Source organism: Chenopodium album, chromosome 24 (genome assembly GCF_948465745.1).
Source record: "Chenopodium album chromosome 24, dcCheAlbu1.1, whole genome shotgun sequence".
Classification (NCBI taxonomy): Eukaryota; Viridiplantae; Streptophyta; class Magnoliopsida; order Caryophyllales; family Amaranthaceae; genus Chenopodium; species Chenopodium album.
In genome coordinates this window covers 21,745,075-21,817,163 of record NC_137857.1, presented here as the reverse complement: position 1 = coordinate 21,817,163, position 72,089 = coordinate 21,745,075, and the positions used below count along the sequence as shown (strand labels likewise).

Sequence of the window (72,089 nt, the reverse complement as noted above, 5' to 3'; positions counted from 1 at the left end):
CTTCTAAATTTTTAGCTAGCTCCTCCGCCCGGTCGGGCCATTTAAAAGTCCCTACACGTCAGGTCTCGCGCCCGGTCGGGCGAATTTCAACGATTTTCAACCCCAACTCTCGCGCCCGGTCGGGCGAAGCCTCGCCTGGTCGGGCCCGAGAGCAAAGTTAGACGGCCCTTTTTCTTGGAAATTTGGCTAACTCTTTACCTCTAATCTGTACCAAAAACTCATAAAACTCGTTAAATTCCCTCCTCTCTCCTCTCATAAGAAAAAAAAGAAAATAAAAACAAGAATTAAGGAAAATACGGGTTGCCTCTTGCAAAGCGCTGGTTTATCTAGGTCCCGCACGACCTTCTTACCATAGTGTTTTCAAGGTGAACTGCAACTGGTTAGGTGTAGTAATTCAACTGCACCAATTGTAGCCCCTTCATGATATAGCTTGAGTCTCTGACCATTGACCTTGAACTCGTTACCATGCTCATCAAATAGCTCTACAGAACCGAACTTATTGGCCCTTTTTACAGTGAAAGGACCTGACCACCTTAACTTCAACTATCTTGGGAAAAGTTTAAGTCTAGAGTTGAACAACAACACCTTGTCACCCTCTTTGAATTCTCTTGGAAGGATCATCTTGTCGTGCCATCTCTTAGTCTTCTCCTTGTAGACACGCGCACTATCATAGGCCTTTAACCTAAACTCATCAAGTTGGTTAAGTTTTAATAGCCTCTTTTCTCCCGCTAGCTTAGCATCCAAATTGAGCTCCTCAATAGCCCAATATGCCTTGTACTTTAATTCCACCGGAAGATGACATGCTTTACCGTACACAAGTCTATAAGGAGTGGTACCTATGGGGGTCTTAAAAGCGGTTCTATATGCCCAAAGGGTGTCATCCAACTTATCACTCCAATCTTTCCTAGATTTTGCTACCACCTTCTCTAGGATGACCTTAATCTCACAATTAGACACTTCCACTTGACCACTAGTTTGGGGATGGTAGGATAAACCTGTCCTATGGTAAACACCATACTTCTTTAGGAGGGTATCTAACTTCCGCTCATGAAAGTGGGATCCTCCATCACTAAATATGGCTCTAGGTACTCCAAATCTATGAAAAATGGTTTTCTTAAAAAGCCTATGGACCACCTTGGCATCATTGGTAGGAGTGGCAATGGCTTCAACCCACTTGGATACATAATCTACGGCGACTAGTATATAGCGGTTCCCCCTAGAAGAAGGGAATGGTCCCATGTAATCAACACCCCAAACATAAAAAATTTCAATTCTAAAATCCCAGTTTAAGGCATCTCATGCCGCCGCGAGATATTGCCAGTCCTCTGGCAAGAGTCACAAGCCTGCACAAAAATGTTAGCAACCTTGAACATGGTGGGCCAGAAGAATCCTGACTCATTTATCTTGGCCACCGTTTTGGAGGGACCATGATGTCCTCCATAAGGTGAAGTGTGACAGCTAGTAAGAATACCATGTACCTCCCATTCGGGAACACACCTGCGAAATAATCCAGCTGCACACTCACGAAACAAAAAAGGATCATCCTAAAAATAATGTTTAACATCAGAAAGGAATTTCTTTTTTTGTTGGTAGGACATGTCAGGAGGTAGAGTACCACCCACTAAATAATTAGCAAAGTCAGCATACCAGGGGTGTTGCTCTACAACTGCATACAGGTTGTCATCAGGGAATGAATCATCTATAGGAAGAAAATCCTTACCCTCATCATATCTGATTCGTGACAAGTGATCTGCCACTACGTTCTCTGCACCTTTTTTGTCTCTTATCTCAATGTTGAAATCTTGGAGCAAGAGAACCCACCAGAGTAGCCTAGGCTTTGATTCTGCTTTGGCTATCAAGTACTTTAAAGTTGCATGGTCAGTAAAAACAATAACTTTAGAACCAACTAGATATGATCTATGTTTTTCTAAAGCATATATAACAGCAAGAAACTCCTTCTCCGTGGTGTCATAATTGACTTGAGCCTCATCCAAAGTTTTACTTGCATAGTAAATAGCATGTAAAACTTTGTTCTTTCTTTGTCCAAGCACAGCTTCTAAAGCAAAATCTCTCGCATCACACATGATTTCGAAAGGAAGATTCCAATCGGGAGCACATATGATGGGTGCTGATATTAAAACCTGCTTAATCCTGTTGAAAGCCTCAAGACACTCGTCAGTAAAAACAAAAGGGGCATCCTTAAGCAAAAGCTGAGTCAGTGGTTTAGCAATTTTAGAAAAGTCTTTGATAAAACGGCGATAAAACCCCGCATGACCCAAGAAACTCCTAACTCCCTTAACATTAACTGGGGGAGGTAATTGCTCAATCACTGAAACCTTAGCTTTGTCTACCTGTATACCCTTATCAGATACAATGTGACCAAGAACTACTCCCTCTGTCACCATAAAGTGACATTTCTCCCAATTTAAAACCAAGTTGCATTCTTCACATCTTTTCAGATTTTAGCTAGGTTAATTAGACATGCATCAAATGAAGAACCATAAACACTAAAATCATCCATAAAGACTTTCATGATAGACTCTATGAAATAAAAAAATATGGTCATCATGCAACGTTGAAAAGTAGCAGGTGCATTACATAAACCAAAAGGCATTCTACGATATGCAAAAGTGCCATAAGGGCATGTAAATGTAGTCTTTTCCTGATCTTCAGGGTGGATCGGAATTTGGAAAAATCCTGAATACCCGTCCAAATAGCAAAAGAACTTATGGTTAGCTAACCTCTCAAGCATTTGATCAATAAAAGGGAGAGGGAAGTGGTCCTTTTTGGTGGCAACATTTAATCTACGATAATCAATGCACATATGCCACCCTGTAATAGTTCTAGTGGGAATTAATTCATTTTTATCATTTTTTATAACAGTCATCCCACCCTTCTTAGGAACCACCTGTAGTGGACTTACCCATTTAGAGTCAGAAATAGGATATATAATACCTGCATCAAGTAATTTCATAACCTCTTTCTTGACTACTTCTTGCATATTAGGATTCAACCTCCTCTGGGGTTGAATGCAGGGCTTGTAGTTGTCCTCTAAGTGTATCCTGTGCATACAAAAATCTAGGCTTGTACCCTTGAGATCATCAATACTGTACCCTATTGCCCTTTGTGGAATCTAAGAACCTCTAGAAGTTGGGAAGTTTGTGGGTCATCAAGTGCAGTACTAATAATCACAGGGCGCATTTCCTGCTCATCAAGAAAAACATATTTTAAATGAGAAGGGAGGGGTTTTAGTTCAGGTTTCTTTACCTCTGCAGGTTTTGATTCCTGAACTAATTTTACTACCTTCTTATTCTCGTTAGCATCGAGTTCTCCTATGGCAAGAGCTTTTTCGATGACGTCCACCTCTTTACTCCAGATACTCGCATCACCTGTAGACAAATTACCACAAATTATTTCTTCCAAGGGATCCCTTGCAAGAATCTGTGTCAAGCTATCTTCACAAATATCATCCATTATATCAATGACATCAATTAAACAACAATTTTCCTCTAACATAGGACCTTTTAAAACTTTCCCTAAATTAAATGTAATATTATCATCACCAACATATAGGGTTAGTTTACCATTTTTAACATCAATAATGGCTCCTGCAATATGGAGAAAAGGCCTACCTAATATAATGGGAATTTGTGTATCCTCAGCCATGTCTAAAACAACAAAATCAACAGGGATGAAAAATTTACCAACTCTAACAGGGACGTCCTCTAAAATACCTAGGGGATATTTAACACAACGATCTGCCATTTGCAAAGTAATATTAGTAATTCTTAATTCACCCATATTCAACTTAGAACAAATAAACGATGGCATGACACTAACAGAAGTACCCAAATCACACATTGCTTTATCTATGAAGACATTACCAATATGACAAGGGATAGAGAAACTACCAGGTTCCTTTAATTTAGGAGGAGATTTATTTTGTAATAATGCACTACATTCCTCAGTAAAAGCTACAGTTTCTACTTCATTAAAGGCCCTCTTCCTAGTCAATATATCTTTCATAAATTTAGCATATGCAGGAACCTGTGTAATAAGTTCTGTGAAAGAAACTGTTACCTGCAAATTCTTAACAACCTCTAGAAACTTACCAAACTGCTTATCCAACTTAGTCTTTAGTTGGCGATTTGGGAATGGTAATTTGTCAACTGGTGGTGCTTCCCTACTCTTCTCCTGGGGTGCATCCTTCCCTGAGGTTGTACCCTGCAATGAATCAACAGAAATATTAGTATTACCCTGGAGCCCTGCAGGGGCATTTGGTACAACGGAATCAGGATTAGCAATATCAGTTAAATCAAGTTCATCTTCTTTGGGCATTGGGGGCCCATCGTAGTGTGAACCACTCCTTAAGGTAATTGCATTTGCATGTTTCGTAGGTTGAATTCCCTACGCTGGTAGGGCTCCCTGCTGGCGAGTTTGAAGGGTAGAGGACAATTGGGCAATTTGTGTGTCCATAACTTTATTATGGGCTATAATTGAGTCAATTTGTTGATCTCTACTCTCCATATGCTTTTGCATACTAGTAAGCATGGCTCTAATTTCTGACAAGGCAAGGTCAGAAGATGTAGTAGGGGTTTGTGATGGGGGTTTCTGGTTAGCATGAAGGTGGTAATATTTTTGTTGTGGAGGGGGTGCTTGTTGTGGTTGTTGTGGAGGTGGAGGGTTTTGAACATTGGTGCTACGGTAAGATAAATAAGGATGGTTTCGGTAGCCAGGATTGTAGGTGTTGGAGTATGGGTTATTTTGCTTATAGGTTTGGAAAGCGTTAACTTGCTCCATTGAACTCCTGCAATCTTGCTCATAATGTCCTACACTTCCACAATTTTCACAAAAAGCATCATTAGCATTGTTAGAAACAGCAGAAACATTAGCAACAGAATTAGGAATAGTAGTACTAAGGTTATCCAATTTCTGGCAAATAGAAGTGAGCTGAGCTTGCATAAGGGTTACTGAATCAACATGGTGCTTGCCCTTATTTGCATAGCCTCTGGTATTTCCATATTGGGAATTATGTATCGCCATATCTTCGATAACCTGACCTGCATCATCAACATTAAGATTCATAAATCTATCGCTAGCTGCGAGTCTAAAATTGTTCTTGATGCATCTCCTAATCCGTTGTAAAAAGCTTGAATCAACTGCCACTTCGCCAAGTTATGGTGGGGACACTCCCTCTGCAGATCCTTGAACCTCTCCCAAGCCTCATATAATGCTTCATATGGCTCCTGGGCAAAGATCTGAATGGCACTCCTCAGTAAATTAAAGTTGTTTTCTCTGCAGGGTAATATTTGTTATAAAAATTCAAAGCAAGAGTCTCCCAGTTAGTAATACCAAGTGCAGTTCTATTCAAACCATTAAACCACAATTTAGCTTTTCCACATAAAGAAAAGGGAAAAAGAATCTCCTTGATCTGGTCCTGCGTTACCCCATTCTGCCTAATAGTGTTGCAATATTGACAGAAATCTGCAATGTGAAGATTAGGATCTTCACCCTAAGCTCCACTGAATTGCTTTCTTTCTATCATCGTTATGAACTGGGGCTTGATCTCGAACTGGACTCTTTCGAGATCTGGTCTAGGAGAAAGATGTGGAAAATCCGTCAAGGATGGTTGCGAATAATCGCTGAGCTTCTTTGGTGTACTCATCTCTAATTTTGAATCAGAAGGGTCCTCCGAATCGCTAGAATTAGATGGTGGATTTCTAGGAATATTGTTACTCCCAGAACTTGCCAGGATTTGCCTATAAAAATTCTTCTGTCTATGGAAAGAGCGCTCGATCTCAAGATCGAATGGAATGTAACCTGATCTGGAACACCTGGGCATAAACAGAGAACTAAAAAGACAAATATGAGAACTACCTCAAAGAACTAATGTCCTTTAAGGCAAAAGAAAAATAATCTAGACTACAAAAACAATTAGAAATAAAAATAAAATCGTTTCCCCGGAAACGGCGCCAAATTTTGACAGGCTAAAGTCGTATCACCTAATCAAAAATAATTACCTAAGTCCACTAGCTTATGCAGATAGGGAAGTAGGGTCGAATCCACAGGGAAACAAGTCTTTCTACTCCTAATTAATTATTATAATCTAAATTATCAAGGTAACCAATATTTTTGTGATTATAAACTATGCTACGAAGAATATGAGTAAGAAGAATAAATAAGGGAGAAATCAATAATAATAAAGGCCTAGGGCATAGGTTCACTAATAAATTAAACAATATTGCAGGGTAAAACATAATAATCAATCATCAATGCATTAATTTATCAGATCATAAAGGGCTTTCGCTACATATTACAATCACAGAGTTAATTTACCGGTATTAAATCTCATCTCTCGAATCTCGACCTAACCATTTATAAATTAATCTGCCTATTGAAACTAAGCCTAAACATCAATTCTCATCTCTCGAATCTCGAATCAATATTGCTAAAATCATACAATTAAACCTGGCCATGTCTAATTGCATAGCATTTAAACAATCAATAGGAAATCAATTAAGCATTAACAATTAACAATCATAAATTACCCCTTCATATTATTTATTAGATCCCCATAAACCCTAGAAAGAGAACTACTCAGACATGATAAAAGCTAAACAAATCAAAGTAATTAAACAAGGCATAAGGAATTGAAGGAATAAAAATACTGAGATTAATAAAAGAGAAATCGTACCGAATCGACGGAATTACAATGGAGTTTAGGAACAAGAGAAAACAAAAGTCTAGAGAGAGAAAGTCTAAGTAGAGAGAGAAGAAATAATAATAGAGTGTAGAGAAGTGTCTAAACTTGCCTAATAAAAATACATTAATACTAAGCAAGAATTATACGCTAACCAAAACTGATCAAAAGAAAACGAGTTGCTCGCCAAAATACTCGCGCCCGGTCGGGCAAGAGGCCGCCCGACCGGGCCCGCCTTTCTTCAATGCCTCCCTTTCTCGCGCCCGGCCAGGCACGTGCTCCGGGCGCGTGTGCTGCTGGGGTAGTGCTTTGCCACGCCCGGCCGGGCGGGCCGATGGTGGTGCGGGCGAAGCTCTTGGGCCTCATGGCTTCTTTCTTGGGCCTCCTTACTTGGCCCAAATGCCTCGTATCTCCAAAACCGAGCCCTTAGTCACCGATTTGCTTCTTCCAACCGGTCTTGGGCCATCACGAGTGGTCGTGTTCTCCAACGATCGTAGTTGCTCCTCGAAAATCCGGGAAAATGCTCCAAATATGCAATTTCCTACAAAACTCAAAAAAACTACGAAAACACTGGAAAACACCAATTAGTAATAAAAGTGGCTCGAAAGAGCCAAAAACACTACTAATTACGACCAAGGGACGGGGGTAAATCTCTATATGAAATGAACATATCAAGAAGTTAATCAAAGTATGTCAAAAGTAGGAAATAAAACCCTAAAAAATCATAAACAAGATATCTTTGCAAGCTCGTGATGCAAAATCCCACTCGTTTAACAAAATCAATTCCTATAATTCACTAAGAAAAAGAAAAGCCTAACTTGAAAAAACACAAAATCGTGACCAAAAGACTCCAAATCACGCAAAGAACAAAAAATCGTACTATAAGACTCAAAACAACACAAAATCATACAATTAGACTCAAAATTTTAAATAAAAATGCCCAAATCTAATATAAAACCCTAAAACGTAGTAAGTAATTCAAAAAAAACCCCAATCGTAGTAAAGGAAATTTTGTTAATTATGTAATCCCCCGTATTTATAAATATATTATAAATGAATTTTTATTTTATTTATAATATTTATATGTTTTTTTTTTCGGGACTTAATTATTAAAGTTCCAAATTAATTTTGGGTTGATAATTGATTTTGTTCTAAAATGATTTTTAATTGTCCATTCTACAATTTATGCCATACATATTAAACAAAGCTAGTCCATTTCATTTACCTAATTGGCCCATAAATTTTATGAGGCCCAATCTTAAAACTAACCCTACACCACTCTCTCTCCTATAAATACCCCATTATTCCCCAAAATTTTTCCCCACACAAAAGGTTAGTCTTATTTTTCCTCCTCTTTATTTTCTTTATTTTATTTTTCCTTTATTTTATTTTTCCTTTATTTTCTTTCCCCTCATTTTTTCTTTTCTTTTCTTTTCCTTTTTTTTTCTTTTCTTTTTCTTTCTTTCTTTTTCCTCCTCTTTACTTGAGAATTGCTTCTCACCTTGCTGCCACCCTTATGCTGTCAGCCACCACCGGCGCCCCCCTGCCGCCGTCGCCGACGACCACCAGCCCAGCCACCACTCGTGGTTGCTCCTTCCTCTCTCCCCTTTGTTTTTCTTACTTTGCTTAAAATAATTAATTTTGTTTATGGTTTGATTTTTGTAGTATAAAGATTGTATTTTTAGTATCAAAATCGTGTTTTTGATAGCTTAAACCTATAATTTCATATTTTAATTGTGTTATATATTTTCAGATTTTATAATTTATAAACCTAGGGTTTTAACTTAATCAAATTGGGATTTTAGGGTTCTAATGACTAATTAATTTGGGGCTTTTGTTCCTAGTCAATTTCTAATGATTAATTAACCATAAAAACATGTTTTTAATGAAGTTTTAAGGACTTTTAAGGTAAATTATATTGCTGGAAATTTTTGTAAGTATTAATTTGTGATTATTGGTTGTTTTCTAGGAGGTAATTTTTCTCTAGGAGACTTTTAATTAATTAAAAGTGGCGCAAAGAATTGTTTACACGAGGTACGTACATGTCTACTTCGTTATAAGTAGTATCATGTTAGGTACCAAAAGGAATGAACTTAGTTTCATGATTAGGGAACACTTGGATGTAAATTGTTTGGTTATATATTTAATTAATTCATGTATTTATGTTTATGAGGCATGTTTTTGTGAATTAATTATGCTTGTATAGAATTATGGATGCAAGTATGTGGAACTATATTGGATTAATTGTTTGTATGGAATATTGATACAAACATGTTTTATTGAATTGGTTTGATAACTACATTTGGATTATTAAAGGATTGGAATTGAATGGTTTAAGTGGAATGAATTTATTAATTATTCCACAATGTTATTATTTATTCATTTATTACTCAATCATGACTTGTTAGTATGTTGAGTAAAAGTGGTTTATTAAGCCGAAATGGCTAGGTGGGTTGACTATGTTCAACAATTTTGGATAATTTGGAAGTTTAATGGAATTAAAGGTCAATTTGTGTTGTGATCACCATGGTCCTAAATAAGATTAAAAGTGAATTGATGTATGAATGTTATGTATGGTCTTCTTGAATGAGTCGGCTATTAATTAAAATAGTAATCACGTAAAGTGAAACATGGATGAGCAATAAAACTCTGGAAAACGTGCACTTCTAGAGTATTGACAATCATGGGTTGGGGTACATGGTGGTAGCCCGTGGCTTTTCGAGGCTTGTTTGATCAACATGTCCTCTTCTCTTTTGGTATTTACATTTTATTTTATAATGAAAGTTAGATGGGATCCTAGACTAACTTTGTGAGAATGGAGTCGCGCCCATTCTTGCATCGCGCTAAACTTTTATTTCAAATGGTCATTTGGGACTAAAATGATTTGGTGGATTGGACAACCTGGTCTATTGCTTACTCCAAATTAAATTAATTGGATTAAATATAGAGTCAAGTGTTTGGAATTAATTAGTAAGTATATTGAGTCAATTGAATTGTCTAAGTGTGGAGTCTTGATTAATGAATTCGTGTTGTAAGTTTATTTACTTTAATTAATTGAGCATGCCAGGTTTTGTGCGTTGTAGCTTGTATGTACTCAGCTTTGCTGATTGCGTGCTTTGTGTGTCTTTCTTTGGTCATGGCCTTCGCCTTTAATGACCCTGTGATGATCCAATTATTACACTTGTATTATTGGGGAGCAGTATGCACAGGTTAGCTTGATGATGTGAAGTTCAGGGATTTGACAAACGCATTGTCAAGGGATTGGTGTGATTGAGAGTATTCGATTCTTGTGTTGAACTTATTTATGCTTTGATATTTCATTTATGTTTTGGACTTTGATTATTGGTATGGTTTTAAATATGGCCTTATATGGTTCCAATTTGTAAGCTTTGACTTATTCGTTTTCTAAACTATGTTATTTTAAAGACTTAAGTTTGTTTTTCCGCTGCGATACTTTGATAAAGCCTTAACGTTTTAACACGTGGTGGTAGCACGTCAATGGTTCTCCACTATTTTATTTAAAGTAAGTGATTTGGAAAAGGGAGAATTATTGAGGTGTTAAAAATTACTACCTCAAAAAAGGGGTCTTTGTGAATTACTACCCGCAAAAAAAAAAAGTTGTTAATTACTACCCTAAAACTGATGAATTGTATAGATTGCTACCCTTTTCCCTAATCAGCCCCTAATTAGGTGATTTAATCTACTAATGATATCATTATCCGGCTAATTTATAATTAGTTACTTTTAAGGCATGATTAATTAAATAAACCCTAACACCACCTCTAAACCACCACTAAACTACCTCCGGCAGCCCCCTTACTCTATCCCCACCATCTCCGGCAGCCTACTCTCGCCCCGGCATCCACCCACCTCTAAACCACCCATTGCACCACCTCTAAACCCCCCAACAATCCCTCCAACCCTCGAAAAAATCCCTCCTCCCCACCCACTAGCCACCCTAGCCCCCTCTCCCTTGCTAGATAACTCTATTAAGCCCTCCCTAAGCCTCCTCCACCCCTTTCCCCCCTTTAATCACCACCCTAATGTTCCAAAATTAAAACCCTAAAGCCCTAAAATTGAAACCCTAGGGTGGTGATTAGGAGGGAAGGGGATATAGGAAGATTAGGGTTGGTTGAGCAAGGATTTCCGGCAAGGGGTAGTGGGTCAGGGCCGCCACGGGTAGGGGATGGGGGTATCGTAACAGGGGGTGGGAATTGTGTGTTGGGGAAGCAGAATCGAGGTGGTAATCGTGGTGGGGGGAACAAGAATAGGGTGGATCTTGTGGTGGGGGAAAGGGAGGGTGGGTTTCGTGGTGGGGGATTGAGTGCGGGGAGTGGATTTCATGGTGGAGGAGCTATCGGATGTGTTAAAGGGCCAAAGGGGGGCCGCCGGAGGTGGTGCAATGGTGTTGGGAAGGTGGTACTAGGGTTTACCTAATTAATTAAGGTTTAAGAGCTACTAATTAGTAATTAGATGAATAATAATATCATTAAGAGCTTAAGTATGATGATTAGTAAAAAAGGTAGTAGTTGCTAAAATTAATCAGTTTTAGGGTAGTAATTAACAACTTTTTTTTTTTTGCGGGTAGTAATTCACAAAGACCCCTTTTTTGAGGTAGTAATTAACAAATTTACCCGTAGTAAATGAACCCTAAATTGTAGAAAGTACATTTAAAAGCACAAAATCATAATAAAAGAACACTAAATAAAACAGAAATAAGCTCAAAAATCAAACAAAAACAAAAACAACGAATCAAAAATGATAAATCGTACGAAAAAACAAAAAAAATCTCAAATTGAACAAAACAGATCGCCAATCAACAAACAAAATCGCAAAAAGTACAATAAATAAAGAAGAATTGCCTCAAACAATGACGAAAATCAAAGAATCATAGTAAAAAAAATTGATCAGCGAAGAACAAAATCCGGATTTGAGAGTGCAAAATAGGAGAGATTTGAGAGTAGAGAGAGAAAGTGCAAGAGAGGAGAGAGAAACAAATGTGCTGCGAAAAGAACATGAGAAATGTCATTCAAGTGGAGAAATTACCAAATTGCCCTTAATGAAACTGAAAAAGGCGGGTGAAACACAAACCGTTGGATTGAGGGCGATCAACGCTCCAGATTAGTTCCTAGTTCCTATTTTAGACATAGGTTCTCACATGATCCCAATTATATATATATATATGTAAAAGTTTTTTCCCGAGTTTTTGAAGAGCCACATAGCGTCGTGTAGGATTATTGACAGGCTAAAGTCGTATCACCTAATAAAAAATAATTACCTAAGTCCACTAGCTTATGCAGATAGGGAAGTAGGGTCGAATCCACAGGGAAACAAGTCTTTCTACTCCTAATTAATTAATATAGTCTAAATTATTAAAGTAACCAATATTTGTTGTGATTATAAACTATACTACGAAGATTATGAGTAAGGAGAATAATTAAGGAAAAAATCAAATATTAAAAGGCCTAGGGCATAGGTTCACTAATAAACAATATTCCAGGGCAAAACACAATAATCAATCATCAATGCATTAATTAATCAGATCATAAAGGGCTTTCGCTACGTATTACAATCACAGAATTAATTTACCGGTGTTAAATCTCATCTCTCGAATCTCGACCTAACCATTTATAAATTAATCTGCCTATTGAAACTAAGCCTAAACATCAATTCTCATCTTTCGAATCTCGAATCAATATTGCTAAACTCATACAATTAAACCTGGCCAAATCTAATTGCATAGCATTTAAACAATCAATAGGAAATCAATTAAGCATTAATAATAAACAATCAAAAAATTACCCCTTCATATTATTTATTAGATCCCCATAAACCCTAGAAGGAAAACTACTCAGACATAATTAAAACTAAGCAAAACATAATAATTAAACAAGACATGAAGAAATTGAATGAATAAAATACTGAGATTAATTAAGAGAGAAATCGTACCAAGACGGCGGAATTACGATTGAGTTTTAGGAACAAGAGAGAATAAAAACCTAGAGAGAGAAAGTCTTAGTAGAGAGAAGGGAAATAAAAATTAGAATAAGAGAAGTAAGTAGAGGTAGAGAAGAAGTGTCTAATCTTGCCTAATAATAACACATTAATACTAAGCAAGCGAATCTCCGCTAAACAAAACAAATCGGAAAACTAATCTCCCTAAGCATCACTCGCGCCCGGTCGGGCAGTGGCTCGCCCGACCAGGCCCGCCTTCCTCGTCTCAAACACCTTCTCGCGCCCGGCCGGGCGCGTCTCCGGGCGCGCCTTCGGGCGGGGCCAATGGTCCGGGCCTCTTCTCTTTGGGGCAATCAATTGGACTTCGATTGGGCCTTTATTCTTCGGCCCAATTGGATTTCCTCCTTAGGTCCTTGAACGCGGTCTATATGCCTCGGGATTTCCAATACCGAGCCCTTAATCACCGATTTGATCCCTCCAATCGGTCTTGGGCTATCGAACTAGGTCGCGGTCTTCCAACACTTGTAGATGCTCCTCAAAAACCCGGGAAAATGCTCCAAGTACGCAAATTCCTACAAAACTCAAACAAAACTACCAAAGCACTGGAAAACACAAATTAGTAATAAAAGTGGCTCGTTGGAGCCAAAAACACTACTAATTACGACCAAGGGACGGGGATAAATATATATATAAAATGAACACATCAAACTCCCCCAAGCCAAACCTTTGCTTGTCCCTAAGCAAAGAGCTCCTCAATGAACAATAAAACATGCCTCACCCCAAAATAAAAATCAAGCACAAACGATTCAAGGCAAATCAAGTGAACATGCTTCAAAATCAACCAATCCTATCCATCTAATCACCCTTCCTCCCCAACAATTGTCAAGTAGAGCAAACCACAAGAGCATATAGGATTCAAGACTAGTGCTCACACACTCAACTCTCATTTTTGTGGCGAGTAAAAGATGTACTCGATCGCTCTCCAACCAACCCCTTTAATGTGAACAATGCCCTCCCAAACTCACAACACTCGTGTGTTTAAAAAGACATACACTCAACCTAATAGTCGACTCGGAATATGTCAAGTCATAACTTGCATTGATAAACAACACTTTCATGTTTACACAACTCTATGCACAAGGTCAAAAGGTCTTTTAAAGCTTGTAACGTAAGGCTAGGGTGAAAGGGTAGGATAAATTTGGGAATATGTGAGAGAAAAGCCTTGCTAAAAGGGAGCTATATCCTAATAAACACATGACCAAATATAATGATCACACATCTCCAACAAAACCAACTCCAACACAAATCCACCAAATAATACTCCAATCATAAAAATCAAACCCAATACCTACAAAATTCACTCATAAAAATATGATAATAATAAACGAGAGTGAAAAAACAAACTTTGAACTCAAACTCAAATATTTACAATGAAACTCATTTTTTTCTTTTTGCTCTTTTTCATTTTTTTTTTCTCTTTTTTTTTTCTTAGAAGTTCACTTTCTTTTTTTTCACTCTTTTTTTTGAACTTCTTCTTTTTTTTCATATCATCATACTTTATTTTTTTCAAGATAATTTAACTTGCAAACTCATCAAAAATAAAATACGATCAAGAACAAATAACTTCTCAAAACCCACCCAAATTGTACAAATAATAAGCACACTACAAACTCCCTCACCTCACTTACTAATAGCTCCCCCAAGCCAAGCTTGGGACTAGTAACCAATGGGGCAAATAAGGCTTGTAATGCGGCTAATAAACAACAAAAAGTCAAGGCAACAACATGGGTAGCAAGAAGGGAACAAATGTATCTAAATAAATCTGAAGGCTACCTAAAAGAACAAATGCCTTCATCCTCCACATGTGCATAATAGTGAGTCATGAAACACTACTCATAGTTGCAAATCAATACTCAAATTCATTGACATACCAGGAACTAATCACACATTCCTAACCAAATCAACTAGTCAATCACTATATTCACAAGCAGTTGGGCAAAATTGACGCATGTTTAGGAATCCAAATAATTAAACTTCAAATCATGATCAACAAATCCACAATGCTCAAAATCAAATACCAAGAATCAAAACAATTTTTCTCAAGTATGGGGCACAGGGAAGCATGATTTACAGTTCATTGGTTCGTATTTTTTTATTTTTTTGATTTTTCAATTTTTTTGTATTTTTCATATAGGGAAAGCAATAAACTAATCTAAAAAGCAATAAATCTAAACTAACAAAACACACCAAAAATAAACAATCATAAAGAAAAAGGAAGAAGAAATAAATACCGAATCCAAAAATCTCCCCCAAGCCAAAATCAGACAATGTCCTCATTGGCTCGAAGCTAGCCCAGCTAGCTACTCATCCTCATCCTGGTCAATCCGTGTGGACCCACCTGCTCCACCACTGGAACCTGCACCATCTGCACCAAAGGAGCTACCACCAAAATAGTTAGCATGAAAAGTCCCCCCCGGCGGTCCCTCAAAAGGTATGTCCTGGCCGTACCCATGGAACGAAGAATAGTCTGTGTAAATACCATGGGCAGTGGGATCCCTATCGTATCCCTGAGGTGGGGGCTGGAACCAGTCCGGGTAAACAGCATCGTCGGGAATGTTGCCCCGACGAGCATAATCATCATAAATGGGGTAGAGTCCCCTACCCTGGTTCCTCTCTAGGTAGCCTAGCCTATGATCGACAGAACCAATCATCTGTCTAAACTCGGTCTGGTTTTGCTCTATGCGACCTATGGCCTAACCTATACTCTGTAAGTCCCAAACCGGGTCAGAGTCACCGTGAGGGACGGAATAGGACTGTCGGGGTGGTGATGGTGGCTGTGGAATAGGCTCAACTACAGGCTGTGGCTGGGCCTGGGCCTGCTGTGGATCCTGGCCCCTAGCATGGGCAACTAACAGGGCATAAGTGTAAGACTCTTGCCCTGGGGGAAAGGCGGTCAGGTCGGGGTTGGGCAAAGGAAAAATGGGTAAGGGTTGTTCAGTCCCTGTCCTAATGCACCAATGGGTGACCTGGCTCCCGTCTACCCGCAACCACCCAAGCTCCTCAAGGTATCTAGAGGTAATGTAGGTGTCGGGTCCCATGTTAGTCATGCGGTGGGGTCCACTCTCTACAAAGCCGGCCTTCTTGATGGCTATCCTAGTGATAATGCCACCAAGACGGATGGGGGTAGTAACCTGGTTGCCGTCCGTAGCGTGCCTACCTAGGTGGTGGATGATATATCGGGCTATGTTCAATTTCCCGAACCCAAACATATAATGGCCAATTACAGCTAATTCATTGGTCTGACAGTTGTGGGGTTTGTTCCTACCTAGGAAACAGACACCGGCAAATCTTTGCCACATTTTAGGGACGGGGTGGTGGATAGGCCTAGCACTAGCATGTTGTGCAGAAACATGGGGAATACCAGTCAAAGCAAAATAAACATCATCCATTTTAAACTCAACATTCCATTGCCTATCTAAATCGGGTTCCAATTCAAATAATTTACAGAATTCCACAAAAGAAAGAGTGATGTTTCTATTATTAAGCCTAAAAATTAATTTTGGTCCACTTTTATGACTTTGAATAACAAGAGAAGACAAGAATTCACAAGTTAATTCACGATATGTCGAATAATGCATATCTACAAATTTACGCATACCAATATCAACAAAAATCTCCTAACAAAGCCATAAATACCTAAAGCTTCTAAAGTAGGGCGGTGTAACCACCGTGAAGGGATTACCTCGCGTCCGTAGAGCACCTCAAGCTTTTCTCGTTGCTCCGGTGTTGCGATTTTGATCGTTGGCCACTGAACAAGTTGAAGAGCCGGGTCATATTGTTGAGATGACCCGCTTGAACTACCCCCGAGCAAGTTTCTGGCCCTCTTTGCCGCCATTGGAAGTGGTGGTAGAAAATTAATTTTTGTGGAAAATGAAAATTTTTGATATAGGAATGTAGAGGATGAAGAGAGGAGTAAAAATATGTAAAAAGTTTTGGATTTGGGTAAGAAATGAAGGAGAAATCTTAGAGAGAAGTCAGAGGAAATTATGAGTTTTAGAGAGAGAAAGTGGCGAAAAAGAGAAAGGAAGAAGAAGGAAAGAAGAAGAGAGGAAGAAGAAAGAAGAAGAAAGAAGACGGATGGGGGGGAGGGTATTGTCGCGCCCGACCGGGCGGCATGGGGCCCGGTCGGGCGATCTAATGTGGTCGTTGACTCGTTTGCTCGCGCCCGGTCGGGCGCCATTTCACCCGATCGGGCGATCTTCAACGCTTCATGGACCTTATTCTCGCGCCCGGTCGAGCCATTTAAAAGACCGTACACGTCAACTCTCGCGCCCGGCCGGGCGTACCTTTGCCCGGTCGGGCCAATTTCAAGCTTTTTCCAACCCAACTCTCGCGCCCGGTCGGGCGAAGCTTCGCCCTGCCGGGCCCGAGAGCAAAGTTAGTCGACCTAACTTTCTTCAAATTTTCGCTAACTCTTTTCCTATAATCTGTACCAAAAACTCATAAAACTCATTAAATTCTCTCCTCTCTCCTCTCATAAGAAAAAGAAGAAAAACAAAAATAAAAGCAAGTAAAATACGGGTTGCCTCCCGCAAAGCGCTGGTTTATCTAGGTCCCGCACGACCTTCTTACCATAGTATTCTCAAAGTGAACTGGAACTAGTCAGGTGTAGTAGTTCAACTGCACCAATTGTAGCCCCTTCATGATATATCTTAAGCCGCTGACCACTTACCTTGAACACATTACCAAGCTCATCAAATAACTCTACAGAACCGAACTTGTTGGCCCTTTTTACAGTGAAAGGACCCGACCACCTTGACTTCAACTTTCCTGGGAACAGTTTAAGCCTAGAGTTGAACAACAACACCTTATCACCCTCTTTGAATTCTCTCGGAAGGATCATCTTGTCGTGCCATCTCTTAGTCTTCTCCTTGTAGACTCGCGCACTATCATAGGCCATCAACCTAAACTCATCAAGCTGGTTAAGTTGTAGAAGCCTCTTTTCTCCCGCTAGCTTAGCATCCAAATTGAGCTCCTTAATAGCCCAATATGCCTTGTACTCTAACTCCACCGGAAGATGACATGCTTTACCATACACAAGTCTATACGGAGTGGTACCTATAGGGGTCTTAAATGCGCTTCTATATGCCCAAAGGGTGTCATCCAACTTATCACTCCAATCTTTCCTAGATTTTGCTACCACCTTCTCTAAGATGACCTTAATCTCGCGATTAGACACTTCCACTTGGCCACTAGTTTGGGGATGGTAGGCTAACCCTGTCCTATGGTAAACACCATACTTCTTTAGGAGGGTATCTAACTTCCGCTCATGAAAGTGGGATCCTCCGTCACTGATTATGGCTCTAGGCACTCCAAATCTAGGAAAAATAGTCTTCTTGAAAAGCCTATGGACCACCTTGGCATCATTGGTAGGAGTGGCAATGGCTTCTACCCACTTGGATACATAATCTACGGCGACTAGTATATAACGATTCCCTCTAGAAGAAGGGAACGGTCCCATGTAATCAACACCCCAAACATCAAAAATTTCAACTTCCAAAATCCCAGTTTGAGGCATCTCATGCCTCCGCGAGATGTTGCCAGTCCTCTAGCAAGAGTCACAAGCCTGCACAAAAATGTTAGCATCCTTGAACATGGTGGGCCAATAAAATCCTGACTCGTTTATCTTGGCCACTGTTTTAGAGGGACCGTGATGTCCTCCATAAGGTGAAGTGTGGCAGCTAGTGAGAATGCCATGTACCTCCCAGTCGGGGACACACCTGCGAAATAATCCATCTGCACACTCACGAAACAAAAAAGGATCATCCCAAAAATAATGTTTAACATCAGAAAGGAATTTCTTTTTTTGTTGGTAGGACAAGTCAAGAGGTAGAGTACCACCCACTAAATAATTTGCAAAATCGGCATACCAGGGGTGTTGCTCTACAACTGCATACAGGTTGTCATCAGGGAATGAATCATCTATAGGAAGAAAATCCTTACCCTCATCATACCTGATTCGTGACAAGTGATCTGCCACTATGTTCTCTGCACCCTTTTTGTCCCTTATTTCAATGTTGAAATCTTGGAGCAAGAGAACCCACCGGAGTAGCCTAGGCTTTGATTCAGCTTTGGCTATCAAGTACTTTAGAGCTGCATGGTCAGTAAAAACAATAACTTTAGAACCAACTAGATATGATCTAAATTTTTCTAAAGCATAAATAGCAGCTAAAAACTCCTTCTCCGTGGTGGCATAGTTAACTTGAGCCTCATCCAAAGTTTTACTAGCATAGTAGATAGCATGTAAAACTTTGTCCTTCCTTTGTCCAAGCACGGCTCCTAGAGCAAAGTCGCTTGCATTGCACATGATCTCGAATGGAAGATTCCAATCGGGTGCACATATGATGGGTGCCGATATTAAAGCTTGCTTAATCCTGTTAAAAGACTCAAGACACTCGTCAGTAAAAACAAAAGGGGCATCCTTAAGCAAAAGCTGAGTCAGTGGCTTAGCAATCTTAGAAAAATCTTTGATAAAACGGCGATAAAACCCCGCATGACCTAAGAAACTCCTAACTCCCTTAATATTAACTGGGGGAGGTAATTGCACAATCACTGAAATTTTTGCCTTGTCTACCTGTATGCCCTTATCAGATACAATATGACCCAGGACTACTCCCTCTGTCTGTCACCATAAAGTGACACTTCTCCCAATTTAAAACCAAGTTGCATTCTTCACATCTTTTCAGGATTTTAGCTAAATTAATTAGACATGAATAAAATGAAGAACCATAGACACTAAAATCATCCATAAAGACTTCCATGATAGACTCTATGAAATCAGAAAATATGCTCATCATGCAACGTTGAAAAGTAGCAGGTGCATTATGATAAGTCTATTTTATATATATTTTTATTCCCCGTCCCATGGTCATATTTGTGCTTATTTGAGCTCTAAGGAGCTATTTTTATTACTAATATACGTTTTCTAGTGTTTTTGTAGAGTTGGTATTATTTTGTACGAATTTGCAGATTTATGATAATTCCCGAGCTTATTTAAGCCACTACAAAAATGTTAGAGATGGAGCGTATTTTATGACAGTATATTTTAAGCCCAAGGCCGAGTTAGAGAAATTTAATCCGATGATTAAGGGCTCGATACGAGAGAATGTCTAAGATTTTACAAGTTCTTATATCACGGACCAAACAAGTGAATGAATTTGGGCTAATGAGCTCTAAAAGACCAAGTCCAAGAACAAAAAGGAGGTAGAGCTTTGAAGCCCAATTCACAGCTCAAGCTAATCGGGCCCGATCGGGGGAGGCCAGGCCCGGTCGGGCGGATATCGCTATATCAGCGCAGGCTCATTGCTTTTAGGCTGTTTATCTTCTAATTTGAAGACTTTGTTTTGGGCTAGGAAATTAAAGTCGGTGGACTTAGTTTTTATTAAGTGGAGTTTTGTTTTGTTTGAGGAGTTTATGTAGGATTAGAAGTTGACTTGTTGTCAAACTTCTTTTTCTTTTCCTATTTAAGTGTAGTAGTAGTACGTAGGTTTTAGGGAGATTTTCTTAGTTTTAGTTTAGTTTTAGTTTTAGTTTATTAATTTAGTTTTTCTTTTTCTCTTTCTCTCTCTAACTTTTCTCTCTCTCCTCTTAATTAAACTCTTAGTATTACTTTCTCCCTTGTTTCTCTCTCTAAACTTTTGATTTATGCAATTTTATATTTCTTTCTTTTAGTACTATCTCTTTTCTCCTTATTTACTTATTTTCCTTGCTTTGATCTTAATCATGTCTCCTTTAATTGCTTTGTTTACTTTAGGTTTAATTATGTCCGAGTAGTTTAATTCTAGGGTTTATGGGGATCCATAATTAATATGAAGGGATAATTTGTTATTATTGATTATTGGTGTTGCATGATAATTTCTTATTGAATTGTTTTAATTCTTTGCAATTAGATTATGAATCGAGTAGATGTAATTTGATTGTGAATGTTTAGCAATATTGAATTGATGAATCGAGCAGATGTTAATTTGATATTAAAGGCTATTTTCAATAGGAACTTAGATCTAGTAAATTGCGAGAGCCTGTTAGATCTATGTTGATTAATAAATTGCGAGAGCCTGTTAATCATGTTATTTGTGCAATGTTAATTATTAATTGTTATGTCTTATCCCGGAATATTAATTATTGGTGAACCTGTGACCCTAGGCCTTCTTAATTATTATTGATTTTCTCCCTGAACTTAATCTCCGTAGTATAATTTCATATCACAAACAACAAATTGGTTACCTTAATAATTTAGATTATAATTAATTAATTAATTAGGAATAGAAAGACCAGTTTCCCTGTGGATTCGACCCTACTTCCCTATCTACTTTAGTTAGAGGACTTAAGTAATTACTTTTGATTAGGTGATACGACTTTAGCCTGTCACATTACATAAACCAAAAGGCATTCTACGATATGCAAAAGTGTCATAAGGGCATGTAAATGTAGTCTTTTCCTGATCTTCAGGGTGGATCGGAATTTGGAAAAATTCCGAATACCCATCCAAATAGCAAAAGAACTTATGATTAGCTAACCTCTCAAGCATTTGATCAATAAAGGGGAGAGGAAAATGGTCCTTTTTAGTGGCGACATTTAATCTACGATAATCAATGCACATACGCCACCCTGTAACAGTTCTAGTGGGAATTAATTCATTTTTTTCATTTTAACCACAGTCGTCCCACCCTTCTTAGGAACCACCTGAACAGGACTTACCCATTTAGAGTCAGAAATAGGATAGATAATACCTGCATCAAGTAATTTCATAACCTCTTTCTTGACTACCTCTTGCATATTGGGATTCAACCTCCTTCTAGGGTTGAATGCAGGGCTTGTAGTTGTCCTCTAAGTGTATCCTTTGCATACAAAAATCTGGGCTTATACCCTTGAGATCATCAATACTGTACCCTATTGCCCTTTTGTGGGTTTCTGAGAACCTCTAGAAGTTGGGAAGTTTGTGGGTCATCAAGTGCAGTACTAATGATCACAGGGTGCATTTCTTGTTCATCAAGAAAAACATATTTTAAATGAGAAGGGAGAGGTTTTAGTTCAGGTTTCTTTACCTCTGTAGGTTTCGATTCCTGAACTAATTTTACTACCTTCTTGTTTTCTTTGTCATCAAGTTCTTCTATGGCAAGAGCTTTCTCAATCATATCCACCTCCTTACTCCAGATACTCGCATCACCTGCAGACAAATTTCCACAAAGTATTTCTTCCAAGGGATCCCTTGCAAGAATCTATGTCAAGCTATCATCACAAATATCATCCATTATATCAATAACATCGATCAAACAACAATTTTCCTCAAGCATAGGACCTTGTAAAACTTTCCCTAAATTAAAAGTAATATTATCATCACCAACAGATAGAGTTAGTTTACCATTTTTAACATCTATAATGGCTCCTGCAGTATGGAGAAAAGGCCTACCTAATATAATGGGTATTTGTGTATCCTCAGCCATGTCTAAAACAACAAAATCAACAGGGATGAAAAATTTACCAACTCTAACAGGGACGTCCTCTAAAATACCTAGGGGATATTTAACAGAACGGTCTGCCATTTGCAAAGTAATATTAGTAATTTTTAATTCACCCATATTCAATTTAGAACAAATAGACGATGGCATTACACTAACAGAAGCACCCAAATCACATAATGCTTTATCTATGAAGACATTACCAATATGACAAGGGATAGAAAAACTACCAGGATCCTTTAATTTAGGAGGAGATTTATTTTGTAACAATGCACTACATTCCTCAGTAAAAGCTACAGTTTCTACTTCATTAAAGGCCCTCTTCCTAGTCAAAATATCCTTCATAAATTTAGCATATGCAGGAACCTGTGTAATAAGTTCAGTAAAGGGGACCGTTACTTGCAAATTTTTAACAACCTCCAGAAACTTACCAAACTGCTTGTCCAACTTAGTCTTTAGTTGGCGATTAGGGAATGGTAATTTGATAACTGGTTGTGCTTCCCTACTCTTCCTCTGGGGTGCATCCTTCCCTGAGGTTGTACCCTACAATGAATCATCAGAAATATTAGTATCAGGAATTTTACCCTGCAGCCCTGTAGGGGAAATTGGTACAACGGAATCAGGATTAGCAATATTAATTAAATCAGGTTCATCCTCTTTGGGCATTTGGGGCTCATCGTAGTGTGAACCACTCCTTAAGGTGATTGCATTAGCATGATCTGTAGGTTGAATTCCCTGCGCTGGTAAAGCTCCCTGCTGGCGAGATTGAAGGGTAGAGGACAATTGGGCTATTTAGGTGTCCATGACTTTATTATGGGCTATAATAGAGTCAATCTATTGGTCTCTACTCTCCATATGTTTTTGCATACTGGTCAGCATTGCCCTAATTTCTGATAAAGCAGGGTCAGAAGATGTAGTAGGGGCTTGTGATGGGGGTTTCTGGTTAGCATGAGGGTGGTAATATTTCTGCTGTGGAGGGGGTGCTTGTTGTGGTTGTTGTGGAGGTGGAGGATTTTGAACATTGGTGCTACGGTAAGATAGGTAGGTATGGTTCTGGTAGCCAGGATTGTAGGAATTGGAGTATGGGTTATTTTGCTTGTAGGTTTGGAAAGCATTAACTTGCTCCATTGAACTCCTGCAATCTTGTTCATAATGACCTACACTTCCACAATTTTCACAGAAAGCATCATTAGCATTATTGGAAACAGCAGAAAAATTAGCAACAGAATTAGGATTGTTAGTAGTAAGGCTATCTAATTTCTGGCAAATAGAAGTAAGCTGAGCTTGCATAAGGGTTACTGAATCAACATGATGATTGCCCTTATTAGCATAACCTCTAGCATTCCCAGATTGGGAATTATGGATTGCCATATCTTCAATAACCCGACCTGCATCATCAACATTTAAATTCATAAATCTACCGCTAGCTGCGGAATCTAAAATTGTCCTAGATGCATTTCCTAAACCATTGTAAAAAGCTTGAATCAACTGCCACTTTGCCAAATTGTGGTGGGGACACTCCCTCTGCAGATCCTTGAATCTTTCCCAAGCTTCATATAATGCTTCATCTGTTTCCTGGGCAAAATTCTGGATGGCACTTCTCAATAAAGCTGTTTTCTCTACAGGGTAATATTTATTATAAAAATTTAAAGCAAGAGTCTCCCAGTTAGTAATACCAAGTGCAGCTCTATTCAAACCACTAAACCATAATTTAGCTTTTCCACATAAAGAAAAGGGAAAAAGTATCTCCCTGATTTGATCCTGCGTTACCCCATTCTGCCTAATAGTATTGCAGTATTGACAGAAATCTGCAATGTGAAGATTAGGATCTTCACCCTTAGCTCCACTGAATTGCTTTCTTTCTATCATTGTTATGAACTGGGGCTTGATCTCGAACTGGACTCCCTCGAGATCAGGTGTAGGGGAAAGATGTGGAAAATCCGTCAGGGATGGTTGCGAATAATCGCTAAGCTTGCGAGGTGGAGGTGGTGGTGGTGTACCCATCTCTAGTTCTGAATCAGAAGAGTGCTCCGAATCACTAGAAGTAGGTAATGGATTTCTAGGAATATTATTACTCCCAGAACCTGCCAGGATCTGCCTATAAAAATTCTTCTGTCTATGAAACGAGCGTTCGATCTCAGGATCGAATGGAATGTAACCTGATCTGGAACACCTGGGCATAAACAAAGAACTAAAAAGACAGATATTAGAACTACCCCAAAGAACTAATGTCCTTTGAGGCAAAAGAAAAATAATCTAGACTACAAAAAAAAAACAATTAGAAATAAAAATAAAACCGTTTCCCCGGCAACGGCGCCAAATTTTGACAGGCTAAAGTCGTATCACCTAATAAAAAATAATTACCTAAGTCCACTAGCTTATGCTGATAGGGAAGTAGGGTCGAATCCACAGGGAAACAAGTCTTTCTACTCCTACTTAATTAATATAGTCTAAATTAAAGTAACCAATATTTGTTGTGATTATAAACTATACTACGAAGATTATGAGTAAGGAGAATAATTAAGGAAAAAATCAAATATTAAAAGGCCTAGGGCATAGGTTCACTAATAAACAATATTCCAGGGCAAAACACAATAATCAATCATCAATGCATTAATTAATCCGATCATAAAGGGCTTTCGCTACGTATTACAATCACAGAATTAATTTACCGGTATTAAATCTCATCTCTCGAATCTCGACCTAACCATTTATAAATTAATCTACCTATTGAAACTAAGCCTAAACATCAATTCTCATCTTTCGAATCTCGAATCAATATTGCTAAACTCATACAATTAAACCTGGCCAAATCTAATTGCATAGCATTTAAACAATCAATAGGAAATCAATTAAGCATTAATAATCAACAATCATAAAATTACCCCTTCATATTATTTATTAGATCCCCATAAACCCTAGAAGGAAAACTACTCAGACATAATTAAAACTAAGCAAAACATAATAATTAAACAAGACATGAAGAAATTGAATGAGTAAAATACTGAGATTAATTAAGAGAGAAATCGTACCAAGACGGTGGAATTACGATTGAGTTTTAGGAACAAGAGAGAATAAAAATCTAGAGAGAGAAAGTCTAAGTAGAGAGAAGGGAAATAAAAATTAGAATAAGAGAAGTAAGTAGAGGTAGAGAAGAAGTGTCTAATCTTGCCTAATAATAACACATTAATACTAAGCAAGCGAATCTCCGCTAAACAAAACAAATCAAAAAACTAATCTCCCTAAGCATCACTCGCGCCCGGTCGGGCAGTGGCTCGCCCGACTAGGCCCGCCTTCCTCGTCTCAAACACCTTCTCGCGCCCGGCCGGGCGCGGCTGCTCTTCAAAGCCTTGCTTCGCCCCGCCCGGCCGGGCGCGCCTTCAGGCGGGGCCAATGGTCCGGGCCTCTGCTCTTTGGGGCAATCAATTGGACTTCGATTGGGCCTTTATTCTTCGGCCCAATCGAATTTCCTCCTTGGGTCCTTGAACGCGGTCCATATGCCTCGGGATTTCCAATACCGAGCCCTTAATCACCGATTTGATCCCTTCAATCGGTCTTGGGCTATCGAACTAGGTCGCGGTCTTCCAACACTTGTAGATGCTCCTCAAAAACCCGGGAAAATGCTCCAAGTACGCAAATTCCTACAAAACTCAAGCAAAACTACCAAAGCACTGGAAAACACAAATCAATAACTATATACTAAAAGACACACCAGCTATGACACGTGTCATCTCCTGGTGTGTCCATAGTATATTTTTTTTTTAAAAAATAAAAATTTATTTAAAGAAACAAATAATATGACAAAGATACAATAATGAAAAAGATATGAATATATATTCCCACCATCTATTATCTCACAGAATTTAGGAAACAATAATAATCACCAAGAAAATATTCACTAAATATACCATGATTATCCTAACATATATACAGTGATATATAATTATGCATTTTTTCCCTTAAAAAAAATCTTTGATTCAACAAAAATAAGGAAAATTTAATTTTTTTTGCAGACTTAAGAAGGATACCCTTCAATAAAAGACTTAACAAAGATTTTAAAAAAATAATAAATAATAATAATAATAATAATAATAATAATAATAATAATAATAATAATAACATATAATAAAAGGTCAATAGACACACTAGCATTGACACATGTCAATTTCTGGTGTGTCCTTAGTATATTATTTTTTTAATAATTAATTACTACGAAGTATAGTTTATTTAATGAAATTATTTTAAAAAAGATGTTTGTTTTGTCAAATATATAAAATGAGCAACAATATTTACCATTCTTATTCAATTTTGTTCAAGATATTTTAAACAAATTTTATATTTTATGCTATAAATAAATTAATTTGTCAAAAGAATACATGGGGTAATTAAAATAACCGTGCATGGCACGGGAACTAACCTAGTTAGTAATAAAAGTGGCTCGTAAGAGCTAAAAACACTACTAATTACGACCAAGGGTGGGGATAAATATATATATAAAATGAACACATCAATTATAAATTTTAATGGTAGCCAATTAAATACGAGATTATTAATTTGTTTTAGGTTTAATTCATTTAAATGGCACGTAAGAAAAATTGGCGAATGAGATTTTCCAGTTTAAATTAATTAAATGTAAAATACTATCTTTTGATATTAGTAATTTTATCTAAATATATAACAAATTTTAGCACATAATTATATATATATAAAAAATTATTTTAAAAAATTCAAAAACAAACGGGCTTCATCTAGTTATTATTAATCTAGAGCAGAACAGAGCAGATTTCTGCTGAACAGGGCAAAGCAGAGCATCTCAAAAGAACGGGGCCTTAGAAGTACTTCACCAGAAATGGTGAGGTAAGTGCCTGTTTGGCCGGGTTTCTCAAAGTGCTATTAAGTAGCAAAAGGAGAAACTAGGCCAAACAATATGATTTACAAAAGTGAATTCAGCTTCTCGAGAAGCCCACTATGGAATATAATACGCTGTAGAAGTAGAAGCTACAGTTTGTAGTTTCTTGGTTCAGTTTCTCGGGGAGGAGTTTTATTACATTAAATGAAAATTTATGTGGACCAATATACCCTTAAAAAAAGTTAAAATGACCATATATCCTCTTATAAAATCAAATCAAGCCCTTTATCCTCTCTCTCCTCAATCTTTATCTCTGTAAATTTGACCACAAATCCATCAAAACATGCTTTGTATTTGCAATTAAAACCCCGAAGCTTTATTGTCACCGACCTGGTGGAGATTGTGGTGGCGAAATTGGTGAACTTGTATAGGAGCGAGTAAATGTATCCGATGACAATTAGGATGGGGTTTTATGGGTTTAGCAAGCGACATATTAAGAATAGCAAGTGGTGGTGCCGTGGGTTTTGAAGCAGTAGCACTAGTGTTAAAGATAATGGCTTAAACCAGTAGCACTAGCAGGGGAAAGGTAGAGATATGTGAGAAAGATAATGGGTCTTATATCAGTAAAAAAAAATTGAATAGCATGAACTCAATTCAATTTATCAAATAAAATTGATCTTTAATTATCAAATAAACATTAATCTTCTTTTTATCAAATACTTCGTATAAATTAATCTTCTTTTACCAAATACACAGTAACCGTATTTTATTAAATAAGCACGACTGTACTATGCCACTTTTCAATGGGCCAAACAATATTAAAATTGTTTCTATTTCTCAAAAGCACTTCTAAAATTTTGTGGCCAAACAAATATGTTTCTAGCAAGTGTTTTTCTAGGACAGTTTCTAAAAAAGTACTTTTAGGAAACAGAAATTGTTTTCCAGAAGCTTGGCCAAAAAGACCCTAAGGGTGGTAAAGGAACCAATTTGCCTTGTTTGAAAGATGAGGGACCAAATGCACAATTGTACCAGATTTTAGTTATCGCCCTGAACTTTGAATTCTCTATTCACTCCCTTGCTAGTATCAATCCCCAAAAATCAATTCGCACTCTCTCCAAAAACCATCTTCCAATTCCATTCCAATGTTTCTCTAAAACCCTAATCCATCTACCATAACACCTCCAAACACCATCAATGGAAGACACTGATGGAAGTTTGAGCTTCGATTTTGAAGGCAACCTCGACACTATCCCTAACATCCCTACTGCCTCTAATCCCGTCATCCAACCTGACCCAAATGCCGCCCCTTCCGCCGGAGCCGCCGTTGCAACTGGCGGTTCTGCCCCTGCTGACCATTCTTCAGGGCAAGGCACTCGCCGCAGCTTCCGGCAAACCGTTTGCCGTCATTGGCTTCGCAGCCTGTGTATGAAGGGGGATTCTTGCGGCTTCCTTCACCAATACGACAAGTCTCGGATGCCCGTCTGCCGATTCTTCCGATTGTATGGCGAGTGTCGTGAGCAGGATTGTGTTTACAAGCACACCAATGAAGATATTAAAGAGTGCAACATGTATGTCTCTATTTTTTTCTTTTTTATCAATTTGTTTGTTTGTGATATTACTTGTTTTTAAGGTGAGTAGTTATGAATTGTATTGCTTTTCCATAGATTGATAGCCGACTTGTCGGACCGTTATTAGTGTTGAATTGTTTTGCTTTCCCGTAGATTGATAGCTGAGCTTGTTGGATCGTTGTTAGTGTTGAATTGAATTGCTTTTCTGTAGATTGATAGCTGAGCTTGTCGGATCGCTATTAGTGCTGAATTGTATTGTTTTCTAGTAGATTGATAGCGGAGCTTGTCGGACTGTTGTTAGTGTTGAATTGTATTGCTTTCCCGATTGACTGATAGCCGAGCTTGTCGGACCGTTGTTAGTGTTGAATTGGTTGGCCTGCAATTGTAGTAGGAGAATGGACGTATGCTTTAACAATGCCATATTGCCATGTTTAACATGATTGAAGTGATATTGAGGCCTGTAGTTATTGGTATATGGGTTTGTGCTGTACTTCTAATAGAGATAAGGTGAGCAGGTAGGTGTTGCCAAATACTATTTAGTGAATTATTGATTCTTTAGCAGAACTTGCTCCGAGAAGGCTCGATTAAAAAGATTTATTTGGGTTACTCGTAGACTCAAAATTTGTGGAATGGAGGAACTATAAGATTTTATCTGAATTTATTTTTATCAAGGTAATTAATAAAATTCTTGTTTTTGTGGGGCTAATCTAAATATCCTTAGTATACATCCTCCATGGCTCAGATAGTTAATTATTTTCCTTAGTATTGATTGTGTGAAGGAAAGGATTTGGGCCAAGCAAACATCATCCTCTAATTCCTTCTCCAATTCTGACCAAGTTGAAGTAACCATTGCAATGAGTTGGGCCTTGGAAACAACTTGGCCTATTTCTCCTCCTATGCGGGATAGTGCATCTGCAACCCGATTAGAGGCCCCAGGTTTGTATTGCACCTCAAAATTAAACCTGACAGCTTAGCCACTTTTGATAATCTCCATTCACCTCCCTTTGTTTTGTGATGTATTGTTGGTCAGTTCTCACCACAAAGTGTCAGCTTATTAGATTATGCTTCTATCGAACTATGGCTAGGCAAATGGCCATTAGTTCCTTCTCGTAAATGGACTTGGCTTGGCTGAATTCCCAACATCACGCTATAATAAGCGATGGGTCGACTTGCATGAGGACCGCCCCTAGCCCATATCCTGAAGTATCGGTTTCTACTACAAACTCCTTAGCAAAATCTGGCATGGGTAATACGAGGGCGGTGACCATGGCCTCCTTAAGCCGTTGGAGGCTTGGGTCGTTTCCTCGGTCCACCCATAACAGTCCTTTGTCTTAAGTGGATCAGGCATGTATCGGGCTACAAATTTTCGATAATACCCCGTTAGCCCAAGGGAGCCTCTAAGCTCCCTCAAATTCTTTTGTAGGCCCAATTCATGATTGCTTGCACCTTTTCTTGGTCCATGGACACCCCATGATAAGATATAACATGGCCCTATGCTACTTGTTCTTGTCCAAACTCACATTTCATGAAGTTGGCATAGAGCTTGTTTGCTTCCAATCTTTCAAACACTTCTTCTAAGTTTTTGGCGTGTTCATACTCATCTTTGCTATACACCAAAATATTGTCAAAAAATACTACGATGAATTTCCGTAAGAAAGGACGGAATATCATTCATCAAGGATTGGCTGGTGCATTAGTAAGGCCAAAGGGCATTACAAAACTCGTAATGACCCTCATGAGTACGAAAAGCGGTTTTAGGCACATCCTCGGGTTTCATCCGAATTTGATGGTAACCTAATTTTAAATCGAGTTTTGAGAAAATTCTAGCCCCATGGAGCTCTTAAGGGAGTTCGTCGATAACTGGAATGGGATATTTATTCGGTAATTTTTCCTTGTTTAAAGTCCGATAATCCACACAAAATCTCCAAGACTCGTCTTTCTTTTTGATAAGCAAGACCGGGCTCAAAAAGGACTTGTGGATGGCCTAATTATTCCGGCCTCAATCATTTCTCGAATAAGCTTCTCGATCTCATGTTTTTGGATTTGAGGGTAGTGGTAAGGTCCGGCGCTTACGGGGTTGCTACCCTCCTTGAGTGTGATTGCATGCTTAGAGGAATTCCCATTACCATATTGAACACCTTATGATATTTTTCAAGAAGGGCCAAGTGGTTTGGGCCTCTACCTCCTATCTCCACTAACAGCCTACCTTTTCTTTACCCATGCTTCTCACCATAGCCTTCAACGAGACTTGTGATTTCTCAAGTGTGGGGCCGCCCACCTAGGTCACTGGAACTTCGGCGACGGCGAATTTCATGACATGAGTTTTCCCATTTGTGATCATGGATCCCAATTTCTCCAATCATTGAACCCCGATTATCACCTCGGCATTTCCCAATGACAAGGGTTAGAACTCCTCAGTGATGGTTACTCCTCTATCTAGCTTGTCCACCACTTTCTTGCACACTCCTCGACCTTTCACCGTATCTCCATCTCCGAGAGTCACATCAAACTCACCCTTCCCGTACACTTCTAGCGGCAACTTCGACACTAGTTGTGTCGAAAAGAAATTATAGGTTGCCCCTGGTTAATCATTACCACTACCCGTCGCCCCTTTACTTCACCACTAAGCTTCATGTTCACCAGTTTCCTACGTTTCAAGCTTCATGTTCACTAGTTTGAAAGTCCGAACACAAGGACACTTCAATGGCGGGTTCACTAGTTTCCTACGTTTCTTCTCCTTCATCCCCTTCTCCTCCATCGTTTTCCTCTTCATCGGTGACCATGAGGGTATGCTCCTTCCGTTTGCAACGGTGGCCCACCCCCATCTTTCGTGACACCTAAAGCACAACCCTTTAGCCCTTCGATCTTGTAACTCTGATATATGTCTTGATGAGCCCAGCCCATGCGTTACTCGTGGGCTATTTGTACTCGGACTCCCAAAACTAGCAAATCCTCTCCAAGCTCCTCCTAGCTTCCTCATTTGGCTCATCCAATTTCGTTCTTCCACCCTCACCGCCAAGCTCATCGCCTGATGAAGGTTGTAGGGGTTGTGCAACCTCATCTCCGCCTTGATATTTAGGTTTATGAATTGTCCCAACGTTAGACTTTCCGGCACGTCCTCCCACGAAAAAGCCATCTCGATGAACGTTCGTCGGTAATCCTCCACGGTGGTGGTGCCATTGTCATGGAGTGAATCGACGTTAGATGGCCGGAACTCACTTAAGAGCCTTTGCCTGCGGTCGGCCAATTTACAAACGACCGACGTTTATCCTCCCATTGAAACCATTTTAACGCCGGCCCGTCCATAGAAACCATTGCTGCTTCGAGTTTCTCTTCTTCACGCAACTGGTAGAACTTAAAGTACATCTTTGCTTGCACTAGCCACGTATCCGGGTTTTGGTGTCTCCAGCGACCCCCAAACCTCCGCCGTCGTCATTCTCGTAGTTAAAGTCGTTCTTGTCAAACCCACAATTATCATCTTCCCGCACAGAGTTCTTATCCGATTTCCTCCGTTCTGTGGCATCCTCGTCGTCCTGCTAGCTCAATGGCGGGTTGCGTCGTCGCGGTGAGTCCTTTCTAAGTCAGCTCGTCCGGTACGGTAGCTGCTGCACCTTGCCTCGGTCTATTGCCGCCACAGTGTTGTGATCGTCACGGTGGCGGTCAATTCGACCTTCAAGCTGTGTCACAGCGGCGATTAAGGCCTCCTCTTGCCTTCGTCGCTCCGCCTCGATGGCTTGAGTGGAAGCCTCTTGTATGTTCAACTTGCCATTAATGTCACCAAGTGTCTGTTCAAGGCCTTCGACCCTCTTGTACACGGCGTTAAGCCACTGCATGGTGTTACACGACGTTAAGCCACTCCATGGTGTTGTGCTGATACAACTTTGTTATGGACTGACCTAGGCTGCCGGAAATTATGGCGAACTAAAGCAACAATTAAGAGAAGGAAAGTTGAATGCTTGATTAATAATAGAAGGAGGATTACAAGTTAATAGCTTGAGGCTATTACTCTCACCAAGTAGCTTGAGGCTACTAATCTCACAATGTGTTTACACTCAATTTCTAGATATCTTCTCTACTTATACTAAGATGGTCAAGGAGACCCTGGAGCTTAACATGTGATACTTAGCTAAATTAGAAAAACATAATTAAACAATAAAGAAACTAAGTTGCTTTCTTTCCTTCTCTTCTTCTTAATTAATTTTGTCCTCTTCTCAATTGGAGCTTCCATAATTTATAAGATTGCTTTCAGCTGTTGCTTTTTCTCCACCTTGGTTGACTTGCCTTCTTCTTGCACAGACTCGTATGGGTTGTTGACTTGCCTGGAGACCTTGAATACTTGCGTCTGGGACACGTTACTACAAAACGATGTTCAAATTTAGTATATAAATAGTAAATAAAAGTCAAACGGGTCAATTATTTAGGAATAGAGGGAGTACTCATGTACACTGTTAATTGAATTAGTCTAATTGTTAATTTTCTTCATGTGAACTTTCTTTTATACTACTCCATCTATTCTTGAATTCTTGCATAACTTTCCTTGTTAGGTCATCTTAGATTACTTGTAACCTACAATTTGGATTTATCTTGGAGTGTTGGGATATGGGCATGGGTATGGGTACAATTATGACTCGATATGACAATTTATGTAAATCGGGTTTAAATTTGGACATGACACTTACATAATACAATATATTTTATAAATAAAAAGAGGGTGTTAGAAAAGCAAAAGAATAACAAAAAAGTTCTAGAGCAAACCTTAAGAATTCATTTGCTTTGATGTAAAGAAATGATTTTTCCTATTGTCCTTATTTTCCTTTGTTTTGTTTTTGAACGGGTGGAAAACATTTTTCTCAATGGTAGAAAATTACACCTTATTGGTGGAAAACATTTTCCTTTACTTAAAAAGGGAAGTCACATATTCCTTCCTCCTTATCCCTTTTTTACTTTCCTCTCATTAATTGTCACATTTCCACTTCTATTTTTTATTTTCTCTATAATATTTCTTATATGGCAAATGAGATTTTCCTTGAAAATGTGTATTCTATGAAAACTAAATTTTTATTGAAAATGTTTACTTCAAACCAAACAGGGTCTAAATGTAGAAGAGTGTCAAAAAGAAAAAGAAGGTGACAACTTCACGTCTTAGATGGTGTTATTTAATGTTTTAATTTGAAGTGTCGGCTTCGAGTAAGGCTTTGATTGATTGTCCGGTCAGGTAACTCACAAAGTAGTACAATGTAATTTTTTTAAAATGGGTAAATTCCTCCCCCCTTCCCCCCCACAAAAAAAGAGAAGAAATAAATGTTTCTTCTCTTCTCCTCTCTCTCTCTTTCTCTCTCTCTCTCTCTCTCTACAACGCTTACCACTACACCTTTACCACTAGACCATGTTGGCGATCGAAGGTGATGTACTTGCATCTCCCTTGCGACAAAACCCCCTATATATATGGGCTTTGTATATGTTCGGAAATTCCCCAAGTGTATATCAAACTTGTGGTTTCTTTTTTTTTTTTTTTTTTTTTGATGGGAACTTGTGGTATCTTATCGTAGGTGACGTATTCAAGTGTACTAGTATTTGGTGTCATGCTGTATCAACACGTGTTTTTCCCTGCAGTATTCTCTTACTTCACTTTGACTCCACTACCTACTAAATATAATAAAATCCCACTTCTTGCTGAATATTTATTTCATTTCATTGTAGTTGTGTTTTTTATTTAGCATACCGGTTTGCCAATGCACTACTTTGACTTTGAACATCTTTTATTATATTTGTAAAAAAATCCATTAAAGACATTTTAATAATATACTTCCTCCGTTTCTTTTTAGTTGACACGTTTCTTTAGTCACGTTTGCCAATGCACTTATTCAATCATCAATATCTTTAATTATCGATAAGCAAAAAATATGAAAAGTTGATATTTTGAAAGTATATAACGTGACGAATCTAACAAGATCCCACATGGCTATATTTTTCATTACGTATAAAGCACAAAATACGGTCAAAGGGAGGTAGATGAATAGTGCTAAAGTCAAAATGTGTCAACTAAAAAGAAACGGAGGTAGTATTACAGTAGTGTAGAAGGTATTTCTCACTAAATTTATTGAATGGTGCTTTTGGACAAATATTCCTTATTGCTCTTCTTTTTATTATTGAGGTAAGTGACAAAATTAAATCTGTGGATATCACGGTCTATCATATCCTTATCTCTAACTTGTCATTTTGGGGCATGTTTATTTTCAACAGAGTTAGAGGAGTTCTAAGCTGCCTTTTTGCGTTGATTGTGATTTGGTAGTTTATATAAAATGGGCTCAACAAAACATCATCTGTGGTAGCTAGGATAAGGCTATGCTGCACACATTTAAACTGTTCTTTATCCTACTCACTTTTGGAGTCTCGTCTGAGGCGTTAGGCTAATAATTGTAATGATTCTAAAAAGCGTCCTTTTTGTTTTGAAACCCCTTAGCGATTAGATTATAAATGGATTATGCTTCAGAAAATCAGAGGTAAATGGTGGTGTAGAGCAGTGAGAGAGAAAAAAAGAAAAGAAAATAAAAACTCTTCACCACTCTCTCCTATTATAACTATACCTCTCCATATTTTCTCAATCCTACCATTTAATGTTAATCTATCTATTTAAGTTTTAAATATTATTTAAGATATTTAAACGTTACAATCAAAAGTTTATTGTGTTTACTTGCGTTATATTATTTGGTTATTAAGATTAGTTTACCTGATAAACTCTTGATTATTTTTTAATCAATTATTTTTTTTCAATCTCATTGGCTATTTTTTTTTTCATTAATCTAATTATAGTTTAAGTGCTTATAATATTAAGAATAGTAACATTAATTTAATTTTTAATAATAATGACAATAATAGTAAGTGGAATTGGAAAAAAAAAAAAAAGTAAAAATAGAGATTTTTTAAAGTATGTCAAAATATGGTAAAATGGGTGTCTATTTATACTTAAAAATAAAGTTTATGATTGATGGTATTTTTTTTTTTAAGTTATAAAAGTTAAAATGTAACCTGCATTTTTTTTTTTGTTTTTTTTTTTTGCGGTGGGGTGGGTGGGGGAGGGGCAGAGCTGCCACATTTCAGCAGTCCATTGGCCATTAACAAAGTACTGTAGCATTTGGAATTTCCTTATGGCGTTAGGAAATTTTTCATGGGCATTTCTTGTTTCATCCATGAGTGTTGCTGCCTTTTTTTTCTTTCCCCCACCATTATATCTCCTCATGGGCACTTTTTTGGCCATCACTGAGAGTGCTCTTATAGGCATTTACTGGATGTTAAATTATTGCATTGCAAGAGTATTTTAGTATAATGATAGTCAGCATTTGTGGTTCTAATTTTAAGTTGGATCACTGACTGTAGGTACAAATTGGGTTTCTGTCCAAATGGGCCAGACTGTCGTTACCGACATGCAAAGCAGCCTGGACCTCCGCCTGCTGTTGACGAAGTACTTCAGAAGATTCAGCAACTCACCTCATACAGTTATGGTGCCTCAAATAGATTTTCTCAACAACGGAATACAAATTATTCTCAGCAAGCAGACAGATCGCAGTTTCCACAAGGTGCTAACACTGCAAATCAAGGTTCAGTCCCAAAATCTACAGCAACAGAGCCTTCCAACATACAGCAACAATTACAGCAGCCTCATCTGGCTGGTCAGGACAACATACAAAATCTTCCCAGTAATTCATCTAATCAAACAGGCAGGACAGCTACTCCACTTCCTCAAGGGATAACTAGGTGTGTCCAGAGTGCTTAAGTTTTCTATAAGGTTTATGATTCAAATTATTGTATATTATGTTTTATTTCAGGGATAATATTCTTGTACAAGCTGTATCTTTGCCTTTGCACATATAAAAAGTATATCTGGAACCTAGACATATACATATATATTTATATATATGTAAAATATTTCTACAGTGGCTATACAGAAATGGTGAAATATGTTTCATTTTTTATTGTTGATACCTACTTTATCCTTTTTATAGAGATCTGGGTTTTCTGCATTTTTGTTCGGTCAAGGGGTGTTGGTATAATGACCACAATTTCTTATTGTGATATATAAAAAATCCCTAATTTCCTTTGAGAGTGTTACCATCTGCGGACCAACATACTTATTTTGCTGTATGAGGAACTGATTGGTGTTAGAGAAGGGGTACACTTTCCTCTTTGTTATTGCATAGGACCACTAATTTTTATAGGTTTTTTAGATGAAAGTGAAACTAATTGGTATATTATTGTCCCCATAATTGTATATTTCTCTATAAACTTCAATAAATGATAAGAATTATTTTAATGGACTCAGAAGGGTAAAATCTTATGTGTAAGTATGGAGGACCAGTAATTTGAAGATCCTTAAAAGAAATTAAGAGAGTAATTTGTACTAGAATTTTCTCCTTTTTTTTTTCCTTCTCTTATTTACCTTATCACTGGATCATTAAGGCCGCGCGGGGGGGTTTTGGGGGGGGGGGGGGGGAGGTGTTGGAGGAGTATCTGTATTGAGAACTTTGAAATTTACTGTTGGCAGGCTCCTAGAAAGCTACAACTACCTTGTTTCATTTAAAATTTGGTCCAAAGATAATAACGTTTAGCCCACAAACTTATATTAATTTTTATTAGTTTTGTTTTGCAAGCACTTATTCTTTTTAAACAAATTACTATCTTGGCATCAATGACTTAAATTAACGGTTGAATACCATGAATTACTTAGGGAATAGTGTTTCTGTCTGAATTCATTGTGCTTTTCTTTGTAAATACATCATGGACCAGTTCTTTTATGTTAATGGGGGCACTTAGGGTATAGTTTTCCTTGTCTATTCATCGTTTTCCTCTATTGTTATTGAAGATTCAGTGTTATTTTAACAATATGTACTTGCTGGACCGTTCTATATTCTATTTAGGATCTGAGAAGGTGAAGGTCTGTTTTTTTTTTTTCTTCCTTTTGTTAAAATTGTTAAAGCGGAAGTTGTTGGCAGAAAGTGTTATATTGAACTTATGCACCCACATTGTTTGGAGATTAGAAGTTCTATTCAGATGAAGTTTGCATACAGCTGCATTATATGGAGGTTTAGGACAAGGAGGGTAGAGGATATAGAACTGGTAGCAACTTGTTCTATTTTCTAGTGTTGTTCAGTGTTTCATGGGATGGTTAAGGAAATTTGTTTTTCGTTGTAATCCTTAATTCATGTGCTGTATTGATGTTCTCTTGCTCTATCAACAGGAATGTTGTTGTAGTTGTGGAGTATTGTTGTTTAGTTTACTCGCTACATTTCTATGGGAGTTGATTTTGTTGTCAAATAATTACTCTTTAAAAGAACTTGATGATATTCAGGCACACTAAAGCTGCTATAATAAATTTCATTTTGATCATTCAATATAAATGCATGCTCTGATATACCTGCACCAATGCAAACCATCTAGCTTCACATGTCTTCCAAAAACCATATCTTGCAGCACAGATTAGCATATTTAATGTGGGTAAAGAGGAAAATGGGAAAAATGGGGAGCGGAAGGGAAGGGTATATAAAAATTACCAGATCATGTATGTAATGATGCCATGCTTATCATATCAGTTTCATCCCTTTGAATCCAAGTCGACTCTTTGCAAACAATTTCATACATTTTTCTGGTTGGGGATTTTTATAAAAAACTTTCTTGGATATTCTTCTTTCATTTTGATTTGTTGAAATACAGGTATTTTATTGTGAAGAGCTGCAATCGTGAAAACTTGGAGTTATCTGTTCAACAAGGTGTATGGGCTACCCAAAGAAGCAACGAAGCCAAATTAAATGAAGCTTTTGATACTGTTGAGCATGTAATCTTAGTTTTTTCTGTTAACCGTACTCGACATTTTCAGGTGGGGTTTTATAGTTCTTTCTGGCAATTTAGATGATGATGGGTTTGCCAAGTTTATGGACACCACTGATAGAATGCTTATTTTCTACGGCTAGGGCTGTGCAAAGATGACATCGAAAATTGGTGAGACTGCTAGTGGTGGTAACTGGAAGCATGCACATGGGACAGCGCATTATGGGAGAAATTTCTCAGTCAAATGGTTAAAGGTATGTTCATTATGAAAAAAGTTGTAATTGCAATTTACAATTAATTTAATTTTATCTTTTTTTGGGAAGAGCCAAATGTGGAATAATTTAGTATATACTTCTTCCGTTGTTTTTAGGTTGGTTCATTTTAAATTTCGCACATGTCAATACATGACTTCAACCATTAATTTATGTAATTATCAGTAAGACAGTAAAAAATGCGGAAAGTTGATATTTAACTTTTATACATTGAGACATATCCCACTTGATTATGATTTGCCTTGTGTAAAATTTACCAAAAATAGTCAAAGAAGAGTATGTGAACAGTGCTAAAGTCAACACAATTTTTTTTAAAAATTGATTCTAATAATCCCACCTTTGCCCGATTTGCTATTAATAATCCCACCTTTTGATTATTATTTAATAATCCCACCTTTATAGTACATCTTCTTCTATCGGTCCCTTATGACTGGTAACCTGTACATTAGGTAAACTCCTTTTTTTTTTTTGATTTTTTTTTTTAATTTAAGTATCAAGTGTCACTAAAGAATTAGTCAAAAAAAAAAAAAATCAAAAAGAGAAAACCTTAAAAAAAAAAAAAAAAAAAAAGAGCCCATCCCAACACTCCAACAGCAGCCCCCAACCCCCACGACCACCCCAACACCCACTCCTCCGGCAGCCCCTCCTCCCCACCTACACCGCCGTTAGACCCTCACCAAGCGATTTCCACTTCCACCCACGAAAACCACCCTGATTTCCACCCCCACCCACGAAATCCACCCCTCCCCTTTTTCCCACCTCAAAAACCATCCATCTTCCCTTCCCCGATGCCGAATTGCTCCATATGAATAAGAATAGGTTGAACATGGATCCGGTTAGCATAACTGTTGAAACCGCCATTAATGGAGCTAAAAAAAACTCAATAATAATCGAAACTTGGGTTGAAATTCACAGATTATTCTACTAATTTTAAGATTTTTGGGATATATGATCTAAGAGTTTGGAATCAACATAAGAACAATAAAAAAAATCAAATCCAACAACTAAAATGGAACTTTTCATTTTTTTCCAATTCATAATTTAAGTATGAATTTAATTTTTTTCACGGGGAAGCAGGGTCGGTTATTGTTGGGTGGTGATGGGGTTCCGGCGGTGTGGGTGGGGATGAGGGGCTGCGAGAGGATTGGGTTTGGTGGCGTGGGGTTGGTGTGGACTGGTTTCTCTCTTTATTTTTTTAGTTACTTTAATTTTTGTTTTTTAGGTTTTTTTTTTTTTTTTTTTTTTTTTTTTTTTTTTTTTTGGAAAAAAAAAATTCAACCAATCACAAAGTGACATGTAGCATCTTTACCTATTAAAACAGGTTACCAATAGGTTAGGGACCAATAAAAGAAGATGCCCTATAAAGGTGGGATTATTAGATAATAATTCAAAGGTGGGATTATTAATATTGAATCAACCAAAGGTGGGATTATTAAAATCAAATTTTCCTTTTTTTTTTTTTCTTCAGTTAATTAAGGTTTTTAGTTGATGGACATTATAATTTGTTGCAGACTGTAACAGGCTTCTGTATGAATTAATTTATGAGAACATCTAAAACCAATGTACTCCGTAGACTTGGTATGCTCACTTCCTTTTTCATTTTTCTCAAATTTGATTGCCCATGTCTAAAAAGGGCAAGGGCCCATGGTTTTGGGTTTCAGACGATGAAGCAACATATTTCTTAAAACTATGTGCCATGTTAAGTGAGCACATTGATTAGGGATGGCGGGAGTAGAATGAAAGAAAAGGCAAAAAAAAAAAAAAAAAAAAAAACCCATGTTACACTATGTAGATGTTTCAAAGAAGAAGAATGCAAAATTTAAGGTGAACAAGTAGAATAACTACCGAAGTACGTACTCAATCTATAAATACATAGTCGAAGTAGGTCTTAATTGTCCGAGCTCTTTTATAGAGAGCTCTCACTAGACTAGGATTTAGTCTAGCCGGAGGCCCCAAATTGGTTCGAAAAAATAGTTGGATCGAATTAGTCTCGAGGATTGACTACAGACTCAAACCTCCACGCTCTTTAGCACGAGATTTTGAGCTAATCTGACCCCGCGTTACCTGACTCCGAGGAAAAAGAAGAGGGATGAATTCGGAGAGTTCAAACAACTGCTTCAAATACAGTTTCTAGAAGTACTGCGCCTAGCCGCTTACGGGCGGAATGTGTGTTTTTTTTTTTTTTTTTTTTTTTCCATAAGACTGCTTTAATCTGTCAATGGGCTCTCATGTAGTTTATGTTAATCACTTAACCATAAACTTTGCATTTAAATCCCCCAAGAAGGGAGTTTGGGTTCTGTCTTACATCTAACCTACGCAAGTTTCTTGGTGTCCAAAGGCCACCCCTCGCCTGCCCGTCACCAATTGGCACGCTAGCCTTGAGCAATGGGCTGAGAAGAGGTGTAGCCAGTATTTTCTTGATGGTATGAGTAAGCGATAGGGTTTGGTGAATTAGCAACCCTTGTTGACGACTCAGACTCACCCACTTCAAAGGTGGAACGTCCATGTGACGAGCGTTGAGCACCAGGACATGCATCCGGCAAGTGAGCCTCATTTTTAGACATTATAAAAGGCTCCTAGTAGAATAGGAGTCACTATCATTGGACCTAGCAGTAAATTAAGTTTACAGGTCCTTTTTTATTGGGTTTCCACTTAACACCATCCTTTTTTTCTCACATATTGTTGTTTAGTTTCTTTAACTTTTTTATTTTTCTTGTTTCATTTCTTATGGACAGTTCCTTATGTTGATTCATTTTACTTGACTTCAAATCATTATGGGAAACGGCGATGTTGTTGTTGTAACTCTTTATGTGATGCTGTCTTACTTTCCCAAATGAATTATACTGTTTTAAAGGTCCATATACACATTTAATAACACTATTTGCTTCATTGTGGCAGTTGTGTGAGCTGTCTTTCAACAAAACTCGGCATTTGAGGAATCCTTACAATGAGAATTTGCCAGTGAAGGTATTTTATGGCTTTGTTTAGACAACAGCAGTGCCGTATTTTGACTAGCAAATTCAAATGCTCTATAAAATGTTTTTTCAGATTATGCACCACATATTCTTTTGTCTTTTAACTAGCATTTTCTTGCTATCTTATGTAAAGACAGCAGATTTTTTAAGTTAATGATGTGGTTCAACCTAGGTTAGAATAGTGTTTAAATCTATAGTTTTATAAATTAGTATATTTAATTCATGGAAATTTTGTCAGAAACCTCCTTATAAAAGCACTATTTTGTGAAAAACCTCCTTATAGAAATATTTTTGTGAGATTATACCTTAATCAAATTTTTTTTTTACAAAATCATACCTTTGGACGGAAAACGGGGTTTAACGGGTCAAACCCCGTTTTTAGGCGTTGACTACCCGCGTGCATATCACGTGGTCGACGAAAACCACCCAGTCTTATATTTCCCTAAATTTTCCCTCGAATTACCTCTTCTTCCCCCTCTTTCCAATTAAACCCAATGATCCCCTTTCATTTCTCTTCTCTGTTGCGACTATACCATGGCAGGTTGAAATTGAATGTGTGCCCTCCCAAAAGAGTAAGTCTCAAATTTATCTCTCTTTCTTACATTTGTTATTAACTACCAACTTTAGTGTGCTAATTAAATTCGTCCTTGCATTTCTTTGCCATGGGTATGAAAATGAAAGCAGCTACAACAAGGAAGCAAGGTGAGGGTAATACCACCAACAGAAATACCACAACGACACTTCTGACCCCCCTCAATCATGCTGCAAAAACAAAAAAAATTAAGGAACGATTCAAGTTAAGAACCCTAGTTTTTCGGATTAACCTTAACTCCTAATCAACCCTAATTTACATAAATTCAGTTCCAAATTTCGACAATTACCTAGCTTAATTGAAGATCCTTGCACAAATCGAAGTAATGAAAGGGGATAAATTGGGTTTAATTGGAATGAGAGGGAAGAACAGAGGAGGGATATAGAGGAACAAAGTGCTTCGAGGGAAAATTTGGGGAAATACAAGCTTGGGTAAGTTTTTGTCGACCACGTGATATGCACGTGGGTAGTAAACGCCCGTCCAAAGGTATGATTTTGAAGAAAAAAATTTGATTAAGGTATGATCTCACAAAAATATTTTTTATAAGGAGGTTTTTCACAAAAAAGTGCTTTTAAAAGGAGGTTTCTGACAAAATTTCCTTAATTCATATGTTCAATGCCTCCTTTAGCTGATTTAACATAATGAATGTTAGTCTGATCTTAAAAAATGAGTTGCAGAATGGCATAATCCAATAGTGTTTTTGCCTCCACATTTAGCAATCTAATAATCTATGTAATGCTTTAGCATTCTTTATGATTTGAGATGTAGGAAGAGAATGGAATTTTATTTTAAAAGCATGATTGTAAAAGCTTGAGTTTAACACATTATCCATTGAAAGTTGTACTTCTTCCATTTTTTTTTAGTCGACACATTTCTATAGGCACTTTTTCTCATGCAGATATTGAACTATGATTATCTTTAAGGATCGTCAAGGAAAAAATTATTAGTTAATATTTTGAATATATATGTCAAGACAATTTTAACAAAACACAACTTGTCTATATTTTTTGTTACATTTAAATTATAAAAGACGGTAAAAGGGAACTTTGTGAATAGTGCTAAAATCTAAACATGTCAACTAAAGATATTGAGGAAGTAAAGGGTTTGACCAACAAATGTTTCTAATATCTACAATTGAAGGATGATCCACTTTTTTTCTTTCAAATAAACAATTGTCCTGCCTCTCATAATAAAAAAGTATCCCACTATCTCATATCTCCGCTACCTTTCTCATAGAAAAATTGGTTTATTTAATCTCAACTTTTGGTTTATTCACTTTTATTGGTGCCAACCGATTATAATAGAGACACGTGTCACCACCTCCGGAACCCCAACCCTCCGAAACCGCTGCCCCTTAGCCCACCACCACGAAAACTGTCTCCCTCTCGAAGAAATTTTGAGGCTCAATCTCCACTCAGGTTGCATTTCCGGTATTTTTTTTGCCACCCCCTCCGTTTCCTAGCCACAAAACTCCTCCCCTTCTCCTTCCCTTTCCCGTTATCGCCTCCTCCCTTGTCGTTTCCCTGCGCTACCCGCTGCAGCCAACATTTACCCAATTATAACTCTCTCTCTCTCTCTCCCTCTCCCTCTTCTACCACTTAAAAAAACTGGTTCTCTATATTCTAGGGTTATCTACATAAACCATCAAACAAAATTCTCGTAGAAATACCGTTACATCTCGTCGAAGTTTGCATCCACGGTGATTATCCATAAAAGAAACAACAAACAGGAGAGAGAAAGTAGGAAAGAAAGAGAGAAAGGGGGAGGGGTAGTTTTTTTTTTTGGGGAGTGGGGGTGGGAATTTGGGCGGTCTTGTTAGTGGGTTGGAAAGGGGGACGGTTTTGGGTGGTGTGGGTGGTTTCGGTGGTGGGGAATGGGGTGGTTTTGGTGGGGGTGGGACTGCTGGAGATATGGTTGGGGGAAGTGGCGTGGCTGGGGTGTTTTTGTTTAAATTTTTTTTAATTTTCCTTTTTTTTTTTTTTATAAATTTCATTTCATTTTTGTCCAATTACGTGGTGGGACGAGTCCATAAAAAAAAAAAAAAAAACCAATTTAATAGGTTACTAGTCAACTCGGGACCAATAAAAGCGAATACGCCCCAAAGTTCGGATTGTTGTAAAATAATCTCGGCATTATTTAAAGTGAATATGTGAAAGTTCGGATTTCCAAAAATATTCTTAGTAGCCCACTCCAAAAATTCCTATAACTATGTGCCCAGCAAAGTGCTTAAAGCTTTATGGGATGGAGGGAGCAATGATCTGTTTCATTGTCACTAATCTAACATATTAAATTATGTTTTATTCTGATTGTTTCAAGTAATAACTCTAACAGTTTTTATATCTCTCAGCAAACTAATTTATTCCCTTGGAATCACAAAATATAACATTATGGGGAATTAACCAAATTCTAGCAAACAAAAAAAAAAAAAAATTTACAAGAAGGCAAATGCAATCTTATTGACTTAATTAATAACTAAACTTTGAACAAAAGGGTCAAATTTTAGTCTTTTCTTTGAAATCTTTGTATATATGGTTTTGGATTGTGGAAATTTCTAAAATTCCTTATTTCAGGTTTTAAATTGTTGTTTCAGATTAGTAGAGATTGCCAGGAGCTTGAGCCTTCTGTTGGGGAGCAGCTGGCTTCCTTGCTTTATCTTGAACCTGACGGTGAACTTATGGTATGTTTGTTTATATGGTTTCACCATGAAATTGTTATTTTAATTTTTCTAAAATTTCAACGTAGAATTACTTAAGCACCTGAAAATATTGCATCTCTTCTCTATTAAGAATCTCATGTCATATGATCTGTGGATCCTGTAATCTCAGCTGGAAAGACCATATTAGATGTACCGAAAACTGATAACAGAAGCCTAGATGGACACATGAACCCAGTTAATACAACGTTTTAGTCTGGAATTAATTAATGTGAGCTGATGGAGTTTCTGATAGTCTTATTTGAGACCTTAATTTTCCATATCAGCTGTGGGTTGACTCGGAACCATCCATACTGTATATTTCTTTTCTGATGCTGGAAGCAGAGATTTCTCAAACAATTTTATATCATATTTTCATTTGGGTATTATCAAATGCTTAAATGGCTGTGAGAGAACATTAATGATATATAGAGAATTAATTTATAGGAGATATATGGACACGCGAACCCAGTTTTGTCAGTGGGTTTAGTCAGGATTCAGGTTTTTCAGACCCAGGTTTTTGATCCAGAATGATATACATGATACTAATCAGGGATCAATTTCAGCGAATTATCTAAGACAGAGCATTATATTATTGCCCTGTTGATAAGGTAAAAGTTTGGAGAAAATGTGACATGCTATTAGTGAAAATGGAATGACAAATACTAATAATTCCTGCTGCTGTAACACTTTTTGTAACCATTGAAAGAGAACCAAAGGTTTTCTATCTTGTACTTTGGTTCCTATGATGAAGCAGAAACTGCAGAACATAAAATTTATCATTGGTACTATCTATGGTGTTCCAATCCCTCCTTTTCAGACCATTTCTATCCCTTGCCTTGTGTGTTAAATTTAAATTTTGCTGAAAAGATAAAAATAATTTAGCTTTCAACCTGTCACTTATGGTCAGTTCAAACTAGGAAAAAGATAAATCCTATATTGCTATGATAAAGAGCCTTTTCAAGGTCTCCCTTAATCATGCAACTACCATCACAACAAGTCACTCTTGGATAAATCCTATAATTAACTTAAGTGTTTAATGTGCCACATTTTAAGTGCTTTAGCTGATTAATCTTTTGTGCATGATGCTAAATTTAGCTAATTAATCTTTTGTGCATGATGCTAAATTTAGCTAGTAGTATTAGTAGGGATTGGAAGTGGGAACGAGTTTTGGCAACCTAGAGGGTGGTCACAACAACTTCAGGAGTTCCCCTAATACAATAATAACTATCACTCTATCAGAGTGGGCACATGCTGGCGTAGGGTATTATAAATGGTATCATGTGTGTGAAAACAGGCTGCATATGATGAGCTCTGGTAATATGATGCAGCTACAGTGCCTTAGTCGTCCCATTGAACATGCTTTACCTAGACCTTTTTAATCTTAAAGACAGCTGTGCCTCAACTGCACTTTTTCAAATAGTACATCTGTTTTATCCCACTCCCGTCCTCTTATTCTTCCTTATTCCACCCCTTCTTGCCAAATTACTGCAGTAGCATTTTTATTGATGAAGATATTGTTTGCAATTTAAAATTACTCCGAAATAACATTTTTGCAACTCTATTTGGTTTAAAATTTTCTTTTGGCACATTAGAAGTGCATTGAATATTAATGGAACTCTTTGACTTTTTAATTTATATTATTTTTTATTAATGGTAATTTATTTATTGGAATGTATTAGGAAGACAGTTCAAATATCTAATTAGCAAAATATCTTTTTTTACAGTATTAAATTTTCTACTAGAAAAACAATGTCCATTGTAGATTAATTTTGACAAATTTTCTTACCCTCTTTCGTATTGTGTAATTTTCCTAGAGGGAGTTCATCAACTTTTAGTTTTGATCTTGGTCTTGATTAGATTCACTTAATTGTAGACAAAGGAATAAAATATGCTGCAAGACTGCATTAGTTTGTAGTAGAATATGGAATAACACCCTAAACTCACAAGAAGAACAATGAAATCTGATATCTGATTTGGATATTTGATATTACAATTTTTCAAGTTTAAAAATCAATTTACTATAATAAGAAAATAAAAAAAAAATAAAAAATTATTAGAAAAATTATCGTGTGTAATACAGAGGAGAGTCTTCGGAGACATTTGATAAAATTGGAACGGTTCTTTACTACCATGTTTGCTTCAGCTTATCTAATTATTTATTAAGGTTTTTAAAAATTGTTTATTTGTTCTTTCTTTGCATAAACTCACAGTTTTCTCAAATTCTTGTAAAATTTGTTAGGCGACTCTAGTTGCAGCTGAATCCAAACGCGAAGAAGAGAAAGCAAAAGGAGTTGACATAGAAAATGGAGCTGAGAATCCAGACATAGTTCCATTTGAGGACAATGAAGAGGAGGAAGAGGAGGAAGAAAGTGAAGAAGAAGATGAGAGTTTTGGTCAGGCACCAGGGAGTCTTGCTATTCAAGGCAGAGGAAGGGGAAGAGGGATGATGTGGCCACCAAATTTTCCTATGGGTCGAGGAGGTATGCGTCCTATGCCTGGGATGCGGGGCTTTCCTCCTGGCATGATGGGGGTGGATGGTTTCAATTATGGACCTGGACCTGACAACTTTCCAATGCCTGATCCTTTTGGCATGGGTCCTCGTCCTTTCGTGCCCTACGGCCCAAGATTCTCCGGTGAATTTACAAATCCTTCACCTGGTATGATGTTTCCTGGTCGGCCTTCACAACCTGGAGGGGTCCATCCTGGTGGTGGGTTTGGGATGATGATGGGCCCTGGGCGTGCTCCATTCATGCCTGGAGGAATGGGTATTGGTGGGAGAGGTGGTCGACCAATGGGTATACCTCCTATCTTTCCTTCCCAACCTGGACCACCTCAAGGTGGCAATCGGGGTCCTAAGAGGGATATTAGAGGATCAGGTAGTGATTGGGGTGAGACATTTGGATCAGGTCCAGATCAAGGGAAGTTGCAGGATATGAGTGGACGTGGTGATGACTCATCAAACCAAGGTGCTGAAAAATTTGTCTCTCGAAACAATCTAACAAATGAAGACAGTGAAAGTGAGGATGAGGCTCCTAGGAGGTCAAGACATGGTGAGGGAAAGAAAAAACGTCGAAGCCTGGATGGTGATGTGCCTGCTTTAGACCCATGAAGATTTCATTACATGTTGATGATGATGCAAGGTCTACAATTATGGATCGATTCTATTGTCGTCGATATAGAACCTCGTGAAACACCTTCAGCTTATCACGACCTCACTGTAGTTATTTCAGTTCTACTTAAATTGTCCCGAAGTGATGGGGGTAGGGGGTAAAAGATCAGCATGATTTCTTACAGTACAAAATATTAACTTTTTGTCTCATAGTTTTTGAAGGCTAGAGAATCTCAGGAATTTGTGTTTTGTACATTGTATAAATATGTACACGAAGATGTGCAATGGAGGGTAATTGACTGATACATAGAACGTTAGATTGATGGTCTAGTGTTACTGGTGTTGACCGACCTAATTGATTGTCTTGGTCGTAAACATCATTGTACCTTTTAATTTTTACATGCTGTATCATTTTTATTAATGGTCTTTTAATGTATTTTGATCTATTAATTTTTGCCTACTTTATGTCCATTGCAAATACCTAAAATGCCTTTACATTTTAGGCATGTTCACGTTTACTGAACTGAACTGAATAGAGCTGAAATGAATATTTTATGAGAGAAGGAAATTAGGAGCTGAACTGAACTGAATTGATTGCAGCTGAACTGAACTGAAATTAAGCTGAAGTGAACATGTCCTTTTAAGTACTATTTAATAATTAGACATGCACAGTGAATGCATTAATATATTATAATGTTATAAGGTTTTACGAGTACATGTATAAATATACTAATTTTTCATGTGTAGTTACTCCCTCCGTATTTTTTTAAGTGATTTCCGGCTGTGTTTTTTTAAGTGATATATTTCCTTTCTAGGCAAAACAATACATTAAAATATTATATCTCTCTCCTCTCATGGTCCCCACCCAAACACACTATTACTTTTTTATTATATCTTTCCTCTCACATATATTACTTTTCAATAAACTATTAACCCCACTATCTTTCTTTAACAATTTTTTAATACTCCACTACCTCACTTACCTCTTATTTTATTTAAGTTAATTAAATTGCCTAAAACTATGTGTTGGTCAATATGTATCACTTAAAAAAACACGGAGGGAGTACAAAAAGTTACTCTTGAGGATATAAATAAATACTTATTTTTCTATAACTGTTAAACTGAAAGAAATTACTCATAATTGGTTCTAATATAGCACAGATGATAGATCTAGTTTTGAATACAAACTTTACTATGTCAAGAAAACGAAGAACGAATCATACCCTTGAAGCGAGCTTCGCCCTCACAAAACGGGCTCTTACTTGAAAGCCTTGAGCACCGCAAACGCCGTGCCTCCAACGGTATCCACCCACAAAGGACGAACACGACTTTTAGGTCCGCTACCTTGGAGTTAGCAAGGTCCGACCAAAACCCAAGTGTTAATGGAGTTTAAGAGTTTTCCCAAAAATATGGAATGCTCTTTCTAACTCCCACTCAAGCACTTTACTCCAAATCCCAAGGTTGATATTTATAGAGGAAAGTATGAGTAGGAATTTCTATCCCATCAATGTGGGATCATGAAATTCCACAAATTAATTTAAAGCTAAATTAAATTAAAATTGCAAACTAATAATAAATCTACAAGTGGCATTACCATGTGAGATGGGTTGGTGAGAACCACATGGAGAGTAGGGCACCATACTTGCTCCCCACTCAATACTCTCCTTGTGCCACATGTCCTCACCGACTTGCTCCCATATTCCCCATGCTTCCCATAATGACCGGCCCTATGGCCCAAGCCACGAGCCTAGCCACGAGCCCAGCTCGCACCCAGCCCCGCACCAAGTTGCGGGGTGCTGCTGTGCGCGCAAGCCACGTACTTGGTGCAGGCTTGCTGCTGCTATGTGCGGCTGCTCGTGCTGCTATGCTAGCAAGCCTAGCCGCGGCAGCTAGCTGCTGCACGCACCACGTGCTGCGGCTGCTAGCTGCTGCTGGCCGTGGCTGCTAGCATGGTGCGCTAGCACGCACCTAGCCAGCCATGCTAAGCTCGGCTTGGTGTTTGCTAGCCACCAATGCTAGGACACTTTTGCCCCTAGCATTCGGATGCTCGGGGCACTATGATGCTAGGGGTATTTTGGGAATATGGTCGATTTATTATTATTTTTGCGCGTCTCGTCTTTTATTATTTTTGACTCAACTTCCGACGATTGATTTCGACGCTCCAAGCTCGAATTACCGACGTCTAAATATTTAACACTCGGGCGACGAATTAATTTCTTACGAATTAATTCGTCGAGTCGGTTCGTATATTTTGCTTGGGTGTGACCCGAAGGGTTCAGTTAAGATTAAGCTGTGATATTAATCATATTAATATTACTGATCGGAAGCGGCCTCCACCCAGGCATTCCGATCACTTGACCTTGCTGAATATATTAGCTTTCTAATAATTCTGAACCCGCTATCAAAATAATACACTTGTTCGAAGGACACCATTCCTTTCAATCTCCCACTTGTCCTTCCGGACAAGTGTGCATTTAGTGTATAGCCCCTTTCCTATGTCTCTTCATGTCTCTTCATGAACTATAGAGTAAGATTACTCGTTATCTCTGTTACGTCCAGAAGTGTTTCTCGAAATCCGAGTTTGACTGTCAATAAGCAGATGATTTCTACAATCCATCTGAGCACGGCCATGCATTGTTACAGTCTCGCTCTTCGAGAGGCTTTGTAAACAACAAGACATTTTCCCTATTGTTAGTGGGGGGACATTTCCAGTCTTGTAATGTAGCTTCTCTTACTAAGAGGACTCACCCGCCTGATATCTGTCTTTATAATCCCCAGTTACGGCAGACGTTTGGCGGATACCAAAGCGGACCAGTACTCAAACAAGAGATCTCCCACTACTCATGGTCAGAGATAAAGAGTTCCGATAGTAATAATGAGAAAATACTTATGACGATTTTTAAATCTCTTAAAGTATCCTCATAGGTCGATCCAGTATGGTTCTAAACCAATACCAGTGCAAATGATTTATATCCTCATAGCACAAGAAACGGTGCTATAAATCATACTACACACTAATCTCTGATGGTCATTAATCGTCCACAAAATATGACCTTGATTAGGGATAATTTTCGATTAAAATATTCAATGTTCACTTAATAGGTGTTTCTTTGTCCCAGCCATTGACTTGATACCCTATTTTGAATATTTATCAAAATCGAATGGACTCATTATTTAATTCTAAACCACAATTAAATAGAGACAGAGTGATTTAAATTGCATGAAAATTTTAATTACTCCAAAACTGAATGGCTCATCATGGTGCTTTACATCAACATTGTCCAAAATTTGATTAAGACACTATAATATGGAATTCAAAGCCAGTTCACGACATGCTTGAATCCCATTCCCTCAATGTGTTTGTTGTGCTTCACTTGAGACAAAGGTTTAGTAAGTGGATCGGCTACATTGTCATCCGTTCCAACTTTGCAAATTCTGATTTCACCCTCTGACTTCCATTCTCGAATCAGGTGAAATCGCCTCTGGACATGTTTGACCTTCTGATGTTCTCGTGGCTCTCTAGCCTGAGCAATAGCTCCATTGTTGTCACAATAGAGGTCTATTGGACCCTTGATGGAGGGTACAACACCAAGTTCATTAATGAACTTGCGAATCCAGACTGCCTCCTTGGCTGCCTTAGATGCTGCTAAGTACTCGGCTTCAGTTGTAGAATCAGCGGTTGTGCTTTGCTTTGCACTCTTCCAACTAAACGCTCCTCCATTGAGATAGAATATGTATCCTGATTGTGACTTGAAGTCGTCTCTGTCTGTTTGGAAGCTTGCGTCAGTATATCCCTCAACAACCAATTCATCTTTACCACCATAGACCAGGAATTTATCCTTACTTGTTCCTTTTCAGGTACTTCAGAATATTCTTGGCCGCAGTCCAATGCGCCTCTCCTGGGTTTGATTGGTATCGGGTCGTAGCACTCAAGGCATACGATACATCCGGCCTAGTACATATCATGACATACATGATCGATCCAATAAGCGAAGCATATGGAATACGACTCATCCTTTCTCGCTCATCAGGTGTCTTTGGACATTGCTTCTTGCTTAAGGTTATGCCATGTGACATGGGTAGGTGCCCTCTCTTGGCTCCTTCCATTTGGAATCGAGCTAGTACCTTATCGATGTAAGTACTCTGACTCATTCCTATCATCCTTTTTGATCTATCCCTATAGATCTTGATGTCTAATATGTACTGAGCCTCTCTCAAGTCTTTCATTGAAAAACATTTCCCGAGCCAAGCCTTTACAGACTCTAACAATGGAATGCTATTTCCAATGAGCAAAATGTCATCGACATATAAGACTAGGAAGGCGATGTCACTCCCACTGACCTTCTTGTAGACACAAGACTCATCTGGATTCTTGATAAAACCAAACTTACTGATGGCTTCATCAAATTGCAAATTCCAAGTTCTGCTTGCTTGCTTTAATCCATAAATGGACTTTTTAAGCTTGCATACCTTCTTAGGATTGTTCTGGTCAACAAAACCTTCAGGCTGTGTCATATACACAGTTTCTTCCGAAATTCCATTGAGGAAGGCGGTTTTGACGTCCATCTGCCATATTTCATAATTGTAATATGCAGCAATCGCTAGAAGAATTCGAACGGACTTAAGCATAGCAACTGGAGAAAAGGTTTCATCGTAATCAACGCCGTGAATTTACCTGTAACCTTTTGCTACCAGCCTTGCTTTGTAAATAAATACATTTCCATCTTTGTCGGTTTTCATCTTGAAAATTCATTTACATCCGATAGGTGTGTAACCTACGGGTAAATCAACCAAGTCCCATACTTGATTTTCAAACATGGAGTCCATTTCGGATTTCATGGCCTCTTGCCATTTTGCAGAGTCGGGGCTCGTCATAGCTTGCTTGTAGGTTGCCGGCTCATCTCCATCCACTACTAGGATGTCCTGATCTTCGATTAATACAACACCGAGATATCTGTTAGGTTGAGATCTTGGCCGAGTTGACCTACGTAGGGTAATGGACTGAGCATTTGCATTGTCGGTTTGACTTTGCATATTTTGACTTTGACCAATGTCAACAGCTGCTTTGTAAGCACTTTGATTGTCAACTTGTCCTTGTTGCTCGTCCTCTCGAACTTCGTCGAGTTCGATTTTCCTCCCACTTGGCGTTTTGGAGAGATGCTCCTTCTCCAAAAAGACACCATCACGAGCAACAAACACTTTGTTCTCGGATTTGTTGTAGAAGTAATACCCTTTGGTTTCTTTTGGATAACCCACAAAGTAAACTAACCTTGTCATATTTTGGATGAAGTTTGTCGGAAATGAGTTTCTTGACATATGCTTCGCATCCCCAAATCTTGAGAAAAGATAACCTTGGCGGTTTATTTGTCCATAATTCATATAGGGTCTTTTCCACTGCCTTTGACGGAGCACGATTCAGTGTGAGTGCCACAGTTAAAAGTGCATGTCCCCAAAAAGTGATTGGAAGTTCACTAAGACCCATAGTCGATCGGACCATGTCTAACAGGGTTCGATTCCTCCTTTCAGATACTCCATTCTATTGAGGAGTTCCCGGAGGTGTCAACTCTGAAAGTATTCCATGTTCTTTCAGATGGTCATCGAATTCTTGGCTCAAATATTCGCCACCTCGATCCGATCGAAGCGCTTTGATTTTCTTGCCGAGTTGGTTTTCAACTTTGTTCTGATATTCTTTGAATTTATCAAACGATTCATATTTGTGCGACATTAGATAGACATAACCATATCTACTATAGTCGTCCGTGAAGGTTATAAAATACCGATAACCATTCCTTGCGGGTGTACTCATTGGCCCACATACATCAGTGTGTATTAGTCCCAACAAGTCACCGGCCCTTTCTCCTAACTTGGAGAATGGTTGCTTTATCATCTTGCCTAATAAACATCCTTCGTAATTCTCAAAAAATTCTAAATCAAATGAGTCAAGAATACCTTCTTGTAGAAGTTTCTTGATGCGTTTGATGTTAATGTGGCCAAGGCGACAATGCCAAAAGTAAGTTTGACTAGACGGTGTAGTCTTAGCTTTCTTTGCATTGGTATCAAACATTTTGTCTAAAAACACGTGAAAGTGTCATTCCATAAATATGTTCAAGACATCAAAACAAAAGTCTTGGTTTGATGAAAACGACGTCCAACGTCGGAAATACATCAAAAGTATGGTACACAAAACTAAATAAGTTCTACTTCTTTAGACAAAACATGAGATTACAAGTTTTTTCTTGGATAGATCACTTCCATCCTACTTGTGAACTCGATTCCACTTGAAAAAGCACCGCTCACTTGGATCCTGAAAAAGGAGTGTGTTGTGAGTCAATTTTCCGGCATCTAATACCTTTTAAAATTGCTTATATTCAAGTGTATAAGATGATACCTGAGGTTGAGGTTACTTTTCCTTTCGCCTCATCATCCAGATACATGCCGCATTCTCTTTTGTAGTGTCCGGGATTACTACAATAGAAGCAGCGCATCTTCCTCTTGTCTTTGAACTCTTTCTTCCTTGGTCTAAGGGCAAAGTTAGCCTTCTTGCAAGAATAGGTCTTTTGGATCTCTTGGATGACTTCCCTTAAGGACAGGGTATCCCTATTGGCGGTGAGACGCATTTTAAGCCCCACATACCCCGAGTGAAGAGAGCTAAGAAGCATGTGAGCCGCTTGCTTGTCTTCCACTGGTTTGCCAATTAGCTCTAGATGGTTGAATAACCTTGTCATATTAATTACATGAGCTTGAAGTGGCATTCCGGGCCTAAGTCTCGCATTGTAGACTTTTCCCCACACCTCTTGTCTTTCTTTCGAGAGACAACCTTCTTGCGATGGCTTGATCCTCATTTTGGAGAGCGACCTAGTCACATCCTCCAAATGACCATCATAATTGCCCCTATCACTTTTGGTGACCCTCAAATTTACTACATCCTCAAGAGCTTTGAGCATCATGTCCGGAAAATAGCCGGAGAAAACCTCCTTCCATTGAACCGGGATGGAGTTTGCCATGAGTTTTAAAACTCTCTTGCAATCCATACTCCATTCTTCATGAGCTTCATCACTCATGATCCCTTTCGAGTAGAAACTCGGGATCGGAGTGTTCAAGATATGCTCTAGGTAGCAATTTCTGAGTGTTTTTCGGAGTTCATCTTCCCATTCCTTAAAGTTCACCAAATTGAGCAAAAATGGTAACTTTTCGGGAAGTTCCGGGTACATAAGTTCGTTGTCATTAGTTGAAGACATGATTCTACAATTGAAAGAATTTTAATGAAAAACCATTCAAAATTACTTAAATAAGATTGAATTTTATTCATGCAAATTTTCAATACTTATTTGACGTCTTATTTACACGTAAAATTGTCCCTATTTTGTGAAAATAAGGCGAAACAAGATCCGAAGAAATAAAGAGTGGTTAAGCATGCTTTGGCTTGTCTTAAACACTCAATCTTCTAGGGTAAGCATTGCCTTGCTAATGGCTCTGAGCCACTCTTGGTTAGACAATCGTCGCATCTAATGCATCTTTGACGATGTATCTCTTTTGCCACGGTATGTGAGGACTCCTCACTCATACCGATGAGTTAAACCAAAACCAACGTGCATACCCGGTGTGCCTTACGAGCCTTGGAGAAGTGATGGCACCTCGCTTTGGCATAGCCTACCATCATCCTCGTCCGGTTAATAAGTGTTGTTTTGGAAAGGCAAGTTTGACTCAATATTATAAGGGACCTAGGATTTCTATGTTAGTTGATTTAAGTGAACTTAACTAATCATCGCAACATCAAGAAAACCTAAACATGCATCTAACGAATAATTCACATATATATAAGCATAAAATATAAAGCGAAATTATAGATGCATATTGGCAACTAGCATGACCCCTTGAATTCTTCAAATCTTCAAAAGGTCTTCATTTGCAATTCAAGGCTTTGTCTTCCAAGATACGCCGTCTTCAAGACTTAACCAAACTATGCAAATACTAGTGTCTACGACTAGGAATAATCTAAATATTAAAGTACAAAAATACTTAACGGTGCGTAGACCGTATTTAGATTTACAAAAATACATAACGGCACGTAGTCCGTATTTTCTATCCTAGTCGGGTCCCACTAGTTGCCATTTTCTATCCGTATTTGTGAATGGCCCGTGCAATTTACAAAATCAAAACAAGTAAAATGCATTTAAACAACTCGCGCACTAGTAACTAATCTAGGTGGTTAATCCGATTAACACGCCTAATTAAAACTAGTCAAAGTTGTTTAACCGATTATGTAATTGACGTCATTAATAATTGAAGCTCCCACTAAATTCCGCATTTCCCTTAATTAATCTAATTAATTAAGTCGGTAGCACCCAAACTTGTCAAAATAAATTTTTTCCAATGCCGCTCAAAACTGAGGCCTAGCCTCCCAAAATTTTAATTAAAATAAACAAAATTAATTAAAATAAATAAAACGGCAAAATAAGCAACATTAAGCCAACCGCATTTCAAGTGGCTTTCGCTTTAAGCGTTTTGCCAAGGAAACTCGAATAATCGCGGCTCATGCAAACTAAACATATTACGGCTAGTCACCTCAGCGCACCAAGCATATGCACACACCCAAAAATCCGCACACACGGCCCACGGCACGCGCCCACATGCTGCTGCCACTACACGCACGCGCGTGGCTGCTGCAGCCCGTGTGCTGCTGCCGCGCGTGTGCTGCTGCCGCGCGTGTGGCCGCACGCAAGGCGTGGCAGCCACCTTGGCAGCCACATGCGGGCTGTTGTGCAGCCCGGCTAGCCAAGGTGGTTCTTTGCCTCGTTTTGCATGCCACGGCCTCGGGATTTGATCCCTTTTTGCGAGACATAATTAATTAATTCTAAATTAATTTTAGAACTAACTTTATGAGCAAAATAAAATTTAAAACAAGTCTAACTTAATATAATTTTCAAAGTGCAAATAACCAAAATAATTCCAAGAACCATTCTTAATTAAATTGGTTTAGCTTGATGAAAAAACAAATTGAGGCAATTTCTCACTTTCAATTTAATCAATTTAAATTAAACTTGAGAATTTGACAAAGTAAGGGGAAGTTGGAAAAATATGAACTTTAATGTTCAAATGAAAATTCCAACATCTAAATTTTGTGAATCCTTGAAAATTATATCTTCCAACATGAAGATAACCAAATTTCTATAACAAAAATTGAAACTTTATGTTTCCAATCAACTCAAAATGATTAAAACAACAAAGTTTAACACAAAATAACATGGAATTTAGTGGTTTTTAAAGTTTCAATCACTTATCACAAATAAAGATTGAATCTTTAACACTTAGGAAGCCTCAAAAAAATAAATTTTTCACACTAAAAAGCAATTAGTTTGCAATTATGTGAAAATAAATCAACCTTTAAGCATCAAATACTACCAAGTAAGTGTGCTTTAATGGGACTTAAAAATGCAGAAAATACTGCAAATAATCAACCACATAATCAACAAGTTATGCCATAAATTTCAAGGTTAGAAAAGACTTAAATTTTTTTGTCAAAAACGAAAAATCCCTCGAAAAAGGCATTTCTGGTCAGAATTTGGCTAAAATCACAGCTCTGCTGGGATAAAAACCTTTCCAGAACACCTTTTCCACCCAAATTTCACTAGTCTTGGGCGAAAATCTGGGTTATGGGCCAAATTCGACATTAAAAACGGGATTAAAATAAATAAAACCGAGCTACTAATCTAATTAGCAACTTAAACCAGAAAAATAAACCAAAATAAACCTTGAAAAAACATGATTATAAAAATAAACGAGTGGTGCTCCGATACCGCTGTTGGGGTTTGGTGAGTCTGACTCACCGCAGAAACAACCCCGACCCAAGGAACCACTCGTAATTAATAAAACCACAAAGCATAAATAAATAATCACAAGAAAAGGAAGAACGAATCATACCCTTGAAGGGAGCTTCGCCCTCACAAAACGGGCTCTTACTTGAAAGCCTTGAGCACCGCAAACGCCATGCCTCCAACGGTATCCACCCACAAAGGACGAACACGACTTTTAGGTCCGCTTTCTTGGAGTTAGCAAGGTCCGACCAAAACCCAAGTGTTAATGGAGTTTAAGAGTTTTCCCAAAAATATGGAATGCTCTTTCTAACTCCCACTCAAGCACTTTACTCCAAATCCCAAGGTTGATATTTATAGAGGAAAGTATGAGTAGGAATTTCTATCCCATCAATGTGGGATCATGAAATTCCACAAATTAATTTAAAGCTAAATTAAATTAAAATTGCAAACTAATAATAAATTTACAAGTGGCATTACCATGTGAGATGGGTTGGTGAGGACCACATGGAGAGTAGGGGACCATACTTGCTCCCCACTCAATACTCTCCTTGTGCCACATGTCCTCACCCACTTGCTCCCATATTCTCCATGCTTCCCAAAATGACCGGCCCTATGGCCCAAGCGACGAGCCTAGCCACGAGCCCAGCCCGAGCCCGGCCCGAGCCCAGCCCGCACCCAACCCCGCACCAAGTTGCGGGCTGCTGCTGTGCGCGAAAGCCACGTACTTGGTGCGGGCTTGCTGCTGCTATGTGCGGCTGCTCGTGCTGCTATGCTCGCAAGCCTAGCCGCGGTAGCTAGCTGCTGCTGGCTGTGGCTACTAGCATGGTGCGCTAGCACGCACCTAGCCAGCCATGCTAGGCTCGGCTTGGTGCTTGCTAGCCACCAATGCTAGGACACTTTTGCCCCTAGCATTCGGATGGTCGGGGCACTCCGATGCTAGGGGTATTTTGGGAATATGGTCGATTTATTATTATTTTTGTGCGTCTCGTCTTTTATTATTTTTGACTCGACTTCCGACGATTGGTTTCGATGCTCCAAGCTCGAATTACCGACGTCTAAATATTTAACACTCGGGCGACGAATTAATTTCTTCCGAATTAATTCGTCGAGTCGGTTCGTATATTTTGCTTGGGTGTGACCCGAAGGGTTCAGTCAAGATTAAGCTGTAATATTAATTATATTAATATTACTGATCGGAAGCGGCCTCCACCCAGGCATTCCGATCACTTGACCTTGCTGAATATATTAGCTTTCTAATAATTTTGAACCCGCTATCAGAATAATACACTTGTTCGAAGGACACCATTCCTTTCACTTTCATCATCTAGCGTTCAGAGGATAGCCTGAACTTACAACACTGCCATTGATCCAACATTGGTCAGATGAGAAATTTAAAGAAAGAATTGCAAAAGAGGCAAAGACATCTTTTGGTCAAGGAGAACTTCAAAAAGATGACTATCCAGTTTGTAGAAAAAAAAAAGAAAAGGAAGCATTCTTGTGAGATGTAATTGAGAATGCTTATAGAAATTTTTCTGATAGAGAGAGAAGATTGGTGTCATTCAACCTACCAGAAGGTGTGATGACAGATAGTGAAATACATGAAACTGCAAAAGATGTGAGTAATATTTTTTAGTTACAATGATTTACTTTAAAATGAAATGCAGTTTTTTTTATCTCATATTTGTTTACTTTTATTATATCGAATTGCTCTGTTTCTAGTAGTAATAATATATAGTAAATGATAAACATAAAGTAAATAATGTTGACTTAAAAGTAAACCAATTAACTTTAAAAGTAAATATTATTTGTGTTAAAAAAAATAATGTACTAATAAATTGTTGTTATTTATTTTGAAGGAAATTGAAGAAGAACTACATTTGTTGACTAGAGATTCACAACTCTTTGCAATGATACATACTGAGCATATAGCTACCTTTGGAGTGAAGATAAAACAGCAATTAATAAATGTGTCTACATCTTATTCTCAACAGGTTTCTAAAACACAAAGGCTAATGGAAGATCCCAGAGTACAAAGGGCTATGGATGAAATAGTCAGGCTTTATGATGATCTGAGAGATGTATCTTGTGTGTTTCTGTCAACATGGGAAGAGTAACATAAAATAGAAACAGATTCTTAAAATATTGAAGAAGATGCAGTCGATCCTAAAACTGTCCATTTGGATGTTGATGATGACGATTTTGATATAAAGGATCTGGTTGATGGAAAAAAAGACAAGGATGGCAAAAAAGAAGATAATGAAAACAAAAAGAAGGAGGAAGAACAGGATGAGGAGGAAGATGATGAGGAGGAGGAGGAAGAAAAGGAGAAAAAGAAGGAGGAGGAAGAGGAAGAAAAGGATAAAAAGAAAGATAACAAAGAAAAAGAACAAAAAGAAGATGATGATAGAAAAGAAAAGGAGGAGGAAGAAAATAAGGAAAACAAAGAACAAGAGGAGGAGCAGAAAAAGAATAATGAAAAGAAAGATGAGAAGAATGAAGAGAAAGGTGAGAAAGATTCTGATAATTAGGAAGTTGATGCTGATAATCAGAATGTTGATGCTGATAATCAGGGAGAGAAAGATGCTAAAAACCAGGGTGTTGACTTGATATTACTAAGGTAGTACACTCAGCCACTGAGAGTATCCTAAATCAGGCAACACTTACAAAGGAAACAACACAAAAAACAATTGAAGGTAAGTTGTTAACTTTAGTAAATATTTATTCAATACATAGTCAATAGTGTATCATTATTTTGAAACTATATCTGCTATTTTATTACAGTTGTTGCTGAAAAACAACTCCAGGCAGAAACAACCACGATTGAGTTTAAGGACAGTCACAAGGAGATAGTTTCAAAAGTTAAAATCAATTTAGATGGTGGAGAGAAAGAAGTTGACATTGATTTTGTATCTAAGACAATGAAAGGAGACAAATCAAGAATGAATGAAATGCCAGAGCTTTATCAAGTAGTGGCTGATTACTGCTTTGTGAAGTACAGCCCATTCAAACAATAAGTAATATATAATTTACTTTCAAACATATTATATCTACTTTAAATTATATTTAGTTTACTTTAAATAATATTTTATTTACTATAAATATTTAATATTGCACAGTGAAGAGACTGTGAAATTTGAAGGTCCTCTCATGATAACAAGAGATGACACAACATCCCTAGCTCCAACAGCCCCTGCTCAAATGATAAATTCTAATATAGTTCAATGTTGGTCATTCTTAATGAATGATTCTCGATTGAAAGAAGATCTTTCATGCTTTTTCTTTGGCATTGATCACAGTGTAAGGGTTAAAAATACTGTTAAGTTCAATCATAATTAAATATGTATGATCTCATAAAGTAATATGTTATATGTGAAAGGAATGGTGTCCTTCGAACAAGTGTATTATTCTGATAGCGGGTTCAGAATTATTAGAAAGCTAATATATTTAGTAAGGTCAAGTGATCGGAATTCCTGGGTGGAGGCCGCTTTCGATCAGTAATATTAATGTATAATTAATATTACAGCTTAATCTTGACTGAACCCTTCGGGTCACACCCAAGCAAATATACGAACCGACTCGACGAATTAATTCGGAAGAAATTAGTTCGTCGCCCGAGTGTTAGATATTTAGACGTCGGAAATTCGAGCTTGGAGCGTCGAAACTGAGCGTCGGAGAATCTCAAATGTCGAGCCAAAATTTAGGATTTGGCGAGACGGGAAAATGTTTCAAGTAACAAGTGAAATCCTAGCCACATAAAAGGCTAGGAAAGCGTTCCCAATAGGACCGTGCCACGTGGCAGCACACGTGGCATCCACGTTGGCAGCCACATAGTGGCAGCGTGCCACGTGGCAGCGCACCATGGTGGCGGCACGCCACGGTGGTGACACATGTGGCAAGGGCCGTGGACCCGGGTTGATGGGTCATGGACACGGGCCAAAATGAAATGGGCCAACCGAACCCAACTTGGAGCTCAAGGTTGGGTGACACATGGTTAATTCACATTACATGTGAAATGCCTTGGGGACCAAGTGAGAAAGTGGTCCACTCCTAACCATGTGACACTTGTTACTTGTTCCTTGGTTTATTTAACTTAGGGTTGAATTCACCAATCTTTCCATGTGGGATCTTTTTGTGAAAAAGTCCCACATTGAAAGATGAGTGGAATTCACAAAGAATCCTTCCTTATAAATAGCCATAGCATGTCTTGAGAATTCTTTGCTTGAGTGGGAGTTAGAAAGAGCATTGCATTTTGGCAAAAACTCTTAAACTCAATTAACACTTGGGTTTTGGTCGGACCTTGCTAACTCCAAGGGTAACAGACCTAAAAAGTCGTGTTCGTCCTTTGTGGGTGGATACCGTTGGAGGCGCGGCATTTGCGGTGCTTAAGGCTTTCAAGTAAGAACTCGTGTGTAAGGGCGAAGCTCGCTTTATGGGTATGATTCGTTCTTCCTTTTCTCGTGTTTATTAGTTATGCTTTATGATTTTATTAATTACGAGTGGTTCCTTGGGTCAGGGTCGTTTCCGCGGTGAGTAGGACTCACCAAACCCCAACAGCGGTATCGGAGCCCCGCTCGTTTATTTTTACAATTATGTTTTTCAAGGTTAATTTTGGCTTATTTTTCTGGTTTAAGTTGTTAATTAGATTAGTAGCTAGGTTTTATTAATTTTCATCCCATTTTTAATGTCGAATTTGGCCCGGAACCCAGATTTTCGCCCAAAAATAGTGAATTTTGGGTGGAAAAGGCGTTCTGGAAATGGTTTTACTCCGTTGGGATTGTGATTTTAGCCAAATTCTGAACATCAGTGCCTTTTTCAAGGGATTTTTTGTTTTTGACGAAAAATTTAAGTCTTTTCTAACCTTGAAATTAATGGCACAATGTAGACACCCATTTGTGTCTCCCCAAAACCAAACCTAGTGATGAATAACCTTTCACGTCGAACCGTAATCGAATGAGGTGAAACTGTGAAAAGTCAAGTGTTGCGGTTTAGTTTTTATTAAACAAAGCGTTTTGTGTGAGACTGGACTCACGTGAGTCCGGGCCTCTTTATTAAAAAGGCGCTGGCCTGATCAGCCTGACTAACGCCCGCGCGCCATTTTATAAAGTGTCTGAATATTTACGTTTTCATCATTTTCTTAAAATTTCGAGCATCGTCATTCACTGACAATTCAAATGCCTTCATTTCGTCAAATATCAAGCATTTCATTTCCTCAAATTTCAAAGAATTCAAATCTCAAATTTCATAAAAAAAAATGGAGAAATCAAACAATAGAATAATGATTGAAGGAGATTCTGATTCACCTAAAAAATCAATTTCTAGCTCAATTACTGCTGAAAAAGGTACAATATAGTTCATAAATTTTGATTGTATGTAATTTCAAATCATATATAATTAATTTCAAATTACACATAATTTAGTTCATGATTTCAGATTGTATCATAGTGAATTTGAAATATGAATTTCGACTTATAATTCGCATGCAAGGCAAATTGAATTTCATATCGTATTAAATTTCGATTTAACATCAGATCGTATTTAAATTCGAGTTAATTTCGACTTATTATTTGCAATCAACGCTAATCTAATTTCAGATCGTAGTTAATTTCGACTTATAATTTGAAATCAGGCCTAATTAATATTCCAGTCGCATTTTATTTTTCGATCGTATTTAATTTCAACTTATGATTTGCATGCAAAGCTATTTTAATTCGAATTGTATTTATTACATGTCGTAGAAAATTAATTTTAATTTGAATCCATTTTTTTGATAATTTTAGAGTGAAATTCAAATATACTAATACTAATGATGAATGCAGTAGATAATGTAATTTTAGAAGACAACATCAATGAAGAAAGAGATGATGAAGAAAGAGATGAAGATGCTGCAAATATAATAGGTATACTAATAATTAAATGTTCTGTAAAATTATTAAATGCTCTGTAATTTATTGATGCAGTTGCAGACAATATAATTCCTGACTAATAGAACCTATTTCCTAAAAAAAAAATTATATGGTAATTAGTGAAAATAATCTGATTCCTGACAATTTCAAAGTATTTTTGACTGGATTAAAAAATCTAGTATTCTTGAATGACTATTATTATTTTAAACCTGACTATTATTATTTTAAACCTGACTAGCATTATCTGTTTCCTGAATAATATTATTTATTTTCTTTTCAATTCCTATAATTTCTAATCATCACTATCTATTTCCTGACTAAGATAATATATTTCCTGACTAATATATTGTAATTACTGACCAGAAAAATATATATGACTTGATAAAATAATCTAATTCCTTAATATATCTGACTATTGTTATCTTAAAACTGAATATCATTATCTGTTTCCTGACCAGCATTATCTATTTCCTTTTTAACTCCTATATAATTCCTGACCAATATTATCTGTTTCCTGATTAATATAATCCTAAACCAGACTGAGATGATTTATTTCCTGACTAGTATTTAGTAATTCCTGATTTAAATAATCTAATTCCCGAATAAGACATGGTAATTCTTAAGTATTATAAATTTAAATAATATTTGATTACTGTCTATAATATTGTAATTCCTGACAAAAATAAAGTATGATATGATTCATATATACTTTTGTTGCAGATTATTACTAATATGACATGGATGAAGACATAAGTAGATGTCTAGCAGGTTATATAGTATTAGACTACAATGAGGGATATGTGTTATACAAAGCTCATTCAAGATCTGTTGGTTTCAGTGTCAGAAAATCAACAAAGAGAAGAGATACCAATGATAAATTGTATGAGTTTTATTTTAGATGTTCTAAGGAAGGACATACAAAGGGTAAAATGAAGATAATAGGTGAACAAAATTCAGTGGAAATATTCATATTGGGTAAAACTGATGAAAAAAAGAGAAAAGAAAGGGAGGTAAATGAGACAACAACTGGATGCAAAGCTCATATTCGTTTCAAGAAAAACAAAGAAGGAAATTTCATAGCTCTTACACATGAGTTGGAGCATAATCATGAATTGGTTATAGTAGTTCAACGACATCATCTAAGATCAAAAAGGCAAATATCAGCTCCAATGGGCGAACTAATTGAGAGCATGGTTGAAACTTGAAAGTGGTATCAAACTAATGGATGCTTACAATTATATCACCAATGAAGCTGGAGGAGAAGAATGTGTAGGTCATAATACTAAGAGAGACCACCTTAACTATGTATCAAGGGTGAAAATGAGTATGGTTGAAGGTGGAGACATGCAGAATGTATTAGATACCCTTCGAAAGAGAGCAGATAATGATCCTTCATTCTTTTACAAACTGAAATTTGGAGAAGAAAACAATGTGGTGAGTTATTTTTAGCGTGACTCTCAAATGCTTGAAGATTTCAAAGCCTATGGTGATGTTTCAAATTTCGATACAACGTACAGAACAAACAAATATGGGTTGATATGTGCACCATTTGTTGGTATAAACTGTCACTGGAGAACAACAACGTTTGGATGTGCATTCATAAGTGATGAAAAGACTGAAACATTTGTTTGGCTTCTTTCAATTTTCAAAAAGTCAATGTGTGGAATCGAACCAAAATCAATCTTCATTGATCAGGATCTTGCAATGAGTAACACCATACCAGAGGTAAGAATTTTTGTCTTCATAATATATGGTTTCCTGATCAGAATAGCTTAATAACTGATAAAAATAGATCAATACCTGACAGAAATTATCTAATTCCTGATATATATCTTAAACCTGTTTTAACTTTTCTAAGAACTATTTAATTCTTGAATAATAATATATGTTTTAGCTTCATAATATAGGTATTGTATAATTTAATGTAATCTAATTCTTGATCAAAAAAATATTAATTTTGATAAAAAAAAAGGTAATACCTGACTAAGATATATTAATAAGTTCAAATTATTTAATCCTGATTGACAGAATCTTATTCATGATAGCAAGATCCTTAATCCTGATATAAGTATTCTAATACCTGAATGAAATTAAGTCATTACTAATTAAAAATGTATTTAATTTAATTCTAAGTCAATTTATGAGCAAAATGTTATAATTACTGAGTAAAATATTCTTATTCCTTTTTATTTTATACAATTTCTAACTTGAACAATTATTTCTGATTGTGATAATTTATTTTATTTCTGAAATAAATAAACAAGTACATGACAAATTAAATCAAATTCCTGACTAAAATAATATAAAACCTGACGAAAAATTATTAATTGAAGAAAAAAAAACCAATACCTAAATAAAAACCAACAAAACAAAAGCTTTTGATAATAAAATAAGCAAATACAGAAACATAAATATATTAGAAAATTTAATTATTACATTTAATTTTTTCCATATATTTTAATGATATTGATTGTGATTAGAAGTTAACAGAAAAAAAAAGATAAAAAAAAAAACCCTAAAATCATAATCTTCTTCTTGTTCTTCTTGAGATTTTAAACTTGTTTTTTCTTTTGATCTTCTTTTTGTTCTTTCTCTTCCTTCTTGTGTTGATCTTCTTCTTTCTGTTTTTTGTTCTGTGTTTCCTGCCATATCTCTTTTGCTCTCTTTCTGTTGCTTAGTTCTTCAATTTCATTATTTTCTAATTTTTCATAGAGCTTCATCAGTCCATTCTGCACTCTATCTCTTCTATCCAACAGATCATTTAATTTTTTTCAAAGTTATCAATTGCATTTTCTTCTAGATCGTTTGATGAAGTAGAAGACTGAGAATTGTTTTGCATATTTGAGAAATATTAAGGATCGTTTGATGAAGTAGAAGACTGAGAATTGTTTTGCATATTTGAGGAACATTGAAAAAAAGTTTATTTTAGGAGAGAGAATATAGCAAGAACAAAAACTTGCAAAATGTATGAGTAAATATTGGTTTTATCGACAAACAAAAAATATTTTTTAAAAAAATACTTTTTAAATATATTTCTATTTCTTATTATTACATTTTTTTGGTCCTTATCCAGTACTCCAAGTACATTTCTTATTATTACATTTTTTTTTGTCCTTATCCAAAACTCCAAGTGAACTCTAAGACTATTTAATTCCTGACCAAAATATACTAATACCTTTCATAATTTATCTAAAATCAGACCAAAATATGTTAATTCCTGATGATAATAATCATATTTCAAGATATCTTCAGATATGCATTTCTTCTTGTTTGTGGGTGATAAGTTATTCCAAGACATCTTCTAACCTACAGTAACAAATAAAAGATGTTAGTTTATGCAACAATATCCAACAAACCATAAATTATACACATCTTACTCATGCAGACATGTTCACTGTGGTGGTTGGGCACCATAATGAGGATAACCAGGGGGTGGCCAAGTCCCATTTTGCTTCATCCTGTACTCAATGATACAGTCAGCTAAAAAACCAGGGTCATCTGTGCTCCCCACATGTATGTTATATATGTTCTGATTAGGTAACCTCCTAATCATCTTTAATACATCACCATCATCCGCTAAGGTCCTATACTTCCCCTTATAAATATACTGAAATACAGGGTACAGAAGGTCAATTGATCCTTCTACTGGATCATCCATATCACGAAGTTTGCTGTATCTTGCAAGTTTTTTTTGCCAATCGCATATTCAATGTCAATTACAACATTCAAATACTTAAATATGAGAATCACCTTATTCTCCTCCATTTCTGCCACAAAAATTCCAACAATAAATAAATAACAAAAGATAAAAACAGGATCCAATAAATATTCAAAAAAAATATTTTAAAATTATTTTTATAAAAAAGAGGTTACCTGAAACGAAATGAGTGATTCTAAGCTCCAATAAAACTCTAAAATAAGTTTGTTCTTTGTTGCTTCTACAGTTACAATTGAGCTCTAATATGTGGAATTTATGAAGAAAGTTGGGATGGCAAATTGAGTTAAAGGAAATGATTTATAAAAGGAAAAAAGTAACTGTTTTTAAAGCGTTTACTGGGGCCCAAATGGCAGAATTATAGTGGAAGATTAATTTGACTGATAATCTGACTAATGTCTTAATTTTAAATATCTTGATTCTAAGCTCCAATAAAAGTCTAAAACTATTTAATTCCTGACCCAAATATTTTTATACCCGACTTAAATTATCTAATATCTGACTAAAATATGCAAATTTCTAACTCTAACATTGTTATTCCTGAGAAAAATATACAAATATCTTACATAATTTATCGAATTCCTTACTAAAGTATTTTAATTCCTGACAAAAGTATTTTAATTCTTAATTATAATAATCATATTCCTGACTAAAGTAATTCAATTTTTGTTGGAGTTTTATCCAAATTCAAGACATAGGCTATGTCTATGGCATTTGCAAAAGAATTTTGTTTCACAAATGCTTAAGCGGATGTGATTCAAAATCTGAATTTGAAGATTGCTGCCACAAGATGGTTCAAAAACATGGTTTAGAAAAAATAGAATGGTTTGACAGGTTATACGGTCTACAAGATAAATGGTGCACAACATTGAGCAAGGATATTTTCTCAGCTAGAATTCTTTCATCTCAAAGCGTAGAAGTAACGAACAGGGAAATTTCATTTAAGGACAACAAAACCACTAAGCTTTTGGAGTTCTTTCATATATTTGAAGCTACTGTGAAAAGATGAAGAAGCACTGAAAAGAGTGACAACTTCAGATGTACTGAGAGACCAAGAACAACAACAAAAATATTAAAACATGCAGCTGAAGTTTATACTCTAAACTTATACAAGGATTTTGGTTGGAATTTGAAACAAGTCTTGGAGCATATGCAAGAGAAAAAGCCACTTCAATGCAATATGTCAAATTGTTTGATGTTTCTCTTGATGAAGATTATATGCACACCTATCAAGTCATATATTACACTCAAAACAATGAGTTTATGTGTTCTTGTATGTGCTTCACAGAGACTGGATTGCTGTGTTTTCACATTCTCAAGATAATGCAAATGTACAGCATACATGCTATACCAGAGAGATACATTCTGAAACGTTGGACCAAGCTTGCTAAATCAAGGATATGGGATGAGAATGAATCAGGTACGTACATACTTTGTTATTTTAAAATTTGTTACTTGTTCATTTAGTATAAAATAAAAATATCTTTATTCCTTATCTAAATATTTTAATTACTAACATAAATAATTTCCTGACATAAAAAATGTAATAGCTGACTTAAAGAGTATAATACCTGGCCTAGATAATCTTCTTCCTGATCAACATAATTTAATGCTTGTCCTAAATAAAGTAATACCTGATCTAAGAAATAAAATACATGAAAAAAATAATATTATTCCTAATACATTCAATCTAATTTCTGATTGAAACAATTTTATTCCTGAAATATACAATCTAATTCCTGATATATTCTAATTAATTGTTGATCAAAATATTTTAATACCTAACATACATGATTTAATTCCTGACAAAACAAATCTAATAAATGACAAAGATAATCTTATTCTTGATGCATTCAATCTAATTTCTAATTGAAACAATTTTATTCCTGAAATATACAATCTAATTCCTGATATATTCAAATCAATTCCCGATCAAAATATTTTAATACCTGACGTACATAATTTAATTCATGACAAAACAAATGTAATAAATGACAAAAATAATCTGATTCCTGAAGATAATGAACAATCAACAACATATTATAATCTGATACAAATATTATTATTATTTCTGAAAACATAGTTTAATATCTGATACAAATATTATTATTTCTGATATAAAATCAGATTTTTACAAACATAATCTTAATAATAAAAAAATTATACATTAGTAACATTTTCTACACTACAAGAAAAAGTAAAATTAGCAACTGTTTTTTGTGACTACCATAATAATCAGTCGCAAAAATTATTTTTATGACTGAAAAAGATGAGTAGTCGCAAGTTTTGCAACCGATTTTGCAGGAGTTACTAGGACTCTGCTTTTCTGCCTATTTTAATTGTAGAATACCTATTATTAGACTTTAGAGTTATATAGGACAATACCCTTCTTATATAGCATAAAGTCAACTATGGACGTCAAACAGATGAAAGGTCCACTAGAAAAAAGCTATTCCATATTTGTTATCACAAGGGTGGTAGAATACATTACGATCTATTACTCCAATTTCTGTAGGCACATTAAATTGATTCTATAATATGGAGTGCTAAAACAAAATTCAACTGTGATTCCTAAAGGCATTTGCGAAACCTTCATGGTGCCTCATTTCTTAACAAAAGTATCACAAACTTCATTCCATCAAATACCAGTTCTTTATTTGGCGATTTTATTTTGATTTAACGATCTATGCAATGCCATTGCTGACTAAAATATTAGGCATGATATAATTTGACATTCGTTAAAAAATTGCCAAACTAAGCTAGCGTCTTTTCTCAAAATTCTTTTTGATAAAAACACTAAAAGGGCTACAAAATTCTTTTTGATAGCTTTATGCATGGTCATTCAGGATTTGTTGCTTAGATAACATTCATCTTGTAAGTCTATAACTTGCATAGGGCCATCCTTTGGTGGATAGATAAATGAGAAAGAAAGTTGTATTCAGATGTGTATAGAACAAAAACATGATGATATACAATGAGTATATATAGTATGTATTGGCTTATGTTTGTAGTGTTGCCGTGCTGAGATAGGTTAAGTAACATAGTTGGATTCGACTACTAGTGTAAATTCTTTTTAGTTGGGAGTAATTAGAAAGTTCCCTATGCATAGAAATCGGACCCATTTAGTGGAAAAGGACATAAGGTAAACAAGGTGAACTACTAGATGTTCTTGTTAGAGTGTTCTAGTTGAGCTACTTTTTATTAAGCTTATTGGTATTTAAAGCCATTTAAAGCAAGCCAATTGCTAGGGACTATATCCATCACTGACTTCCTTTAGCAAGCAAAAGAAGTGTGATGCATATCACTTTGTGTAAACCATGTACGTAGTTATAGCCTAATGAAGCAGAGAATAATGTAGCTAATATCACTATCCTTAGCAATTGAATTGATGGGTGAAAAGACTCATCAAGTCATGGTATGAGTATACTTATATATTTTCCTAAGATTACAAAAAAATATATGGTAGTTAATGTTTTTAGATATTAGATTATTATTTGTTTGTGTGATTGAGTTTGAGGATGAGAATAATTGGCCGGTGTTAATCAAATGATAACGTGGTATGTCTAAATGTGAATTGAAACAGGTTTATTTTATCCTATGGGAGGGAATTGTTTAATTTACAAAGAAGATGCTGCCGAAATTTTACTAATAATTGCTTACATTAGTTATTTTTATTATAAGTGTTGTTTTATTTTTATTTTTTTAAAAGGTTTTTAGTCTTTCAAGTTTGAATTATTGTGACCATAGTTACTAATATATATCTTGTTGCAGGGAGAATATATAGAAAAACTTGAGGAATAAAAGAACAAAGGAATTGAGATAAACCCCACAAAGTCTGCTTGGAGGTTGTAGGTGGGCAAAGAAAGAAAAAGTATACAGCTTAGGGAGTGCTTCACAAATGTACTACAAGAGCAACTCTAGCATCATCTTCCATTTTTCCATGATTTCTTAACTAAGCTCTCAAGTTAAAGAATTAAAGAAATTGACGAAATCATAAGATCGAAAAAGCTACATGGAAGAAGGAAAAATCCGCTATGCACAAAACATTAAAGGAGATGACATCACTTGTCCAACATTACTGTCCTTCTAAGCCTCCTACGTCTACAGTAACCAGGTCACGTGATGCAACTAAGTGATTTTTATTTTCTTGGCGGTAATTTTGTGAACAACTGATCTTTAGTTTTTAGAGGTATATTTGTATATCGTCGTTAGTTCTTATTTGAAGTAGCTTTCTTTATATAGAAGATGATTTTTGAAACAATTAGTCATATGATTTTGAATATTGTTTTTTAATACATTGATACAAAATTGATATGTTGATGTTGGATATTTGATTAAAATTAACATTTTGGTTAGTTGAATTTATGTGTGGTACCCTTTTTTTTTATTGATATTGCTCGTTGCTAAATTATGGTCTCTAAATAATCATAGTCAATCGCAAAAATTTAGCGACTACAGATTTGTTTTAGAGACTAATGGGTTAATTGCAAAATAATTAGTCTCAATAGTCGCTAATTTGTTGCAAAAAATTAGTTTTTGTAGTCGCTAATCCGTTGCAAAAAAATTTAGTCTCAATAGTCGCAAATCCGTCGCAATAAAAT

The 72,089-nt window shown here is 36.9% G+C and overlaps 1 protein-coding gene and 1 non-coding gene across 2 annotated transcripts; both read left to right on the top strand.

The window, feature by feature from the left end:
• Positions 1-23,674: 23,674 nt before the first annotated feature.
• On the top strand, positions 23,675-23,781 carry LOC145612865 (small nucleolar RNA R71). The gene has a single exon (XR_014106776.1). It is a non-coding gene; the product is annotated as a small nucleolar RNA R71 (small nucleolar RNA).
• A 4,294-nt stretch (positions 23,782-28,075) lies between these two features.
• On the top strand, positions 28,076-48,476 carry LOC145612061 (30-kDa cleavage and polyadenylation specificity factor 30-like). Its single transcript, XM_081667437.1, has 7 exons — positions 28,076-28,590; positions 35,968-36,345; positions 38,299-38,461; positions 38,556-38,666; positions 41,583-41,651; positions 44,842-44,928; positions 47,186-48,476. Exons 1-7 carry the CDS (start codon positions 28,217-28,219, stop codon positions 48,053-48,055), a joined length of 2,052 nt encoding a protein of 683 aa, XP_081523563.1. The 5' UTR covers positions 28,076-28,216; the 3' UTR covers positions 48,056-48,476.
• Positions 48,477-72,089: the final 23,613 nt, after the last annotated feature.

Excerpts from the sequence above, each read along its gene's own strand:
- LOC145612061 (XM_081667437.1), top strand. The coding sequence starts at position 28,217 with ATGGAAGACACTGATGGAAGTTTGAGCTTCGATTTTGAAGGCAACCTC. Across the intron at positions 28,591-35,967 it reads GATATTAAAGAGTGCAACAT|GTACAAATTGGGTTTCTGTC; the intron begins GTATGTCTCTAT and ends CACTGACTGTAG. Across the intron at positions 38,667-41,582 it reads TCTCAGTCAAATGGTTAAAG|TTGTGTGAGCTGTCTTTCAA; the intron begins GTATGTTCATTA and ends TCATTGTGGCAG.